General features: G+C 32.5%; 3 protein-coding genes across 4 annotated transcripts; all 3 read right to left on the reverse strand.

Moving 5' to 3' along the window:
• Positions 1 to 26,171: 26,171 nt before the first annotated feature.
• LOC137810526 (Pentapeptide repeat-containing protein) lies at positions 26,172 to 29,094 on the reverse strand. Of its 2 annotated transcripts, none has more exons than XM_068611854.1 (6): positions 28,577 to 29,094; positions 28,440 to 28,469; positions 27,675 to 27,781; positions 27,182 to 27,216; positions 26,954 to 27,082; positions 26,172 to 26,669 (listed from the first exon to the last, which is right to left on the reverse strand). In XM_068611854.1, exons 1-6 carry the CDS (start codon positions 28,924 to 28,926, stop codon positions 26,478 to 26,480), a joined length of 843 nt encoding a protein of 280 aa, XP_068467955.1. In that variant the 5' UTR covers positions 28,927 to 29,094; the 3' UTR covers positions 26,172 to 26,477. The 2 variants fall into 2 exon arrangements, with proteins under 2 accessions (XP_068467955.1, XP_068467956.1); XM_068611855.1 differs by having other exon boundaries at positions 27,675 to 27,764; positions 28,577 to 29,092.
• A 477-nt stretch (positions 29,095 to 29,571) lies between these two features.
• Positions 29,572 to 32,669, reverse strand: LOC137810527 (acid beta-fructofuranosidase). Its single transcript, XM_090298199.1, has 7 exons — positions 32,213 to 32,669; positions 31,906 to 31,914; positions 30,806 to 31,662; positions 30,539 to 30,700; positions 30,190 to 30,425; positions 30,006 to 30,093; positions 29,572 to 29,917 (listed from the first exon to the last, which is right to left on the reverse strand). Exons 1-7 carry the CDS (start codon positions 32,598 to 32,600, stop codon positions 29,708 to 29,710), a joined length of 1,950 nt encoding a protein of 649 aa, XP_090154325.1. The 5' UTR covers positions 32,601 to 32,669; the 3' UTR covers positions 29,572 to 29,707.
• Positions 32,670 to 41,241: 8,572 nt separating this feature from the next.
• On the reverse strand, positions 41,242 to 43,699 carry LOC150028971 (uncharacterized). Its single transcript, XM_090299411.1, has 2 exons — positions 41,300 to 43,699; positions 41,242 to 41,256 (listed from the first exon to the last, which is right to left on the reverse strand). The coding sequence occupies exons 1-2, from the start codon at positions 43,697 to 43,699 to the stop codon at positions 41,242 to 41,244; spliced, it is 2,415 nt and encodes an 804-aa protein (XP_090155537.1).
• Between the last annotated feature and the right edge of the window lie 14,571 nt (positions 43,700 to 58,270).

Raw genomic sequence — 58,270 nt, forward strand, 5'->3', positions numbered from 1 at the left:
TTGAAAACCAATTTCATGTGTTAAAATTGTGTTTTGATATGTTTCATATTTCTTTTACAATCTTAGTGTATTAATTGATTGAAACACTTATGAATATATTCGAAAAACAATTTCACGTGTTAAAATTGTGTTTTCATATATTTTTTACAATCTAAGGTCTATTAATTGATTCAAACACTTATGATTCCTTTGAAAAACCATTTCATGTGTTCAAATTGTATTTTGATATGATTAATACTTCTTTTACAATCTAAGGTCTATTCATTGATTGAAACACTTATGATATCTTTGAAAAACAATTTCATGTGTTAAAATTGTGTTTTGATATGTTTAATACTTCTTTCATTTACAATCTAAGGTTTTATAACCTAGGAAACTATAAGAAAGTGAATGTTCTGTATAATAATAGTTTAAAAGTATCTTAACTATTGAAAACAAGCGTATTACTTAGCTAAATGTTTGCAACTTGTTCTTTTCGCTATTTACTGATTGAAAACACTTATGATATCTTTGAAAACCAATTTCATGTGTTAAAATTGTGTTTTGATATGTTTAATACTTCTTTCATTTACAATCTAAGGTTTTATAACCTAGGAAACTATAAGAAAGTGAATGTTCTGTATAATAATAGTTTAAAAGTATTTTAACTATGGAAAATAAGCGTGTTACTTAGCTAAATGTTTGCAACTTGTTCTTTTCGCTATTTACTGATTGAAAATACTTATGATATCTTTGAAAACCAATTTCATGTGTTAAAATTGTGTTTTGATATGTTTAATATTTCTTTTACAATCTTACTCTATTAATTGATTGAAAGACTAATGAATATCTTCGAAAAACAATTTCACGTGTTAAAATTGTGTTTTCATATATTTTTTACAATCTAAGGTCTATTAATTGATTCAAGCACTTATGATACCTTTGAATAACCATTTCATGTGTTCAAATTGTATTTTGATATGTTTAATACTTCTTTTACAATATAAGGTCTATTCATTGATTGAAACACTTATGATATCTTTGAAAAACAATTTCATGTGTTAAAATTGTGTTTTGATATGTTTAATAGTTCTTTCATTTACAATCTAAGGTTTTATAACCTAGGAAACTATAAGAAAGTGAATGTTCTGTATAATAATAGTTTAAAAGTATCTTAACTATGGAAAACAAACATATTACTTAGGTAAATGTTTGCAACTTGTTCTTTTCGCTATTCACTGATTGAAAACACTTATGATATCTTTGAAAACCAATTTCATGTGTTAAAATTGTGTTTTGATATGTTTAATATTTCTTTAACAATCCTAGTGTATGAATTGATTGAAACACTGATGAATATATTCGAAAAACAATTTCATGTGTTAAAATTGTGTTTTTATATATTTTTTACAATCTAAGGTCTATTACTTGATTCAAACACTTATGACACCTTTGAAAAACCATTTCATGTGTTCAAATTGTATTTTGATATGTTTAATACTTCTTTTACAATCTAAGGTCTATTCATTGATTGAAACACTTATGATATCTTTGAAAAACAATTTCATCTGTTAAAATTGTGTTTTGATATGTTTAATACTTTTTTCATTTACAATCTAAGGTTTTATAACCTAGGAAACTATAAGAAAGTGAATGTTCTGTATAATAATATTTTAAAAGGATCTTAACTTTGGAAAATAAGCGTGTTACTTAGCTAAATGTTTGCAACTTGTTCTTTTCGCTATTTACTGATTGAAAATACTTATGATATCTTTGAAAACCAATATATCATCTGTTAAAATTGTGTTTTGATATGTTTAATATTTTTTTTACAATCTTACTCTATTAATTGATTGAAAGACTAATGAATATCTTCGAAAAACAATTTCACGTGTTAAAATTGTGTTTTCATATATTTTTTACAATCTACGGTCTATTAATTGATTCAAACACTTATGATACCTTTGAATAACCATTTCATTTGTTCAAATTGTATTTTGATATGTTTAATACTTCTTTTACAATATAAGGTCTATTCATTGATTGAAACACTTATGATATATTTGAAAAACAATTTCATCTGTTAAAATTGTGTTTTGATATGTTTAATAGTTCTTTCATTTACAATCTAAGGTTTTATAACCTAGGGAACTATAAGAAAGTGAATGTTCTGTATAATATTAGTTTAAAAGTATCTTAACTATGGAAAACAAGCGTATTACTTAGGTAAATGTTTGCAACTTGTTCTTTTCGCTATTTACTGTTTGAAAACACTTATGATATCTTTGAAAACCAATTTCATGTGTTAAAATTGTGTTTTGATATGTTTAATATTTCTTTTACAATCTTAGTGTATGAATTGATTGAAACACTTATGAATATATTCGAAAAACAATTTTCATGTGTTAAAATTGTGTTTTCATATATTTTTTACAATCTAAGGTCTATTGATTGATTCAAACACTTATGACACCTTTGAAAAACCATTTCATGTGTTCAAATTGTATTTTGATATGTTTAATACTTCTTTTACAATCTAAGGTCTATTCATTGATTGAAACACTTATGATATCTTGGAAAAACAATTTCATTTGTTAAAATTGTGTTTTGATATGTTTAATACTTTTTTCATTTACAATCTAAGGTTTTATAACCTAGGAAACTATAAGAAAGTGAATGTTCTGTATAATAATAGTTTAAAAGTATCTTAACTATTGAAAACAAGCGTATTACTTAGCTAAATGTTTGCAACTTGTTCTTTTCGCTATTTACTGATTGAAAACACTTATGATATCTTTGAAAACCAATTTCATGTGTTAAAATTGTGTTTTGATATGTTGAATATTTCTTTTACAATCTAAGTCTATTAATTGATTTAAATACTTATGAATATCTTCGAAAAACAATTTCACGTCTTAAAATTGTGTTTTCATTTATTTTTTACAATCTAAGGTCTATTAATTGATTCAAACACTTATGATACCTTTGAAAAACCATTTCATGTGTTCAAATTGTATTTTGATATGTTTAATACTTCTTTTACAATATAAGGTCTATTCATTGATTGAAACACTTATGATATCTTTGAAAAACAATTTCATCTGTTAAAATTGTGTTTTGATATGTTTAATAGTTCTTTCATTTACAATCTAAGGTTTTATAACCTAGGAAACTATAAGAAAGTGAATGTTCTGTATAATAATAGTTTAAAAGTATTTTAACTATGGAAATTAAGCGTGTTACTTAGCTAAATGTTTGCAACTTGTTCTTTTCGCTATTTACTGATTGAAAATACTTATGATATCTTTGAAAACCAATTTCATGTGTTAAAATTGTGTTTTGATATGTTTAATATTTCTTTTACAATCTTACTCTATTAATTGATTGAAAGACTAATGAATATCTTCGAAAAACAATTTCACGTGTTAAAATTGTGTTTTCATATAGTTTTTACAATCTAAGGTCTATTAATTGATTCAAACACTTATGATACCTTTGAATAACCATTTCATGTGTTCAAATTGTATTTTGATATGTTTAATACTTCTTTTACAATATAAGGTCTATTCATTGATTGAAACACTTATGATATCTTTGAAAAACAATTTCATGTGTTAAAATTGTGTTTTGATATGTTTAATAGTTCTTTCATTTACAATCTAAGGTTTTATAACCTAGGAAACTATAAGAAAGTGAATGTTCTGTATAATAATAGTTTAAAAGTATCTTAAATATGGAAAACAAACGTATTACTTAGGTAAATGTTTGCAACTTGTTCTTTTCGCTATTTACTGATTGAAAACACTTATGATATCTTTGAAAACCAATTTCATGTGTTAAAATTGTGTTTTGATATGTTTAATATTTCTTTTACAATCTTAGTGTATGAATTGATTGAAACACTGATGAATATATTCGAAAAACAATTTCATGTGTTAAAATTGTGTTTTTATATATTTTTTACAATCTAAGGTCTATTACTTGATTCAAACACTTATGACACCTTTGAAAAACCATTTCATGTGTTCAAATTGTATTTTGATATGTTTAATACTTCTTTTACAATCTAAGGTCTATTCATTGATTGAAACACTTATGATATCTTTGAAAAACAATTTCATCTGTTAAAATTGTGTTTTGATATGTTTAATACTTTTTTCATTTACAATCTAAGGTTTTATAACCTAGGAAACTATAAGAAAGTGAATGTTCTGTATAATAATAGATTAAAAGTATCTTAACTATGGAAAACAAGCATATTACTTAGCTAAATGTTTGCAACTTGTTCTTTTCACTATTTACTGATTGAAAAGACTTATGATAGCTTTGAAAACCAATTTCATGTGTTAAAATTGTATTTTGATATGTTTAATACTTCTTTTACAATATAAGGTCTATTCATTGATTGAAACACTTATGATATCTTTGAAAAACAATTTCATCTGTTAAAATTGTGTTTTGATATGTTTAATAGTTCTTTCATTTACAATCTAAGGTTTTATGACCTAGGAAACTATAAGAAAGTGAATGTTCTGTATAATAATATTTTAAAAGTATCTTAACTTTGGAAAATAAGCGTGTTACTTAGCTAAATGTTTGCAACTTGTTCTTTTCGCTATTTACTGATTGAAAATACTTATGATATCTTTGAAAACCAATATATCATGTGTTAAAATTGTGTTTTGATATGTTTAATATTTTTTTTACAATCTTACTCTATTAATTGATTGAAAGACTAATGAATATCTTCGAAAAACAATTTCACGTGTTAAAATTGTGTTTTCATATATTTTTTACAATCTACGGTATATTAATTGATTCAAACACTTATGATACCTTTGAATAACCATTTCATTTGTTCAAATTGTATTTTGATATGTTTAATACTTCTTTTACAATCTAAGGTCTATTCATTGAGTGAAACACTTATGATATCTTGGAAAAACAATTTCATTTGTTAAAATTGTGTTTTGATATGTTTAATACATTTTTTCATTTACAATCTAAGGTTTTATAACCTAGGAAACTATAAGAAAGTGAATGTTGTGTATAATAATAGTTTAAAAGTATCTTAACTATTGAAAACAAGCGTTTTACTTAGCTAAATGTTTGCAACTGGTTCTTTTCGCTATTAACTGAATGAAAACACTTATCATATCTTTGAAAACCAATTTCATGTGTTCAAATTGTATTTTGATATGTTTAATACTTCTTTTACAATCTAAGGTGTATTCATTGATTGAAACACTTATGATATCTTTGAAAAACAATTTCATGTGTTAAAATTGTGTTTTGATATGTTTAATACTTCTTTCATTTACAATCTAAGGTTTTATAACCTAGGAAACTATAAGAAAGTGAATGTTCTGTATAATAATAGTTTAAAAGTATCTTAACTATGGAAAACAAGCGTATTACTTAGGTAAATGTTTGCAACTTGTTCTTTTCGCTATTTACTGATTGAAAACACTTATGATATCTTTGAAAATCAATTTCATGTGTTAAAATTGTGTTTTGATATGTTTAATATTTCTTTTACAATCTTAGTGTATGAATTGATTGAAACACTTATGAATATATTCGAAAAACAATTTTCATGTGTTAAAATTGTGTTTTCATATATTTTTTACAATCTAAGGTCTATTAAATGATTCAAACACTTATGACACCTTTGAAAAACCATTTCATGTGTTCAAATTGTATTTTGATATGTTTAATACTTCTTTTACAATCTAAGGTCTATTCATTGAGTGAAACACTTATGATATCTTGGAAAAACAATTTCATTTGTTAAAATTGTGTTTTGATATGTTTAATACTTTTTTCATTAACAATCTAAGGTTTTATAACCTAGGAAACTATAAGAAAGTGAATGTTGTGTAAAAGAATAGTTTAAAAGTATCTTAACTATTGAAAACAAGTGTATTACTTAGCTAAATGTTTGCAACTGGTTCTTTTCGCTATTTACTGATTAAAAACACTTATGATATCTTTGAAATCCAATTTCATGTGTTAAAATTGTGTTTTGATATGTTTAATATTTCTTTTACAATCTTAGTCTATTAATTGATTGAAACACTTATGAATATCTTCGAAAAACAATTTCACGTGTTAAAATTGTGTTTTCATATACTTTTTACAATCTAAGGTCTATTAATTGATTCAAACACTTATGATACCTTTGAAAAACCATTTCATGTGTTCAAATTGTATTTTGATATGTTTAATACTTCTTTTACAATCTAAGGTCTATTCATTGATTGAAACACTTATGATATCTTTGAAGAACAATTTCATGTGTTAAAATTTTGTTTTGATATGTTTAATACTTCTTTCATTTACAATCTAAGGTTTTATAACCTAGGAAACTATAAGAAAGTGAATGTTCTGTATAATAATAGTTTAAAAGTATCTTAACTATTGAAAACAAGCGTGTTACTTAGCTAAATGTTTGCAACTTGTTCTTTTCGCTATTTACTGATTGAAAAGACTTATGATAGCTTTGAAAACCAATTTCATGTGTTAAAATTGTATTTTGATATGTTTAATACTTCTTTTACAATATAAGGTCTATTCATTGATTGAAACACTTATGATATCTTTGAAAAACAATTTCATCTGTTAAAATTGTGTTTTGATATGTTTAATAGTTCTTTCATTTACAATCTAAGGTTTTATGACCTAGGAAACTATAAGAAAGTGAATGTGTTGTATAATAATATTTTAAAAGTATCTTAACTTTGGAAAATAAGCGTGTTACTTAGCTAAATGTTTGCAACTTGTTCTTTTCGCTATTTACTGATTGAAAATACTTATGATATCTTTGAAAACCAATATCATGTGTTAAAATTGTGTTTTGATATGTTTAATATTTCTTTTACAATCTTACTCTATTAATTGATTGAAAGACTAATGAATATCTTCGAAAAACAATTTCACGTGTTAAAATTGTGTTTTCATATATTTTTTACAATCTAAGGTCTATTAATTGATTCAAACACTTATGATACCTTTGAATAACCATTTCATGTGTTCAAATTGTATTTTGATATGTTTAATACTTTTTTTACAATATAAGGTCTATTCATTGATTGAAACACTTATGATATCTTTGAAAAACAATTTCATCTGTTAAAATTGTGTTTTGATATGTTTAATACTTCTTTCATTTACAATCTAAGGTTTTATAACCTAGGAAACTATAAGAAAGTGAATGTTCTGTATAATAATAGTTTAAAAGTATCTTAACTATGGAAAACAAGCGTATTACTAAGCTAAATGTTTGCAACTTGTTCTTTTCGCTATTTACTGATTGAAAACACTTATGATATCTTTGAAAACCAATTTCATGTGTTAAAATTGTGTTTTGATATGTTTAATATTTCTTTTACAATCTTAGTGTATGAATTGATTGAAACACTTATGAATATATTCGAAAAACAATTTTCATGTGTTAAAATTGTGTTTTCATATATTTTTTACAATCTAAGGTCTATTAACTGATTCAAACACTTATGACACCTTTGAAAAACCGTTTCATGTGTTCAAATTGTATTTTGATATGTTTAATACTTCTTTTACAATCTAAGGTCTATTCATTGATTGAAACACTTATGATATCTTGGAAAACAATTTCATTTGTTAAAATTGTGTTTTGATACGTTTAATACTTTTTTCATTTACAATCTAAGGTTTTATAACCTAGAAAACTATAAGAAAGTGAATGTTGTGTATAATAATAGTTTAAAAGTATCTTAACTATTGAAAACAAGCGTATTACTTAGCTAAATGTTTGCAACTTGTTCTTTTCGCTATTTACTGATTGAAAACAGTTATGATATCTTTTAAAACCAATTTCATGTGTTAAAATTGTGTTTTGATATGTTTGATATTTCTTTTACAATCAAAGTCTATTAATTGGTTGAAACACTTATGAATATCTTCGAAAAACAATTTCACGTCTTAAAATTGTGTTTTCATTTATTTTTTACAATCTAAGGTCTATTAATTGATTCAAACACTTATGATACCTTTGAAAAACCATTTCATGTGTTCAAATTGTATTTTGATATCTTTAATACTTCTTTTACAATCTAAGGTCTATTCATTGATTGAAACACTTGTTATCTTTGAAAAACAATTTCATGTGTTAAAATTGTGTTTTGATATGTTTAATACTTCTTTTATTTACAATCTAAGGTTTTATAACCTAGGAAACTATAAGAAAGTGAATGTTTTGTATAATAATAGTTTAAAAGTATCTTAACTATTGAAAACAAGCGTGTTACTTAGCTAAATGTTTGCAACTTGTTCTTTTCGCTATTTACTGATTGAAAATAGTTATGATAGCTTTGAAAACCAATTTCATGTGTTAAAATTGTGTTTTGATATGTTTCATATTTCTTTTACAATCTTAGTGTATGAATTGATTGAAACACTTATGAATATATTCGAAAAACAATTTCACGTGTTAAAATTGTGTTTTCATATATTTTTTACAATCTAAGGTCTATTAATGGATTCAAACACTTATGATACCTTTGAAAAACCATTTCATGTGTTCAAATTGTATTTTGATATGTTTAATACTTCTTTTACAATCTAAGGTCTATTCATTGATTGAAACACTTATGATATCTTTGAAAAACAATTTCATCTGTTAAAATTGTGCTTTGATATGTTTAATACTTCTTTCATTTACAATCTAAGTTTTTATAACCTAGGAAACTATAAGAAAGTGAATGTTTTGTACAATAATAGTTTAAAAGTATCTTAACTATTGAAAACAAGGGTGTTACTTAGCTAAATGTTTTGAACCTTGTTCTTTTCGCTATTTACTGATTGAAAATACTTATGATATCTTTGAAAACCAATTTCATGTGTTAAAATTGTGTTTTGATATGTTTAATATTTCTTTGACAATCTTAGTCTATTAATTGATTGAAACACTTATGAATATCTTCGAAAAACAATTTCACGTGTTAAAATTGTTATGATACCTTTGAAAAACTATTTCATGTGTTCAAATTGTATTTTGATATGTTTAATACTTCTTTTACAATCTAAGGTCTATTCATTGATTGAAACACTTATGATATCTCTGAAAAACAATTTCATGTGTTAAAATTGTGTTTTGATATGTTTAATACTTCTTTCATTTACAATCTAAGGTTTTATAACCTAGGAAAATATAAGAAAGTGAATGTTCTGTATAATAATAGTTTAAAAGTATCTTAACTATTGAAAATAAGCGTGTTACTTAGCTAAATGTTTGCAACTTGTTCTTTTCGCTATTTACTGATTGAAAAGACTTATGATAGATTTGAAAACCAATTTTTATGTGTTAAAATTGTATTTTGATATGTTTAATACTTCTTTTACAATATAAGGTCTATTCATTGATTGAAACACTTATGATATCTTTGAAAAACAATTTCATCTGTTAAAATTGTGTTTTGATATGTTTAATAGTTCTTTCATTTACAATCTAAGGTTTTATGACCTAGGAAACTATAAGAAAGTGAATGTTCTGTACAATAATAGTTTAAAAGTATCTTAACTATTGAAAACAAGGGTGTTACTTAGCTAAATGTTTGAACCTTGTTCTTTTCGCTATTTACTGATTGAAAATACTTATGATATCTTTGAAAACCAATTTCATGTGTTAAAATTGTGTTTTAATATGTTTAATATTTCTTTTACAATCTTAGTCTAGTAATTGATTGAAAAACTTATGAATATCTTCGAAAAACAATTTCACGTGTTAAAATTGTGTTTTCATATATTTTTTACAATCTAAGGTTTTATAACCTAGGAAACTATAAGAAAGTGAATGTTTTGTATAATAATAGTTTAAAAGTATCTTAACTATTGAAAACAAGCGTGTTACTTAGCTAAATGTTTGCAACTTGTTCTTTTCGCTATTTACTGATTGAAAACACTTATGATATCTTTGAAAACCAATTTCATGTGTTAAAATTGTGTTTTGATATGTTTAATATTTCTTTTACAATCTTAGTCTATTAATTGATTGAAACACTTATGAATATCTTCGAAAAACAATTTCACGTGTTAAAATTGTGTTTTCATATACTTTTTACAATCTAAGGTCTATTAATTCATTCAAACACTTGTGATACCTTTGAAAAACCATTTCATGTGTTCAAATTGTATTTTTATATGTTTAATTCTTCTTTTACAATCTAAGGTGTATTCATTGATTGAAAACACTTGTGATATCTTTGAAAAACAATTTCATGTGTTAAAATTGTGTTTTGATATGTTTAATACTTCTTTCATTTACAATCTAAGGTTTTATAACCTAGGAAATTATAAGAAAGTGAATGTTCTGTATAATAATAGTTTAAAAGTATCTTAACGTTTGAAAACAAGCGTGTTACTTAGCTAAATGTTTGCAACTTGTCTTTTCGCTATTAACTGAATGAAAACACTTATGATATCTTTGAAAACCAATTTCATGTGTTAAAATTGTGTTTTGATATGTTTAATATTTCTTTTACAATCTTAGTCTATTAATTGATTGAAACACTAATGAATATCTTCGAAAATCAATTTCACGTGTTAAAATTGTGTTTTCATATATTTTTTACAATCTAAGGTCTATTAATTGATTCAAACACTTATGATACCTTTGAAAAACCATTTCATGTGTTCAAATTGTATTTTGATATGTTTAGTACTTCATTTACAATCTAAGGTCTATTCATTGATTGAAACACTTATGATATCTTTGAAAAACAATTTTATGTGTTAAAATTGTGTTTTGATATGTTTAATACTTCTTTCATTTACAATCTAAGGTTTTATAACCTAGGAAACTATAAGAAAGTGAATGTTCTGTATAATAATAGTTTAAAAGTATCTTAACTATTGAAAACAAGTGTATTACTTAGCTAAATGTTTGCAACTTATTCTTTTCGCTATTTTCTGATTGAAAACACTTATGATATCTTTGAGTGTGATTGTGAAACCATGAGACTTTGAGCGTGAGTTTCGTATTTCCTTCTTTTTTCAATCTGTGATTGTGATTCTTTTTTCAATTTAAATAGTCAATATTCAGACCTCAACCCTAGATTTCGCTTCCTGTGTTGTGTTGTGTTTGATTTCCAGTATGAATTTTATTTTTGAAAGTCTAGCCCTGATGGTTCCACAAATGATTCCCAGGATTGCATTCTTGATTTCAGTGGTATGAGAGAGCTTGGGAATAGTTCTGTTGTAAGAGTTTGATATTAAGAAAATTTTGTGGAGGTCCATCGCTTGAGGTAAATTCTTAGATATTTTTTATTCTATTTTAGGGAGGTGTCTATTTTAGAATATGAATTTGACTAGAATGCACTTTATGAACCGAACACATTATGCGTGAGTTCAATAAACATACATTGTTACAAGTCAAGTTAACTTGCTCAAGAACAACAAGTAGATGTTAAGTGAACTTCGATTATTATTTTTATTTACATTTTAATAATGACTTTATGATGTTAATCTTTGAATTTGTCACAAGTGTTGAAGATGGATGAAGCCTCTTCTCTAATAGAACTTAATACTGGATTTATAGTTTAAACTGTGATGAATGGCTTGTATGTTTTTATCCCATGCTTTATTCTGTTTGATAAATCCAAAGGGGGAGAAGAACAGCTCACAGAGAAAGCTACATGGTACATGGAGGTAGCACAAAACTCACAACTGCTCAATTCTGGTTTTATGTCTAAAAATTCTGTGCAGGTTTTGGCAGTTAGTCTAATACAGATTTTGATCATCAAACTATGCTGTGCAAAGGGGATTTGTCTCCATCAAACACGGGGAGATTGTTGAAGATGGATGAAGCCTCTTCTCTACCTAGTGTTAGTTTGTGTTTGATGTAGAAAATAGCTAGTTTGTTGTAAAGTTTGTAATAGGTTTAGATGATCTTGTATGTAGGCTCGTGTATGTGTAAGGTTGCCTTTTACTACATGATCTATCCTAGATGCCTAACCAAGCCTAGATCAAGCACATGAAGTGGTTAAAAGTTTTTCCAAAAGCTTTTTAGAGTTTTCTCCTAAAATCAGGATACTACACAAAAATGAATCTGTTTCTCTGTAAAAGAACAGGTTTATTCTTTGGTCTGCTGAAAGGTTTTTTGAAAGTTAGTTAGGTTACCAAAGGTACAACTCAGACAGTTATTTCAGTTAGCTGAGTTGGCAGTTTTCACAAAATAAATCTGTTAAGTTCAAAACTGAATCTGTTGTTTTCATAACAGTTTTTCAACTGTTTTTTGAAAAGAAGTTAAAAACTGTTTTCTATATAAAGAAAAGTCTCTCTCACATGAAAGTATGCTGAGCAATTGCGTTTTTGACAGAGATCAATCACTTTCAATGTGAGAAGAAGGATTGAAAAGATTTTTGAAAGGTTTTCCAAAGGGATTTTCAAGTGTGTTTGTTCTAGGAAACCTTTGATCTTGGTGAAGGTGATGGTGCAGTTCTGCAGCAAATTGAACTACTGGTTTTGAGTTCTTGCATCTTCTTTTCAGGTGTAATCTTTCCTTTATTCTGGTTTGTAAAGGTGTAAGTGTTAGTCACTCCTTGATAGGGTTTCTTGGAGTGCAAGGTGTGCTGAAATAGGGTTTTTCAGCATTGGTTGTATTGTCCTTGTAGTGTTCAAGAACTGCTGTGTTTGTAAGTGATTGGTACTGTTTTTAGTGGATTCCACCTTGGGGTAAGGTGAAACTGGATGTAGCTCTATATGAGTGAACCAGTATAAAAACCTGCTTGCCTTTTTCCTCTCATCCCTGCACTCGTTTCTGGTTTTGCTTAATTCTGTCAAAAACTAAATCTGTTCTTTTGAAATTGAATCTGTTAATTCTGGGTTTAATAAAAACTGTTCTTCCTGATTTGTTAAAGCTCTCTGATCACAAACAAGGTAGTTGTATAGATGTTTTAATTGATCTGTGAACAAAGAGTCTATTCATTAAAATCTGAGAAAGAGTCATTCTCCTTAAAACCTTGTGTTGAATGAATTTGATTGATTTCTGAGCATAGTTGTATTTTTCATACTCATAATATCCAACTAATCTGATTCTGTTATAACCCTCTATTGATCACAATTTTAATTTGAACAAATTCAAATTGTGCTAGACTGCTCTGAAGAATCAATCTGTTTCATGTAAAAACAATCTGTTCTTTTGCCTCTGATATACTGAAAATTGTGTGTTCTTGCAAAAGTTTTATAAGCTCAATTCACCCCTCCCCTCTTGAACTTAGACACTAATAGACCCAACAATTGGTATCAAGAGGTAGGGCTTGTATTTTGCTCAAGTGTATGCATGATGTCTGAGTTTAAAATGCCTTTTGCTGAAGGTGCGTCTATTAATAGACCTCCTATGTTTGGTGGTGTTAACTATGCTTTCTGGAAAATCAGGATGAAGATCTTTATGGAGTCTATTGACATGGGAATCTGGGATGTAGTGGTCAGTGGACCTTTTATACCTATGCAGGTTGTCAAAGATGAAACAATAAAGAAGCTTTGGTCTGAATGGAGTGAAATCGAGAAGAAGAAGGCCCAATATGACTCCTTAGCTAAGAATATCATCACCTCTGCACTGAATATGGATGAGTTCTTTAGAGTTTCTCAATGTAACTCAGCTAAAGAGATGTGGGATGTACTAGAGGTGACTCATGAAGGGACTGATGATGTGAAACGGGCAAGGAAGCACTCACTAATTCAGGAGTACGAGCTGTTCAGATTGCAATCAGAAGAAAGTATTGCAGATGTGCAGAAACGATTTACACACATTGTAAATCACCTCACTGGCCTTGGTAAAGTCTTTGACAAGGAAGAGCTTAACGTAAAGGTGCTAAAATGTCTTGATAGGAGTTGGCAGCCTAAGGTAACAACAATCTCAGAATCCAGAGATTTATCCAAGATGTCCACTGCTGCACTTTTTGGAAAGCTGATAGAGCATGAAATAGAGCTGAAAAGATTGAAAGAACAAGAAACTGTGGAGAAGAAGGCCAAAGGAATTGCTCTGAAAACTACCATGGAACATGATACAAGTGAGGAAGAAGTTGATCCTGAACATGATGAGACCGTGAGTCTGCTCACCAGAAAATTCAGCAGGTTTCTTAGGAAGAAAAACCGTGACAGAACTCAGTAAAGAAAGAGGTACTCCAAACAACCTAATGATTCAAATTCTTCCAATTACATGTGCTTTGGATGTGGTAAACCAGGTCATATAAAAGCTGATTGTCCAAACAATCAAAATAAAGAAAAATCAGCAAGTAAGAGGAGTGACAAAGGCAAAGGTAGAAGAGCATACATCTCATGGGAAGAAAATGATGTATCCTCATCTAGTAATTCCTCTACTGAAAGTGAAGAAGCAAATCTGTGCTTCATGGTGAATGATGAAGGATCCAACACATGATGAAGCAAACAGGTTGGCCATAATGTGTAACAGATTGAATAAAGTAAATAGGGTACTTGAACCTAAGGTCAAAGCTCTTGAAGAAGAACTGTGCAAAGCTAAAACTGAATTGGTTAGCCTTGAATTAACATGTTTGCATGCATCAATTAAAACTTGTGAAAATTGTAAGAAGCTGGAAAAACAGGTTGAATATTTGTTAAAAACACTTTCAAATTTCACTAAAGGAAGAGAAAATCTTGAAACCTTATTAGGTTCACAGAATGTTGTTTTCAATAAAAATGGTCTAGGATATAATCCTGGAATGAAAAGTAATGTGAAAAAGCTATCCAGTTTCTTTGTTCCTTCCAAAACAGGTTTTTCCTCTTTTAGTTATTCAAAAACAATGCATACTGCAACATGTTTTTATTGTATGAAGTCTGGTCATGTATCTAGAACATGTAAAGCTATGAGGTACCTTGTTCCTAAAGGATTGGCCAAATGGCTTCCTAAGGAAAGGTATTAATCATGCTGGACCCTAGACTAAAGGGGTACCATATGTGCTAAATCTGTTTTGTTGCAGAAAAACAGCAGGAAAAACCAGTGGTACCTGAACAGTGGCTGCTCAAAGCACATGACTGGTGATGTGACTCAGTTCATAAATCTGAAACTCAAAGCTGAAGGGCATGTCACATATGGGGACAACAATAGAGGAAAAATTCTTGGAAGAGGAGATGTTGGTACCAAAGACTCAACCACTATTGAGAATGTATTGTATGTTGAAGGGCTAAAACATAGTCTTCTAAGCATTAGCCAGCTGTGTGACAAGGGATACAAGGTCAATTTCGGAGCCAACACTTGTACAATTTCAAATGAAATTTCTGGTAAGGTGTTGTTCACTGGAAAAAGGGTAAACAACATCTATCTCTTAGACATTATAAAGAGTTGTTCTGAAAATGAGTGTTTGTTATCTAAAAATGATGAGTCATGGCTGTGGCATAGGAGGCTAGCTCATATTCACACAAATCACTTGAATAAGCTAAAGTCTAAGGAACTTATTTCTGGTTTACCAAACATAAAATTTCAAAATAACAAATTGTCTGATGCTTGTGTAAAGGGAAAACAAATAAAGCTTTGGATGTTTTGCATATGGACTTGTTTGGACCATCTAGGACTGCTAGCTTAGCTGGAAATTACTATGCTTTGGTATTTGTTGATGATTTTTCAAGATATACATGGACCTTGTTTCTTGCTTCTAAAAATGATGCATATAAAGCCTTTAAGAAACTTGCTAAGGTTCTGCATAATGAAAATGAAAATAGGATAAAACAGATTCGTAGTGATCATGGGGGAGAATTTCAAAATGCAAAGTTTGATAGATATTGTGAAAAACATGGAATCACACATAGTTATTCTGCTCCTAGGACACCCCAACAAAATGGTATTGTTGAAAGAAAGAATAGGTCATTAGAAGAGTTAGCTAGGACTATGCTAAATGAATCTGGTTTACCTAAATATTTTTGGGCTGATGTTGTATACACTGCTTCTTATGTGCTTAACAGAACATTGATTAGACCCATTCTTAAGAAAACTCCTTATGAATTGTATAAAGGTAGGAAGCTTAGTATAAGTCATCTTAGGGTTTTTGGCTGCAAATGCTTTGTTCTAAATAATGGTAAAGACAATCTGGGGAAATTTGATCCTAAATCAGATGAGGGAATACATATTGGTTATGCATGGTCATGCTTATAGAGTGTATAACAAAAGATTGCTTGCAGTAGAAGAATCTATACATGTTGTATTTGATGAAACAGATTTTTTTGTGCCCAAATCTGTTATGGATGAACCTGGTTTGGATGATTTAAGAACCATTTTGCAAAAGAATCGAGCTTGATGCAACTAATCAAAATTCTGTCAAAGAATCTACTGTGAATGCAGGATTGCCTAAGGAATGGAAGACACCCTGGGATCTTACACTAGACAATGTAATTGGTAAAATTGAGAAAGGAGTCTCAACAAGGAATTCACTTAATAATTTCTGTAGAACAGTAGCTTTTGTTTCACAGATTGAGCCTAAAAGTCTGGAAGAAGCACTGCAAGACAACAATTGGATAACAGCAATGCAGGAAAAACTGAACCAGTTTGAATACAATGAAGTGTGGACCTTGGTTCCAAGAAAGCATGAGATGAATATCATAGGAACCAAGTGGGTGTACAGGAACAAGATGGATGAACATGGGGCTATCACTAGAAATAAAGCAAGGCTGGTTGCTAAAGGTTATAACCAAGAAAAGGGAATTGATTTTGGTGAAACCTATGCACCAGTAGCACGTCTTGAAGCTGTCAGATTACTTCTAGCATTTTCCAGCATACAAGGTTTCAAGCTGTTTCAAATGGATGTCAAGAGTGCATTCCTAAATGGTTACATCAATGAAGAGGTGTTTGTATCTCAGCCTCTAGGGTTTGAAGATCACAAAAATCCAGAACATGTGTACATGCTTAAGAAGGCCTTATATGGATTGAAGCAAGCACCTAGGCAATGGTATGAGAGGCTAAGCGAATTTCTGCTCTCTCAAGGATATAGCCGTGGCAATTCTGATAAAACTCTCTTTATAAAGAAGAAAAGAGAAGACATTATACTTGTGCAAGTCTATGTAGATGATATTATCTTTGGATACACAAATGAAGAGATGTGTGAAGACTTTGTGAAAACCATGAAAAGTGAGTTTGAGATGTCAATGTTAGGAGAAATGAATTTCTTCCTTGGACTACAAGTTAAACAACTCAAGGATGGAATTTTCATAAGCCAAGAAAAATACTACAAGGAGTTGCTTAAGAGGTTTGATATGGATCAATGCAAAGCAATTAGCACTCCTATTTCAACAAGTTGCCAGCTGGATCAAGATTCTGCAGGAAAATCAGTGGATCAAACCAAGTATAGGGGTTTAATTGGTTCCTTATTATACTTAACTGCCAGCAGGCCTGACATTATGTTTGCTGTGTGCTTATGTGCTAGATATCAATCTGCTCCAAAGGAATCACACTACAATGCAGCAAAGAGAATTCTGAAATACTTGCAAGGATCTAAGGATGTTGGATTATGGTATTCTAACAATGTATCTTTAAATTTAACTGGTTTTTCAGACTCTGACTTTGCAGGTTGCAAGGCTGACAGAAAAAGCACAAGTGGGACTTGTCACATGCTTGGATCAAGCCTAATCTCTTGGCATTGCAAGAAACAAGCTTGTGTTGCTCTCTCTACAGCAGAGGCAGAATACATAGCTGCTGGAAGTTGTTGTGCTCAAACCTTATGGCTAAGGCAACAGCTAAATGATTTTGGAGTTTTGTTAAACAAGATACCTATAAATTGTGATAATACTAGTGCCATAAATCTGTCTAAGAATCCTGTCATGCACTTAAGGACTAAACATATTGAAATTAGACATCACTTTCTAAGAGAACATATAGCTAATGGAACTTGTGATATAAAATTCATTGGCACTGAATTTCAATTGGCTGATCTATTCACTAAACCTCTTGCTAAAGATAGGTTTTATTTTCTTCTAAATGAATTGGGTATCATTAGCTTAAATTTTCCTCTGCAGTGAAAATTTCAATCTGTTGTTTTATCTTTTAACATGTTTTGCCCCCTGTTTCAGAATCACAGGTGTGACTAGGAAAGAGAAAGATTTACTTTTCTCTCTCTCACTTTATCTTTGACTGCTTTTACGGTTATTAACCAGCAGGCCTATGGCAATTAGCTTATAGGTATCCTAACTGATTGGATTGTGTGTAAGTGCAACAGATTTGATTTATCAAAATAAAATCTGGTTCCAACATATTCTTGCGCATATCAACACCTGAATCTGCTGCACCACAAGAATAAAATTTGAAGCATATCAAATTGATTTTTCTGATAATCAATAATTTCTGAAATCTAATTAAATTGATTTCCCTTTAAAATTTGTGATCTTTTGAAATCTGATTTAAAGTCTCTATATAAACCCAGCACAAATCAGTTTTTCTCTCACACCTTCTCATCTGTGCTATAAGCTGTCCAGGTTCACATTTGCTTCACTACAGGTTTCGTTTCTGTTTTGAGTGTTAATCTGAACTGCAATTTTTTTCTAGCTGGAATTGTATATTAATAAACTGATGCAGGTAACAACAGATTGAGTATGGCATCTTCATCACACAGAAAGAAGAAATCCAAAGAGCAATCTAGCAGCAACCAAGGTATTCTGGAGAAATGGTTTGCTTGAGACTCTGAAGCAATGACAAGGTTCATCCATGAGACAAGTAGAAAGCAAGTCAATGCGCCCAAAGTGCTGGAATTCTCTTGGTTGAGAGAAGAAAATCTGACTGAAGCAAAAACCTTGCTCAAGCATCAAAAGCTGAAGAACTTCTTAGAAATGACTGGAAATGTCTATCCAGACTTGGTGAAAGTTTTCTACAGCAACTTGGTTCAAGATGGCAAGAATTTGGTCTCCCATGTGAAAGGTGTGAAGCTGAAAATTACAAGAGAAATATGGAGCAATGTGGGAGGAATCAAGTACTCTGGAATGAAGGTTAGCAAAGGGAATACTGTTGGAATTCAAGGGTTCAACAAAATGCAATTTTATAGGAGCTGTGTTAGAAATCCTACTGAACCTGTAGCTAGATTTCATGCTGGAAATCTCACAATCATTCCAAGACTCCTAGCCTACATCATTGCTTGGCAGCTTACTCCAAGAGGAAGTAATCATGCAACTCTCCATGAAGAAGATTTGATTCTGCTGTACTGTATCATGAACCAACTCAAGGTAAATTGGTTGAGTACAATGGTGGAGCATATGCTCAAATCCACAAGGTTACCAGACTATCGTTTTCCATATGTCATTTTTGTGTCAAAGCTAATTGATTATTTTGAAGTTGACACTACAAATGAGATAAATGACACCATTAAGGCAGCTAGTGAAATAGACAACTCCACTCTCTTGAAGATGGGGTTTCAAAAGGAGGATGACAGCTGGGTATTTAGAAGGAATGCTACAAACAGAGCTGAAAATGAAGCAGCTGATCGAGCAAATGAAGAAGAAGAAAATGCTGATGGAGTGCAGCACATAGATGAATCACCAGTGCACTCTGCTGAACATGAAGATGTTGTTGCTACAAGTCAAAATGCAATGGTTGCATATGAGGAACCTGAGTCTAGAGGTGAACCTCTGTCTATGTTTGAAAGACAAGTGCTAAGCAGGCTGGACACACTCACATATGAACAAAAGGCACACTATGAAATGACTTACGCCAGGTTTCAACACTTGGATGACCAACTTGAAGGGGTTCAAGTGCAGCTAGCTGAGCTTTACTACAACGACAAGTGATCCTATTTCTAAGTCTTTATCTTTTATATGTTGTTGAACAATTTGGGTTTAATCTGCACTGTTTTTTAGTTGATTTTATTGTGGTTTGTAATAGAACTTAATACTGGATTTATAGTTTAAACTGTGATGAATGGCTTGTATGTTTTTATCCCATGCTTTATTCTGTTTGATAAATCCAAAGGGGGAGAAGAACAGCTCACAGAGAAAGCTACATGGTACATGGAGGTAGCACAAAACTCACAACTGCTCAATTCTGGTTTTATGTCTAAAAATTCTGTGCAGGTTTTGGCAGTTAGTCTAATACAGATTTTGATCATCAAACTATGCTGTGCAAAGGGGATTTGTCTCCATCAAACACGGGGAGATTGTTGAAGATGGATGAAGCCTCTTCTCTACCTAGTGTTAGTTTGTGTTTGATGTAGAAAATAGCTAGTTTGTTGTAAAGTTTGTAATAGGTTTAGATGATCTTGTATGTAGGCTCGTGTATGTGTAAGGTTGCCTTTTACTACATGATCTATCCTAGATGCCTAACCAAGCCTAGATCAAGCACATGAAGCGGTTAAAAGTTTTTCCAAAAGCTTTTTAGAGTTTTCTCCTAAAATCAGGATACTACACAAAAATGAATCTGTTTCTCTGTAAAAGAACAGGTTTATTCTTTGGTCTGCTGAAAGGTTTTTTGAAAGTTAGTTAGGTTACCAAAGGTACAACTCAGACAGTTAGCTGAGTTGGCAGTTTTCACAAAATAAATCTGTTAAGTTCAAAACTGAATCTGTTGTTTTCATAACAGCTTTTCAACTGTTTTTTGAAAAGAAGTTAGAAATTGTTTTCTATATAAAGAAAAGCCTCTCTCACATGAAAGTATGCTGAGCAATTGCGTTTTTGACAGAGATCAAACACTTTCAATGTGAGAAGAAGGATTGAAAAGATTTTTGAAAGGTTTTCCAAAGGGATTTTCAAGTGTGCTTGTTCTAGGAAACCTTTGATCTTGGTGAAGGTGTTGGTGCAGTTCTGCAGCAAATTGAACTACTGGTTTTGAGTTCTTGCATCTTCTTTTCAGGTGTAATCTTTCCTTTATTCTGGTTTGTAAAGGTGTAAGTGTTAGTCACTCCTTGATAGGGTTTCTTGGAGTGCAAGGTGTGCTGAAATAGGGTTTTTCAGCATTGGTTGTATTGTTCTTGTAGTGTTCAAGAACTGCTGTGTTTGTAAGTGATTGGTACTGTTTTTAGTGGATTCCACCTTGGGGTAAGGTGAAACTGGATGTAGCTCTGTATGAGTGAACCAGTATAAAAACCTGCTTGCGTTTTTCCTCTCATCCTGCACTCGTTTCTGGTTTTGCTTAATTCTGTCAAGAACTAAATCTGTTCTTTTGAAATTGAATCTGTTAATTCTGGGTTTAATAAAAACTGTTCTTCCTGATTTGTTAAAGCTCTCTGATCACAAACAAGGCAGTTGTATATGATGTTTTAATTGATCTGTGAACAAAGAGTCTATTCATTAAAATCTGAGAAAGAGTCATTCTCCTTAAAACCTTGTGTTAAATGAATTTGATTGATTTCTGAGCATAGTTGTATTCTTCATACTCATAATATCCAACTAATCTGATTCTGTTATAACCCTCTGTTGATCACAATTTTAATTTGAACAAATTCAAATTGTGCTAGACTGCTCTGAAGAATCAATCTGTTTCATGTAAAAACAATATGTTCTTTTGCCTCTGATATACTGAAAATTGTGTGTTCTTGCGAAAATTTTATAAGCTCAATTCACCCCTCCCTTCTTGAACTTAGACACTAATAGACCCAACAACAAGTTGTAGTTTGCTCTGTTTAAAAGGCTTTGTTTAAAGATCTATGGGAAGATTTTCTGGTTTTTGTTTGATTCCATCACGTGCAGTAGAAGATTCTCTGCATTTTCTTTTAAGATAGAAATTGCATCATTTTGTAAGAATGTAACACTCTGATAAATTTCTTATCTTACCATAGGAGTAGCTTTAACATCTTGTTAATGAAGAAGCTATACGAGGAAATTTCTTATCTAACACTTTGCGTGTACTTGCCTTCTCAAGCCTTTGTTTGATCAATGAGAAAATTTGTGGAGAGTAGTGTTATATATATGGGTTGTGGAAAAGGTCGGAAAACCAATATTATGCTATATCATATCCTAGTCAGTATTGCATATGTTGGAAGTTGCCCAACTGTGACTATCACATGCAGCAAGAATGAAACCCATAGCATTGCAATAATTGATTTGGTGGAAGGTGCAATGCACCAAAGTTGAAATTATTGATATGAGGACTTCGCAATGCAATAGAGCTATAATGCTGCTACAATGACTATTTAAATACACTGTTAAAGAGATGTTAAGATGTCTTCAGTTGTCTTGGAACATGGCCAGGGTAGATCTTATAATGACATGTCAATCCCCCATTCTTGAACTAGCTTTTAGGACTGAATAATACTCAATTTGTTTCCAATGAAAGAATGAAGACTACATTTTCCACCATTGGCTTGAGAAGAGAAAAGAAAAAAAAGACTAATGTAGGATCCCAAAAACACTTCATTTCCTATGGGAAATGGGGGAGTTAAAGCAAATTATGTTGAAATTATATATTTATCTATCAGCTTACCGACCAACTATTGTATCAAAAGATATAAAGTCATTTATCATTAACTTGCAATTTTAGTGGCAAGTTCTATATGACTTGGTTTCTACTACTGCCTTTATCTAATTGTTAAGAGTTGTAGTAATGGTTTACCTGTACTTATCCAACAGCCTAGGCTTTTGGGATTTTTGTTGTTTACTGGATTGATAGAAGTATAATTAGTGTTACTTGATCTTAGAGAAATTTTGAGGATGTTATCACTACAACAAAAATCCACTTTAGCTTCCAACAAAAAGTGAGGACTATAAAAAAGAAGTCACTAGCAAGGGTGAAGTCTACTCAAGTAGGACACAAAATTAAATGTCAAACATTGTGTTCACAATGGAGACCTTTAACTCACACTAAAAATTATTAAAATAATAATAATAAGTTAACATCTAGAATGTGGATACAAAGTAGATATAATGAAAAATAAAATAAGTGACCAAATAATATTGAGTTTAGAATGTGGACACAAAGTAGATGTAAGTTAAAAATTATTAAAATAATAATAATAAGTTAGCGTCTAGAATGTGAATACAAAGTAGATGCAATAAAAAAAATAAGTTGTAGAATGATATTGCGTCGAAAAGGGGGACACAAAATGGATGTAAGTTAATATTTTATTAAATTTACCGTAGGTCTAAGCGATACTAATATTTGTTTTCCAGGTAGTGTCGCCAAAGGTGACGATTTACTCACATTTGCTTTCTCACGGAGTTTTCCCAATGGCGACTTTAAGTTTAATTATTGTTGGAGATCCCACATCGATTAGATATTAAGACATTTCATAATATAGAAGTGGGAGTAAACCTCACCTTATAAGCTGGTTTTATGAGGTCTTACGCTATAGTTAAATAACATATTTCTCTTTATGTAGGCTTAGCCAACACTACCTTGTAAATTTGTGTCTCGTTGGAGGTATTATCTAATGCATAGCCACCAAAACATTAGCTTCCATTTCTATTGGGACGCTAAGTCCACTAGTCCCATATAGAGTCTCTTTTTTACTCTTTTGGAAACTCTACTATCATTATTTCTTGTAGTGTATTTCAAGCATGTGTGGATTGTACTGGCCGTAGACTGTATACTGATTTAAAATTTGAACTTTTCCATAGTTGTACTGTAGGTATTCTAATTTTCCTAGCAAAGTCAAGCTACTTTAAGGATAAAGTTGCTCATGTTATTAATTTCTTATTCAGTTGAGAATAATGGACACAGTTTAATCCCTACCTGTATATCATGTATACTAATATATCTACCGATATGAATTACAATGATAGTGAACATAGTTTTGTAGCAATTCGAACTTGGTTGAAAAGAAAATCTACTTTATGAGAATCAATTAGCTTTGATCTTGGTATGAGAAACAATACAAGATCTTATATTGTTTGGCATCATTGTAACAATATGGTGGTTTCTTGGATCGTGCATTTCATGTGTGTACTAATTAGGTAGAGCATTCTCTGAATGGATAAAGATGAGAAAATATGGAGTGATCTTAAATATCAGTATTTTTAGGGAGACTTGCTTCACGTCTCATATCTTCAGACGAAAGCCTCATATCTCAAACAAGGAAATCTTTTGACAACAAAATTTTTCACCAATGTCGATCCAATGTATATTTGTCTAAACAAGTGTTCTTGTATTTTTCTTCCTACCATTTAGTCAACGCAAAAGAGAGGATCAAGCCTTGTAATTTTTAAGAGGTTTGAAATAGTAATATACTGTTAGATCTCATGTGCTCCTCATGGAACTTATTCCTTCCATCTCCAAGATATTATGATATGTTGCTCAACATAAGAGACAACTCTTAGGAAATAGTTGTAGTCACTCTTCATTCTAAGATCTATGTCAAGATTGCCAACAATTTTACTAACAACAATTCTATTATCTACAAATATTATGGTCGTGTTGGTCATACATAAACAATTTGCTACCAGAACATAGTTTCCTTATCAATCAAGACAATAAGAACATTAAAAATAAGAAGGTTTGTATTGTGGCTGAAGTGGACATACCATTGATGTTTGCTATAAGAAGCATTGATACCCTCTGGGAAATAGAATTTACAGTGAGTGGCAGAAATAGTGTCATCAACAATGTAGACACTATTAAAGAAACCAACAATGATCATACAAAAAATAATACCACTAACAATGCTTATTTCCAATTATCTCAGTAACAATATCAAACTCTTTTGTCCCTCCTTCAATAATCTAATTATGAAATTAACTCTAGTTTTGCAGAGGTCATTCAAATTGGTTATTCACCTTTTCACAATTTGACTTTTAAAGGTGAAAATAAAGGTAATAATCACTCTATTGTTAGTTTAGCTAGTACTCAAAATGGAAAATTCAAAGTGCAAATAATCATGTGTCTTCCTCTCTATCAAATTTCTCCCCTTACAAGATAATTGATTCCATTATTGTGAATTTGCCTAATGGAATTCATGTTTATGCCATTGATCATAAAGGAACCGTAAGAATGAGTGAAAAATTATTTCTTATTGATGTTCTTTTCATACTTGTTTTTTCTTATAATATTATCTCAATCTATAAACCCATGGGTAATAACAATTACAAGCTTGCTTTCTACTCAAAATCTTGTGTTATTCAGGACATCAGACCAACGAGAGGATTGGTAGTTGAGGTTAAGGATGAGCTATATACTCTTGATGAATATGTTGCACAATCTTGTTGTATAAACTCTACTATTAAACTATATTATGATGTTCAAAATATTTATCTATTGTATGGGACATTTTTGTCTACTAAAGACTTGATATTACGAAGAAATAATTTCCTTACATATTAGCAAAGATTTAATTTGTAATATTTGTCATGCTACAAAACAAAAGAAGAAGAGTAAGAACCTAACAAGTGAACTCTCAAGAGTAAGAACCTATGACATCGAAAATATAGAGAAAGAGAGAAAGAAAATAAGAAGTGAAAAAAATGTTAAGAAATGGATTTTAAGGCTAACTCAGCTCCATAAAACTGGTTTATGGGGTGAAGTTTGCGTCCACTTATATACAATAAAATATCATAATCTCTGATCGTTATGAGATTTCGAACAAAACAAGAAGTTGAGATGTGTGTTTCTCTGGAGTAAAAGCGGTTTCTCTGGAGTAAAAGCGCGTCATCCCTAAAATAACTTTTGAGTCGTGAAGAAGATGGAACCAGTCGTCCAAGATTTCTGAAACTTCCAGGTTCTTCAGTGAGATACCGTGCAACCTCTTCAACAATTGCACTAGCAAAACCCTCGTAGAGTTTCTTATAAATGAATTTCACAATCCACGCAGGGAAGAAAATCTTCTTTCAGAAAAATCTTTTGCAATACTCTCATATTTACACTTTCATTTTTTAATGGTTTTTAACATCTTATGAAAAATAGTTTCTTTCTTTTTGTCTTTCTTTCTCATACTAAACATTTTTATCATGTATTACACGAGTATAAGTTCCATACAAAATTTATAATTAGAAAAATGTAAGTTAAATTGAGAGGGATTCATCTGGCAGTTCCTATTTAATTTTTTAAACGTTAATCCGTTTGGAGAAAATGGTTATCTAACAGTTACTAAAATAACCATCTTCTCCAAACATATTAACTGGTGAAATAAACTCTTTTTCATAATCAAAGAAGTTATGAGTTAACTTAAAAGTCTTACCAGACGTAATCTATAGGTTTTGAATGTAAGTTGATTGATGATTACAGAAAGTTAACGATGATCTCTTCGCATCCAATTGAGGACTAAATCTCGAGGGAATCTATCTAAGCATCTGAAGAGGGAATGTGAGTGCTTGTGCAAGATAAATTTAAACAAGAATCGGACTTACAAGGTTCATAATCAAAAGGATTACGTCCAAAGGACGAAACATATTCTTATATCCAGTAGATCTTACATAGGAGAAAGATGACTGCCAAAATAGGTTCTGGCATGTTAAACAGAGCCCAACAATACCCAACATAGGTTCAAGAAGTGACGTCATTTCATCAATGCGGGTATGCTCTCAGAAGTACAAAAGGCAAACAGACCTCAATTATAGTCTCTGATATATTTACACGACTATGGCCTTGGAGCAAGGATTACTCCGAGAAACTACTTTGCATCGCAGAGTCCTGTTGCTTCATCACAGAAACCATCTCGGTCAAGCAGTTTCTGTGGCGGAGCACTTAAAAGGGGAGATGATGGGGAGCCATAAGCATTTCGTCGTTTGTTCCCACAACCTAAGCTTACTCTTGTGCTCACTCCTGTCACAGGATTTGTGCCACTAGCATACTTGCATAAAGCCTATACAATTTAATCAAACAGTATACGTCATATCAGTGTCACCTTAGGTAAAAATTATGCTGGCAAAGCATTTCAATCACAACGGTACATATTCTAAGCAAGGATGGGTCATGGATCCTGATCATGTGAGGATCATGGGAGAGAGATAAACTCAAATAGCAACAGAAAAGAGACTAAAAAGACCACATGAATAGAAGAATCTGTCGAAAAATTTGAAAGAATTAAATCACCTTCCAATTCATATTAGAGGATCCATTCCCTTAATAAGACATCAATGGTCATACCTGCTTTTGGAGAAGATCCAACACAGCATCACTAAAGTCAGCACCTTCGATGATGGCACCCGCAAGGTCACTCCGTGTGAGGACTGTTCTAAGGAGAATGGCATTAGTAAGATTGGCTTCGTTTAAAACCTGTAAACCAAAGGTAAGAAAATCACATTAAACCAAATTAAAAGAAAAAAAAAATAACATCAAACATATCGATAAAATTAATCAAATTGATGCAGCTACCATGCGATCCATCAATGTATCACTTAAATCAGCCCCTGAAAAATGTCAGATGAAAACATTTCAAAATTAGAGTCACTGTCAAAAATTACACGCAAAAAACACAGGAACATGAGAATGATAAAGTAAAAGGTATATATGTGTACAAGAAATGTATGAAGTGAAGGAAACAAATGCGTAAACTCTTTCTAAATTTCTTGAATTACATCAAGAATTTTTAATAAAGAAAATAAACGAGTTTTTTATGTCTTTTGTAGGAATATACGGTCATATTTTTTAACTTAGAGAATAAACACTGTTTTGGATGTGCAAGCATATAAGACTTAACCATGACTTAAAACGGAAGTCTGCCTTGGGCCCAATAGTCTGAGTAAACAGTGGGTCTAACATAGTCTATTAGTTGAAAGTATCCGACTTTTTATTTATCTCAACAGAGATAACTTGGAGCTGCATTCAAAACATGCTGTGAAGAATTTATATTGCAATAAGCCTATACCTGAAAAATTTGCCCTGTATGCGACAGCTTTCTCAAGGTATGCACCATTGAAAGTTGAACCGCTAAAATCAGATTCTCTCATATCAGCAGCTGTGAAATTGGCTCTTCTGTATCAGTCATTCAGAATCATTATGAATAGAGGACTCCAAACTTATACATTATTAGATTCCATAAATTTCTATGAAGTGACAATTTAGAATAAATTGAAGTAACACTTTTCTACTATGTTTAATTGCTCGTGTGTGTGTGTGCATAAAATAGTGAACTTCATAAAACTGTTAATGTTAATTCGAAATAAACATTGTAGCTACTTTCCCAGCCGCCAGATCAGTACTTCTATATGAAAGTAAGGATGCTTAAAAAAACATAACTAAACTGACTAATCTTCAGTTTAGAATGTCTATATCAGTAAAGTAGAGTTTCTTTGTGTTTCTTGACAATGTTGCATTAGATAAAGGAAAACTATAGGGTCGCGCTAACTCAAACTTTCTATATGTTATACGTAAAATTGAAACAACAAAAAAGAACATTGACTAAAGGAACAAGAAAAAGACGAATGTCTACCACACCAAATATAAGGGAAAGAAAAAAAACATTTTCCTATTGACTCTCCATTATATTTCTATCATTCTATTTTCCACCTTTTTTCTTTTGTGATTATAAATTTGATAAAAAGCTAATATTGAAAGGAGAACAATAAAATTGCATCATGTTCATTTCTAATTTTTTTATTACGCATGGCCAATAGAAATAAAACAACATTACCTGAAATTTTCATTCACATGCACTGCTTTCCTGCAAAACAATTAGCGAACACAAATCAGTTCTTCTATTTCCTAAAACTTAGTCCAAAAGTATTATTTATGAATCCACAAAGATAAAATTGAATGAAATAAACGAACCTGAGATCTGCAGAGCCAAATTGTGCAGCCGATCCTATCCCAAATTCACCCCTCATTTCAGCCTCAAATTTGTTGAGATCAGCAAGGGCAGACATGTCAGAGCTGAAGGCAATAACGGCGGCCGCCAACGTGGCCGAAACCACTTTCCCCCATTTCCTGGATTCTGCATTGGCAGCCACTGCGCTACAACCGACACTCTTTCTACTTTCTTCACGGTGATCTCTGTTTGAGTTCAATTGGCAGGAAACGGCAAAGGGCTTTGAATGAGAATCCGAAATCATGGAAGCTGAGCTTGAAGATACGAGAAGAGAATTAACTGAAAGTGGTGACAATGAATTGAGTGCCATCATGGTAACCAGAGGTTGTCCACGAAAGGAACGAGGAAGGAGAAGCGATTTGAAGGGAGGTCGCTGTTCAGTTGTTCATGGTGAAAGTGGAAGAAGAAGAATGGAGTAGTGGTAAGTAACAGAACACGTGTTCAAGCGTTATCTGCTTTCAAAAAATGCCACATAAATTATGGGATTTAGGACCAAACCAAACCCTTTATCTTGTAGTTAGTAAACAAACAAGGTGTTTAGAGTACTCATTAGGAAAATAATAATTAAAAATATTTCCATGTTACAATATAAATTTATTTTAGATTTATTTTTTTAATAATTAAAACAGAATAAGAGTTTATGATTATTATAAAATCATATTGATGTATTTTCTGTTAATTTAAATAATAATACTCGTAAAGCTTATTTTTATAAATTAATTAATTTTTATTTATATTGTTAATTCATATATGGTGAAGAAGACAGAATATTGCTTTATAATCAGTATCTAATAGTGTTAGATTTAAATCGATCATCAACTGTATGTATTAAATGGTATTTAGACTTGATTGTCTCAATAATATTATGCTATTTCATCTTATAAGTTCTACATGACATGAATAAATGTTAGTTTTTGTTTCAGTCGTGGTTTCTTAGTTATTATTCACTCGCAGTAAATGTATATTGTCCAGCCATTTTTTCATTGAAAGGGAGAATCATAAAATTTCTTTCATTATCATCACAATTTACAAATATCAGTTCTAATTTACAAAATGAAGCCTAATTTACAAACTTTTCTTTGAACTTTTGTCCCTTAAGTTGAATTAGTTTCTTGTGGGTTGAAGGGGCGTATGAATGCAGAATTCATTTGCCAAACTTTAACTGAAGCAGTCACAGTGACTTGGGTAGCATTATTGAATAGAAACAATCTAGCAGCTCCATAGATTGCCTTCGTTGGATAAACTCGAGACGTCACGCATGTCCTTCCACCTTGAGCAAAGCTTTCCACCACAGAATGGTCCACCTAATTTTCAACTTTATTAGTTCATCTACTTCAACTTCATATAAAAAAATATATATTAAACTTTGAGCGAGAAAATCACAAAGCTTACCAATATCCTCACTGACAGTTTTTCATCTTTTAGTACTGGAACAGAGCTTCCAAAGATTTTCTTACCAACATCAGTTGCTAGAGAAGACCTACAATATTATGTAACTTAATAAACGTTGTATAAAATTCTTCTTAATAGACACACAATGCGATTACAAGTTTCAAACAGAATATTAGTGTAATACCTTGATTGATCTGAGCAAAAGGAAGTTTTAAGTTGTCCATCGCTTCCTTTAACTACATAAAAGTATGTGGGAGTGTATTCAGAAAGATCATGATCAGCCAAAACTAGAAGACCGAATGGTCCTAAGGCACCACGTTCTGCTGCTCCGCCACTGGTGCTACACTCGTACTCCATATTGGATTGCCCAGTCATCTCCAAGGCTTTGTTATCTATCTCAAACTCAGCTACAATGTCCAACTGTTGCATTGAAAGATGCAATTGCGTGTCATTGAATTATACTAGCCTAATTACACTCAACTTGATCTTCTCCTAACTACTTGTCAATCAAAAAAATTAACATGAACCCAAACCTGTGCAGCTGTTCCAATTTGAAGTGGCACCACTGACCCTGGCTTCACCTTCAAATTTTCAAACTCATCGCTTCCCAATCTCAAACGTTCAACCTCTGCTACAGGCCATTGAAGTAAGCTGCTACCAGTTTTCTTATCAAGTGTCACTGTTCTTGGAATACCCTATACAAAGAAAATGCAATCAATGTTATTGGTAGCTTATATATAGCAGTAGTTTAAAGGGACAGTGTTGGTAAAGAAGAAAAATGTAAAATAAATTGAACACACCTGAATTGATGCCCAACCTTTGGCGACGTCAGCGTATTCGCTATCAGACTCTCCAATCCAACTCCACAACACTCTCCTTCCCTTATTCTGATCATAAAATGTCTTGGATGCATAAAATATACCATAGTCATATCTGAGTCCAATACCAACATCGTTCTTCAAGTCATCTGGTGTGAACTTGACATTCTTCTCATCGTAAGTCCCCACTGCATAGTAATCGTGTCTATCATCATCCAAGCTAACCTTCATCACATGCTTCACATTCTCCCCATTGATTGAAGTATCCAACCCATTTTCACCCTTGCTGTATACTGGGAAGAAGTCAACACACTCCCACATCCCAGTGCCAGGCACAGCACGGAGCAGTCCCTCCACACGCTCATAGGTCTTGAAGTCATTGGTATCATAAACCAAGGCAATGCCAGTCTTGTTAAGCTTTGAACCAATACTGATGCGCCACTTGCCTTCAGAGGTGAGCCAAGCTGTGGTGGGATCACGAAAATCCTTGGTATCGATGCCTGGTGGGGGGAACAGAACTGGATTTGAAGGGTATTTGATCCAATCAACAAGAAGAGGATCAGAGAGATCTGCAGGGTATGCAAGGTTTTGGACCTGCACTGACTCGTTGGTGGAACCAGTGTATAGCATGATGACTTCACCATTAGGTAAGATGGTGGCAGAGCCAGTCCACACGCCATTTTTGTCATACCATTGATCAGCCACCATTGCTAGAGGAAGGTGAAGCCAGTGGATCAAGTCCCTTGATACAGCGTGCCCCCAAACTATGTCACCCCAAACTGCACCCTTCGGATTGTATTGGTAGAAGAAGTGATACCACCCTTTGTAGTACATAGGACCTGAAATTGGTTACCCAAATTGCAACAACTATGTTAGAAAGGTGGTGCAGGGAAAATTGTGAGGCCCTTTTGTTAACTTCAATAATTCCAAAAATGTTGGAAAAAATATTTGTACTTTGGTTGTGTCTAACTTTCTAGAATATTGTATTTTTATTCCAATATTGTATTTTTTTTTCAATTTCTATTTCTCTTGTTTATAAATTAATGCAAGTGAGGAAAAAACAATAGGAAAAAGCGACTTACCATTAGGATCTGAAGCAGACAAACCAGGTTCCCCGACAGAGCAAGCCGAAGACAAACCCACAGAGATAAGAAAAAAAGTTAGTATTTTGATTAAGACAATCCTTTGCAGACAGTATTTTGATTTTAACAGTCAACCATAAAAATGAAAGGATTATAAAATTAATTTCCTTAACCACAGTCTGTTTTGGTAGTTTTTCCTTAAAAAATAAAAATGAGTTTTTGCATCAAATGTTATCATTATAACAAAATGATTAAAAAAGAGGAGTTTGAAAGTGGAAATAAAGCAGAATGAGGAAAATGAAGCTACCGTTCATCCAATTCTTCTGAGGTTGGAAATGGTAAGCCGTTCGCTGCCATGACAGGAGGGTATTGTTCCAAGGATAGGACTCTCCATTGTTGCTATTCAACACCCAGGTAGACTTCTGGGACACCCCTGAAGACACGCCGCGAGAAAATGGTTTCAACGTTGAGCTTGGTACTGTGTGGGGGTTGTGTTCTGATTCATTGGGTGGTGTTGAATGCGGGTAGTAGGCATTGAAGGCCAGCAAGGACAGAAGCAGCAGCAGCAAGCCAGATGAGATGAAAAGACCCTTTTTCATCACGTGTCTTCCGGGCTCCGCCGGAGAGTGGGGTCCATCGGGTATAGGACCATAGGAACAAGGGAGTTCGGAATGAGAGGAGGAAGAGCTTCCCATTGCTTGGGTAGGGAGAGACCAAGCAAAACTGCAGAAATTGTGAACTGAATCAGAAATATTTGAGGTGCATTTTCACAGATGGCATCACAATATTTATAAGCCTGTTTCTACGGAGCTCAACATCAATACAGTTTACTACTTTAACTAATAATTCAGTTAAGATCACTGGCCCCACCTTTTTTTCCCTATCTTTTTTTCAATAATCCACTTCTTTACTTTTAGTAAACATCTTTTCAAATTCGATTCCTGTATATTTACATAATCCTGATAATTAGTTTCACAAAATATTATCTTTTATCCATAAATACATGCATTATTTATATTTAAAGATTCTCAATCAAGGCAATATCCTTTAGAATTAATAATTTAATTATTGTTTTCTGACTTAAAAGTTTAAATGACTTTATTTAAGAGTATTTTAGTTATCTTTAAAATTCTTTTCAACTAATTTTAAATATCACAAAGAGATATTGCACTGGTTAATTATCTTGAATATCTTTTATATTATACTTCTTAACTGATATGATATAATCTTTGAAATTTTTCTCAATTAATCTTAAATATCACAAAAGATATTCTTTTACTTTTTCTAAGATAATATTCTAAATAATTTTATTAATGATTAATAGGTCTATAACAAACCTTTAATAGAAGATATAACAACAGTTATAAGTAACAATTATAAAAATCTTCAAATATCAAGATAAGAAAGTTTATATTAATTGTTGTTATTTTAAATTCCAAAACATGTAGAACTATTAGACATATCTTATCTTAAGAGATTCTCACTCAAAACTAAGAGGAACAAAGATTTATTTACTTGAGGAAAATTTATATATATGTTTTTGATAAACTCTTTTTAAAATATTTCATATAAGATTGACCTTAACAATAACAATTTTATTCAAAACATAAACCCTTTTCTGTAAACCTAAACCCAATGAAATCCTTTAATATGATTCCTTTTTCTAATAGTAGCAGAAAGATTTACACGTCTTATAAAACAAACTGTAAGGAAAATATTTTTCCATGGAGTCAATATAGGCATAAATTATTTAAATGTTATTGGAAAATAATTAATTATAAGATAATTTATGTGGATAAAAATAATATTATCATATGGTTAATTTGGTTGCATCTTATTTCACGTTGAACATTTACCTAGAACTGTAAACACGTCTAATTTTTTTATCCTTAGGAATGAAATATATATATAAAAAAAACAAGGATTAAAAAAACGTGACTTTAAACATAAATCGTTTCAAAAACTATTAGATTTTAAAAATGAAGTATAAGAATGAAGAGTAAATCTTTTAATTTTTAAAAAATAAAGTACGAGAATGAAGAATAAATTTTAAAAATAAATTTCTAGAATAATTTGTTTTTGTAATATATAGTTTGTCTAATTTAATATTAAATAAGCGCGATGCAAATAATTACGCTGTTAATTTCGCTAAAATGAGAGCATTGTATATATATACCCACTAATAATCTTATTCTTCCATATTCTTAGCCCTTATCGTTAAATGTCTCCATTTATATAGAAATATATATATGACTGGATAACCTACTTTGACAATTATTTTTCCTTCGCCTAGTTTTGAAAATTATTTAGATGTGTTTTATCTGACTTTTAAATTGATCACTGTTGATAATTATGATATGTTTTATTTATCATATTTATATTTTTATATAATAATTATTTTGATGAACTCCATATATTATAATTTATTTATTTTTTATAATTATAATTTTAATTATTATTAAACGTTAGATTTTAAAAAAAATTAACAATAACAACAATTTTGATCGATGGATATATATGTGAAAATATTAATTTTGGATGAATATTAATAAGTTTCATTTATTAATATATATATATATTCTTACAACAGGACCAAGAACACTCGAACCAGATTGACAAGACGACCTATTACATAAATCTTCCGGTCTTGGGCTGGACTCTCGGTTTCCTCTTGGCTGAACTGTTTCTTGGGCTGGACTCTTGGCTGGTACTCTCGGTTGCACCTCTCGGCTAGTATTCTCGACTGCTCCTCTCGGCTAGCATTCTCGACTGCTCCTCTCGGCTGGCACTCTTGGCTGGTACTCTCGGCTGGCACTCTTGGCTGGTACTCTCGGCTGGAACTCTCGGCTGGTACTTCTCACAGGTGGGGGGATGTATCTACAAGTCGCTCCGATGCCAAAGTCAGAAATAGTTCAATAGTTTTCAAATAAAATCACTCTTACCTTTTTCTTATGCTGACCTCCTATTTATAGGGTTTCGTTAATGGGCCTTCTACATTACTTTTGGACTTTCTTTTTACACCTTTTTATTATTTTTACACCCCCTTGTGCAAGTTTCTTATCTAAATTGGGCTTTATTATAATGTCTATTATCCTTTCAGGTTTTGGTCCAGACCTCTCGGTTTTAACTTATCACTTTGGTTATTTAATATGTAGTTCTCGGCTTATACCTCTCGGTTTTAGGCTACCAGTACACTGGCCCCCGAGACAGAAATAGTTTATTTAAATTTAAAGAAAAGTATTTGTGTCTTAATATAATATAATAGTTTTGAGATTTGATTTGATTTGGTATTTAATGCCTTGGTTTTCGTAATTTACTTTTCTGAGAATACATGATTTGACGTGAATTGTGTATTTTAACCGTTAGATCATATATTTTTGAATAGTTTCGTATGATTGCAACGTTTCGAATTCTAGGGCTTCTTATGGGTTATAAATAGGTTTCTTATTGAACCTTTTTATGATTGTGAGGTTTATTGCTATTGAACAAGAAGTTCATTTTCCATCTTCAGTCGATTCTTGCAAAGGTAATGTCTCTTTCAAGCTTTTCTGCTACTGATGATTGTTTGAGCGCGGGTGGTGAATCAACTAGGCGAGTGGTTCGAGAAGAAGATCATCCAGACTCAAAGTCTTCATCTGCTACTCCTTCTTGCATGAATGATTCCAATGGAGCCCCTACTGTTGATGTTCCTCAAGAAGTCGAATTTATATTGCCTCGGAAAAACCTTCGTCCAGGTTATCAGTGGGTTAACCCTAAAGTTCGAGAATTTTTTTCGAAGTATCGTTCTGCTACTGAGCTTCGTAGTTTCCTTTCCCATTCTCAGATTTATAATTCTGACATTGAAAATGATATTATTTCTTTTCGGCGTGTTGGAGATGTTGATAATGTTTGCCATGGCCGAGAGGATGATAGTTATGAATTTTTTTTTATCTTTATGCTTGCTTTTTTAGAGACCTTCATATTTGATTGCCTTTGAACAACTTTCAAATAGGCGTTCTTAATTTCCTTAATGTTGCTCCTACTCAGCTTCATCCTAATGGTTGGGCTGCAATGCAAGCATTTAGTATTTTGTGTAAATTATTGTCGCTTTCTCCTAGTCCTGCTTCTTTCTTGTACTATTATAGCTCTCGGCCTGGTAAACGGCCAGGATGGCTATCCCTTATTAGCAAATCCAATGTTTGCTTCCTTAAACCTTTTACATCATCATATAAGGATTTTAAGGGAGGTTTCTTCAAAATTCTAATAGAGCCGATAGGAAAAGAGTATTTTTTCAATGGAGATTCTCCAAAATTTCCTCTTTATTGGACAAGAGATCCCGTGAAGTTTAACTCAATATCTTTTCACTCAATGGGTGCGGCCGATCGTCATGTTATTGAAGTTTTCAGTCACCTCTCGTACCAAGTTCCCACTCGCGCCTTGCTACAATTGTATACTTCATCTCATCCTCGAGAAGATCTTATTGGTAGGTGGTTGTTCTATATTTTCTTGTTTTATAGGATGAGTTTTTTAACTTTGCTAAGTTTTTTATTGATTTTCAGCTTTGATGGCAAGCACAAATCCGAAAGCTCGGTCTTATTTCGAAGTTGCTAAACAAGGTGGGTGATGTAACTCCTCAACGTGAAGATGTGGTGAATCCTGTTGTTGAAATAGAAGGAGCGGAACGTGTTGCGCCTGTTGAAGTGATTGAGGTTACGCGCAATGTTGATGTTGCCGGTCCTTCGAAAAAAATCAAGGAAACGAGATAGAAGCAGCAAGAGATCACATTCGTCTTCTCGGCGTCATTGCCACGTTGAAAATGTTTCGGCTGAACCGCTCTCTGAAACAATTTTTTGTGCATCAACGAAATATGCGAAGTTTGTCCAAACTTCTTTTAAAGAATTGTCTTATAACATGTTGAAAAATATGGATGCTGCTTCATTAGCGGATTCTATTATTGAATTGTCGAGTAGAAGTTTGTTGATTGGGAAAATGATGAAAGAGAAGAATGGAAACTGTGTGTCTTTATCTGAGTTTGAGAAATTGAGGACTGATCTTGCTGAATATAAGGAAAAAACGAGCTCTTTGTCCGAACAACTAGAAGAGATGAAGAAGCAGAAAAATGAACAAGAAGTTGCAAAGGAAGATTTTAGAAAAGAAATTGTTGAATTGAAGAATGAAAGCTTGAGATCTAGTGAAGAAAATGCTCAATTTCTTAAAGAGAATCAGTTGTTGAATGAAAAGGTATCAGCGTTATCTTCTGCGAACGAATCCGATAAGAGCACCATCAAACTTATGGATGAAGAGATAAATCAGCTGAGGACCAATGTTTTTGAAGCCGAAAGCTTTATATTTGAACAGCATCAGCTTGGTTTTGAGAAGGCTCTTCAACAAGCAAAATATTTTTACAAGATTCCAATTGATGAAGGCAACTTTGATGTTAAAAAGGATTTTTATAAGGGTGAATTAGTGCCGGCTAACGAGATTCCAGACACTGATGCTGAAGATATTAATATCGAGAGCTAGGGGGCGTAGGTTTATTTGCCGAAAGCAGATTTGTTTTGAACTGCTAATCCGTGTGTGGATGTTTTTTGAAATGCTAATCCATGTGTGGACATTCGCATTGTTAATGTAATGTCTTTTTTAGAACCTTAATACGTATAAAGTTTATTGTTTTGTCAACTGTTATCTTGTGTTATTGATTGGATACTTTGTTTCTGATTCGCCGATTTAATGTAATTGTGACCTGCCGGTTTGTATGATTGAAGTGTTTTAGCTGACGTTTCGGCGTTTATGTCTAGATGTTTACTTTTTTGGTCTTTTATCATGAAACATGTTTCTAACTACTTATTCTTTTCAATTGTAATATCTTTAATACGATTACATTTCGTTTGAAACCCCGAGTACCTTTCGGCTGCCAAGACTTCAAAGCACAAGTACCTTTCGGTTTTTATCCGAAAGTTGTTCCAAAATGGTGGATTCTTCGCGAATTTTGTAATCTATTAAAAGAATTTCTTAAAAGACTTCAAGAATGCTTGTGATCGAACGTATAAAATCAAGTTTATGCAGAATATTATAATGGGTTATTAATTTATAATTTTTATAGTGACCGAGAACATTTCTTATTTTTTCGGCTTTCTTATCCAATTTATTATCAACATAAGTATGGTATGCGAGTGAGTTTTTACTTGGAATGAAATCATCCGAGACCAATAGTTTTATGAATGTACGATTTTTCGGGTGGGTTTTCACTTAGAGTGAAATCATCCAAGACCGAAAGTTTTATGAATAGATGCTTTTTTGGGTGGGTTTTCACTTAGAGTGAAATCATCCAAGACCGAAAGTTTTATGAATAGATGCTTTTTCGGGTAGGTTTTCACTTAGAGTGAAATCATCCAAGACCGAAAGTTTTATGAATATATGTCTTTTCGGGTGGGTTTTCACTTGGAGTGAAATCATCCAAGACCGAAAGTTGTGTAAGTGAACAAGATAAATGATTACTGGATAATGCTTCTTCATTGATGGATAGATATATACACGGAGTCCTCTTTTTACATCTTCCAATTCAACTAAAATAAAACTTTAAATGACTTGTATTCCATGTTCTTGGTACTATTTTTTCTTCTAAAGTTTCCAATCTGTATGCTCCATTTTGTAAATTTTCGAGTATCCTGAATGGACCTTCCCAGTTAGATGCCAATTTTCCATATCGTGGATCTTTTCGTGCATCAGTTCGCATTCTCCATACCAAATCCCCCTCCTTAAAATCTCTGAATTTTACTTTTGCATTGAACCTTTTCATTGCTCTTCTTTTTACTGCTGCCTCTTTTATTTTCGCTCGCTCTCTAAGTTCTTCAATAAGATCAAGTTCGGTTCTCAAGCATTCATTGTTAATTTTCCAGTCTTCTATTTGCCTTCGTAATGTTGGTTCATTTACTTCTACAGGTAGCATTGCATCCATACCATATGTGAGGTTGAATGGTGTTTCACCAGTTGAAGTTTGTGCTGTGCATCTATATGCCCATAAGATTTCTGGTAACTTCTCTGCCCACAAACCTTTGGAACTTCCTAACCTCTTCTTCATTTGTCCCAAGATAACTTTGTTTGCAGCCTCCGCTTGTCCATTCGTCTGTGGATGTTCAACTGAAGTGCTTGCTGACTTGATTCCCAAATCTGCATAAAATTCCATAAGGTTTTTGTCAATGAATTGTCAGCCATTGTCAGTTATAATGGTGTGTGGGATTCCAAATCAACATATTATATTTTTCCATATAAACGTTTGAACTTGCTGAGCTGTTATCTTAGTCAATGCTTCTGCTTCTATCCATTTTGTAAAGTAATCTATAGCTACTATCATGAATTTAGTTTGTCCCCGACCGAGTGGAAATGGACCAAGTATATCAATTCCCCATTTTGCAAATGGCCATGGAGAAATAATTCCTTGTAACGCTTGTGTTGGTATATGATTTAAACTTCCAAACTCTTGACACTTCTTGCATGTTTTAACATAAATTTCACAATCTTCTCGGAGTGTTGGCCAATAATATCCAGCTCTGCAAACTTTTGTTGCCATTGTTCGAGCTCCACAATGTAATCCACACATTCCTTCATGGAGTTCTTTCACCACATACTGAGCTTGCTCTTTTGAAAGACATTTTAATAAAGGTATTGAATGTCCGCGTTTGTAGAGTTCATCTCCAATTAACACGAAACTAGCTATTTTTTTTGCCATTTTTGTATCCAGTTGAACACCTTGCTCTTGATTCTTTATGGCTTCCATATATGTTTTTATCCATTCATCCTTTGTTGTGGTAACATTGCAACATTCCTCGAAACCGACTGTCGGATGACTGAGGGTTTGTTGTATAACTGAGTTGTGTTGGAGTTGCCGTTGTTGACTTGCTAATTTGGATAATGAATCTGCTTTCATGTTTAGTTCTCTCGGAATATATTTTATTTCAGCTTGATTGAAACATTGCATGATATTTAATACCTTATGATAATATTGCATCAATAATGGATCTTTTACCTGATAATCTCCTCGTACCTGTCCCACTGAGAGCTGAGAATCACTTTTGCAAATGACATTTTCAACTCCCATGTCTCTTGCCAATAGTAATCCTGCAATAAGAGCTTCGTATTCGGCCTGGTTGTTGGATGTTCTGAACTCGAATCTCAATGCCATCTCTATTTGGAAGTTGTCTGGTCCTTCAAGTACTATCCCTGCTCCGCTTCCTTTTTTGCTTGACGCGCCATCTACATACAATATCCACTGTTCCTGCTATGTTGTTGTCGGCATCTGGATGATAAAATCCGCGAGGGATTGAGCTTTGATTGGTCCTCTTGGTTCATATTTGATTCCATATTCTGAAAGCTCCATTGACCATGTCACCATTCTACCTGCAAGTTCTGGTTTTCTCAAAAACTTTGATATTGGATAATCTGTCCTCACAATTATCTGATGATTCTGAAAGTATGGCCGAAGACGTCTTGCGGCGTACACTAGGGTTAAGGCAACTTTTTCTACCTTGGGATATCTGGTTTCGGCATTTTGGAGGGATCTACTTACAAAATATATTGGTTTTTGGTCCGGGTTCTATTGGATTAACGCTGCTCCTATGGCTTCATTTGAAGTTGCCAAGTAGACTATGATGGGTTGGGTCAACTCAGGTTTAACTAGGCTTGGTGGTTCAGCTACCATACTTTTGATTTGAGAGAAGGCTTGCTCACATTTTTCATTCCACTCAAAGGTTTCATATTTTTTTAACAAATTTATTATTGGTTTAGTTTTTTCAGCTAAGATTGGTAAAAATCTTGACAATGAATTTAGTTTTCCCACTAATCTCTGCCCCTCTTTCAGATTTTTCAGATTTCCCATCTTCATAATTGCTTCGCATTTATCAGGATTGGCCTCAATCCCTCTGTTGGTTAGCATAAAACCCAGGAATTTCCCACCTTTGACGCCGAACACACATTTTTCCGGATTGAGACGTATATTGTACTCTCTTATGCGTGCAAACACCTCCTCAAGATCTCCCAAATGTTTCTCCACTTCCTCCGACTTCACAACCATATCGTCCACATATACTTCCATGTTTTTTCCAATTTGATCTTTGAACACTTTATCCATCAATCTTTGATATGTTGCTCCAGCATTCTTCAAGCCGAAAGGCATGACTTTGTAACAATAATTTGCAGTATCTGTGGTAAAAGCTGTTTTTGGCACATCCGGCTCATACATTTGTATTTGGTTATACCCTGAATAGGCATCGAGAAAACTCATCATTTCTTGTCCAGACGCCCCATCTACCAATCGGTCTATGTTGGGTAATGGATATGTATCTTTCGGACAAGCTTTATTCAAGTCTGTATAATCTGTACACATTCTCCATTTTCCATTCGGTTTTTTGACAAGCACCACATTGGATAACCATGTCGTATACTGAGCTTCCTTAATGAAACCAGCTTGCATTAACTTCTCGATTTCTTCAATTGCTGCTTTTCGTCTCTCTTCACCCAACTTTCTTCGTTTTTGAGATATCGGTCTTGCTTCTCGACATACCGACAACTTGTGACAAATTACCTTTGGATCAATTCCAGGTATATCAGATGGTGTCCAAGCAAACAAGTCTTTGTTGTTGCGTAACAATGTGATAAGTTTGTTTAACAATTCTTCGGGCAATCTTCCACTTATATAAGTGCATTGCTTCTCGTCTCGGCCCAATACTACGGCTGTAGTCTCTTCTTTTGGTTCTAATCTTTCATCATTTAATCTTGGGTCCAAATCTGCCATTGCCACCATTCTTTCGGTATCTTTGTGTGCCTTCAAATTCATCTTCAAACCTGCCGCATAACATTCTCGAGCATCTCTTTGATTAACATAGACTGTTGTTATCTCCCCCTTTTCTGTTGGAAATTTCATTGCTAAATGTGGTGTTGAAACTATTGCTCCCAACTTATTCAAAGAAGATCGTCCTAACAACACATTATATGACGTAGAAGCATCCACCACCAAATATCTGATTTTGATCTTTTTAGTCTTATTTCCTCTTCCAAATGTGGTCATCAAATCAACATATCCTTTCGTGCTAACTCTCTCCCCTGAGAAGCCAATGATTTGTTCTCGAAAAGGCACAATGTCTTCTTCTTTTAGATGCAACCTTTTGAAAGTATCCCAAAATAAAATATCAACTGAGCTCCCTTGATCAACCAAGGTTTTCATGACGGCATATTCGGCTATTTCTACTGTTATCACCATAGGATCATCGTGATCAGGATCAATTTCTTGAAAATCCTCATCTGTAAAAAGCATTGGTGGCAAAGTTCTTCTTTTGAAAATGTGGTTAATGGTCCTAATACTTCTCCAATGTTGTTTCCTTGCTGATGACGATTCCTTTCCAGAGAAACCACCTGAAATAGTATTTATAAACCTCCTAACGGGTCTCCCCAAACTTCGTTCCCTACTTCTCCTTATTGATTGTGTGTTTTGGTAAGCTCTATCATTTCTTCCTTCTGACCTCCCACCTCTTCTATCATCTCTCTTTTCTATTCTTTTTTCTCTTTCAAATCTTTCTGCCCTTCTATCTCCCATCTCAACCCCTCTCAATCTTCTCTCCGGACTTAACCTCAATCTAGCATTTCCTCCTTGAACAAAACGTTTCAACTGCCCAGCCTGAATCAATTCCTCTATTCTATCTTTTAACCCGACACACTCCTCTGTATGATGGCCATGATTTTTATGATATTCACAATGCTTAGTGTGGTCTGCCCTTTCCGGTGTTCGTGCTTTTCTAGGTGGTGGTATTATCTCTGCCGCCATGGCTTCTTGTAGGACTCTTGTTCTGTTTGTATTCAAGGGTGTGTATTGCTGGAACTTTCGGCTTCTAAATTCTTCTCTGGCTCTTCTAGCCATAGGTCCACTCTTTTTTTCTATCACCTTTCTTTCACCTCCATCAATCCTTGCCTGATTTCGAAACTCTCTCAGTTCTTCCATTTGCATGAACTTCGACGCTCGCTGTCTTAGTTCATCTAAATTGGTCGCAGGTTTCTTGCAAAGACTATCAGCAAACGGTCCTGGCTTCAGTGCTGTTATCATATGATGCATGGTAACCTCTGGGCTGAGATTTCGAATTCCCAGGGCAACCCTTCCAAAGCGTTCCATGAACATTCTTAACGACTCTCCCTTCTCTTGTCTTATATTCACTAAAGCAATCGAGGTTAGATGATGGGGACGACTGGTTGCGAACTGAGCTCCAAACTTTTCCACCAATGTATCAAAACAATCTATGCTTAAGGGCGGAAGACGTGTGAACCAACTTAATGATGCCTCTTTTAACGTTGTAGGGAACACTCTGCACATAACAGCATCGTTCCAGGTATATAGACTAATTTGTGTGGTATATAGTGCAACATGTTCATCAAGGTCCGTGCTTCCGTCATATTTGTCAACAGTTAAATTTTTCCAATTGTCAGGCAATGGAGTATCAACTATAACATCATAGAAGGGATGTTTTCTTGAAGATGCTCCTGCAAAAACTTCAGAATCTCCGAGCAATCTTCTTTTTGTTTGGGAACTCTCATTATGATAAATGCTCTCATTGACTTGTGCTCTTGGCTGAACGGTTTCAAAAGATGAGTTCAAAATTGTCTCCTCTTGTAACTTTCTCCTCATGCGTGCGTTTTCGGCCCTTAGCACACTCAATTCTTCTTCATTACTCTTTTTTAACATCTCAAACTCCTTTTGCAGCTGTATCAACATTGTCATTGGCATACTAACATCATCTGCCTGCTCTCCTCCTTGTTCTTCTCTTTGATCCATCTTGTCTTCTACCTTTTTTCAACTAGTTCTCGGCCCCACGGTGGGCGCCAAAATGTTCTTACAACAGGGACCAAGAACACTCGAACATTGTAAAGTTGTGTTTAAGGTTTAGGGTTTACATATGTGAGAGTTTGGAATAAAATTAGGTTTAGTTCAAAACGAATCGAACATATATGTTTTCACAACGACCACAAAGGTAAAAAAGGAGACCATCATGTGACACCTCTTTCCATACATAGTCCATTTCCATTTATCTAATCAAAACAATCTCACTATTTGTATAAATATTTATTATTTTATTTGATTTCATTATTCTTGTTTCGTTAAATTTGATCATACAAATTTCTCCAATTCAAATAATAAGAAAAACAACATAATTACACGAATAATAAATTTCACAACTAATATATATTTCAAAAAATCTAACTGTTTTGTGTCATCAAATTATTCAACCAAAAGTTCCATAAACTAATAACTTAAAACAATTTTTTGATTTTTTTAAGCTTAACCTAATTCTTTCCTATTTTTAAAAAAACATAAAAAAAATTTAAGTTATGCGTGGATGACACAACATAAAAAAAATTTAAGTTATGCGTGGATGACACAACTTGACACAAATTCAACCGTATAATTTTACATTGAAGTTGTGTCATTCATGCACAATTGATGTACAACTTCAGTTAATTAACATAATTAAACTAAATTATAAAAATAACACATATTTTCAACACAAATTTGTGTACCACATTCGCGACTTCATCTTTATCAACAATTTTGTTTGTCACCCCACAACTTCTCATTTAAAATCACCTTCTTACCCCACAACCTAACCCAAATTGGCAAGAGAATTTTTTTTCGCCTAAATCAATAATAATAGCTTTTCCACTTGAATACGGTAAGGTTTGCCAGTGATATTAAAAAGTGGAGAAATAATAGTGTTGCAAGCTATGATAAAATAAAAATAATTAAAAAGAACAATAGACCTACCTCATGTGAACCATTCCTAATGTTTGTTAATCTAATTATGGGAAATATCCAGATTGCGCTGGTAAGTGAGATTTGGAGACATAGGAATAATTGCATTTTTAAAGGGGAGTGATTGATCTCTAAAATCTTTTCTTTGGTACAACTAAAGGTTTGGTCCTAGGTTTCTTCTAAATTATCTCCAATTTGTTTTTTCTCTTCTTTGATTGGTGTCTGGAACCCCTGGTATATATGTACTTGATTTAATGCATATAACTGTTATTAGGTATGTTGGGATGGTTTCTATGTGTCTTTGAGGGGAACTTGCTTTTGTAGTGGCTTTGAGTGGTAGGTGTTTAAGTTGTTTTTTAGATTAATCCTTGAAATATGGTAGTTGGACGACTTGGCTGGGGTAGTTTGGTTAGTAGGCAGTTGACGACTTATGTTGGGTTTGTTTTGGTTGGGAGAGAGGTATGTCTATCACGTTTGCTCTGTATTAGGGTTAGTCCACCCCGAAGTGGACCATATTTATTTATTTTTTGCTTGCTGATAAAAAAATATGAACCATTCCTAATGGTCCACACGTAACTTATATTTTCCTCACCAATAAAAACTAATTAACAGAAGCCACAAAGAACATACAAAGAATGGCTCAAATGGCTATATAATGAAGTATATCATCTCTTCCCCTATTTTATTTATGGCTATACAAAAGGCCAACCATGGTGGCAAAGGAGTTAGAAAGGCTATGGGGATGGGGCTCGAAAGGTAGGAAGATAATGTGGGCTTCGTGGGAAAAAGTATGCGAACAAAGGGAGCAAGAGGGCTTGGAATGATAGAGATTAGAAAGTTTAATGTTGCTCTTTTAGGAAAGTGGATATGGCGTTTGGGTACTGGGGAAAAAGGCTTGTGGAAAGAGGTATTGGTATCCAGGTATGGAGGGTAGAGAAATTTAAAGACTCAAAGGAGTAGTAGGTTGGATTCCTTGTGGTGGAGAGATTTGAAGGAGGTTTGGAGGTTTGAGGATTGGAAAGGAAACTTTGAGAAAAACTTTTTCTGGGAGGTCGGGAACAAGAGAGAGATTAGTTTGTGGGAGGATAAATGGGTGAGAAATGAAGTCCTTATTAAAGATAAATTTCCAAGGCTTTTTTTCAATCTGTTCTTCTAGGGAAGCCAAGCTGAGGCAAGGAGGGGAGTGGAATAACAATCTTGAGTGGACTTGGAAGATAGGATGGAGGAGGAGTTTGTTTGATTGGGAAAAGCATCAGGAGCAAGAGCTGGTAATGTTGATGGGGAGGAAGACTATTAATGAAGAAAATGAGGACTTGTGGGTTTGGAAAGAAAGTGTGAAGGTTAGGGGGAAGGCACTGCTATGTATGAGGGGTTTTGGAGGACTAAGGCACAACCATCAACTCATGTTATAGCATGGAGGGTGTTGGTTGGTTTGGTCTAAGTGCTATGAGTGGGTGCATCTGATATCGATGGTTTATCAGGAGCCAAAAATGCACTTCTCACAGTTTAGGATGAACAAGGAGTGTGAAGTTGTTAATCGAATCTAGTATTCTCTGTGGATAGCAATTATAGGACAATTGTGGAAGCAAATGAATAAAAAGGTTTTCAAAAACGGACGCATAGATTACATTTGTGCAGTTGCAAGTTTGGTCATAGGTAACCATGAAGGTACGCTTATGTTTTTCTTACTTTGATTGGTGTCTCGAACCATTGGTATGCATGAGATCTATTAAGAAAAAAGAAAGGTTGGAGGGGTAGGACGTTGAGTTGAAGAGATGAGAGGTAAGGTTGGGATGAACATGCTTTCTTAAGGTTAGAGGTGATGTATTTTGTATCTTTTGGTGTGGGGATAAACGTCGTGGTCTTTTATGTGTTGTGCAATCTGCTTTTAAAACTTCCAAAACGAGTTTTAGGTTTAGAGGATGTCTTTGTTTCTTGTATAAGAGTTAAAATATCTCTAAAATACTTCCATTATTTTTTTTATTTTTTTATCAATAAAAAAAATTAGGTGACACAAAGGCATATGCAAAATCTAGAAAATCGAAGTATATATTACGTTTTTTTACCATCATGGGGCCTTTTTTTTGTTTTTACCAAATGGGGTCGCTGTCAAAAAAATTACAAATCTGGGGCAATTCGTGTCAAGTTGGCACGACTTCATATGTAAAAGTCGTGCCAAGTTGGCACGACTTTGTCACGTCAGCCTGAAGTCGTGCCAAACTTGACACGATTTCTACCATGTCAACCTAAAATCGTGTCAAGTTGGCACGACTTTGTCCACATCATTTTTTTTAAATTCTCTTGTTTTTAAATAAATATATATTATAATTATTTAATTATAATTATAATTAAAATTATAAGTTATGTAATATTTGAAATTAATTTGATAAATAATTTTTTTATGAAGGAATAAATACTTAGGTAAAGAAAATGAGGAAATTAATAATCAAACTTGAAATTGAATTTTATTATCAAGCTTGTTTGTGCGGACAATTGCTTCTATTATGACCTTCGATTATGCAATATGAACATTTTTTTGTTTATTTAGAATTGAATCATCTATTTCATGGATTAAATTAGACCTTATAAGCTTGAAAATATTGTGGAAACTGTACACTGGGACGACTCAATATATAAATATGAAAATTTTACAAAAAAATAAAAAAAAATTATATATATATAATGTGGACAAAGTCGTGTCAAGTTGACACGACTTCAGGAGTTGACGTGGTAGAAGTCGTGCCAACTTGGCACGACTTTAGCCTGATATGACAAAGTCGTATCAACTTGACACGACTTCTGCATATGAAGTCGTGCCAAGTTGGCACGACGCGTCCAGGTTTATAATTTTTTTGAAAGCGACCCCATTTTGGTAAAAGCGGAAAAAAAAGTCCCATGTATTACAAGGGATCTAAGAGAAAACTTATAAAATGTCTAGATTTGATTATCAAACACTTGTATTTCTACGAAGCAGTGGCTAGGGCTGGGCAAAAAATCTGGTTTTGTCAAACTGCTCCACTTTTACATTGTTCTAATCCATTAAAAATCCGTTTATCTAAATCCAGTTTTTAATTTGATCCACATTTTTATTATATTTTCAAATCAGATATCCATTTTGTTTATATGGATTTTAGAAATTGGAAAATCCAAATTTCTAATCCAAATTTTTTGAAAGGAGACTCTCACTCCAGTACCTCTACCCAAACCACTTTTTTATACTTTTTCTCATTTTTGGTTCCCTCTCTCTCTGCACCTCTCTCTCCAACCTCTTATTAATTTTTTGTAATTTTATTTACTCTTTTTCACACACAATGAAACAACCAAGTCTTATACATTTTTTTTTATAATTTTATTTGCTCCAATATTTTATACATAATAAATTAATATAATATTTTCAAATTTCAAGTATTATAGGTAGGTGTATTTTAATGTTAAGAATATATATATTATGTTATGTTTAAATTTTTTAGTATTATTAAATTATAATTTTATTATATTTTCTTAATATTTATAATATTCAACTCTTTTACATGTTATTATATTAATATATTAATATATTAATATTATGTTAATTTTTAAAAAGTACAGATTTTGATTTAAAATACAATTTACCTTATTTTTTTATAAAAATATGGATTTGATATAAAATCTAATTTGGATTTGAATTTTCAAATTATTTTTATAAAAAATATGGATTTGAATTATAAATCTAATTTTTTACTTTTCTTTTTACAAACAAATTTTTTTTCTTCACTTAAATACTGTATAGATTTTCAGTTGTATTCATGTATATACACTTGAGAGGGACCGTATGCAAACATTAATATACCAAAAATTTTTATCTCAAAATATATTTATATTTAAAGAATATTCTAAGTAAAATATAATTTAATGGTTGATTTTTTACACTCATTACTTTAACAATAACATAAAAAAAATCACCAATTTTAATATAGTTTGTAATTGTATATAATTACTTTTTCTATATCACTGAATATTGATTATCTGTAATTTTAATTTTTAGTATTATTAAATTATTATTTTATTATATATTTTTAATATTTATATGATATTAATTTTTTACATATTTTTATATTAATATTGTTAGTTTTTTTTAGAAAATATAAATTTAGTTTGAAAAATAATTTTTTTCATAAAGAGGGTATTCATTTTAGAATTTTGAAAAATAAATTTTTTCTACTGAATTGACATCAGTGAAAAATAATCCCTTTTATACAATTTATTTTAATATTTTAAAAATTAAATAATTTTTATAGCAAAAAAAAAATAGAGAATGTTTTATCTTAATAAAAATAACGGAGTAATTTTATATTAAGTTTTTTTATCAAAATTAAAATATGCATAATACGAAAAATTTAAATTAAACATATTAAAATTATTTAATTTATATTTTATCTGAATAGATATAACTGAAAATAAAATCAGGATAAAAAATTACTCCTAAAATCAAACTTACATATTTAAATATATATTAAATAAATAATAAATGCGTAAATATAAAAATGTTAAGCTACTATAAAATATTAAAATTAATAACTAATTGAAAACATAAGCTTAACGTTAAAAAAATTAATAATTAATCTTTATCATAAAAAATTAAATTACATTACATTAATAATTTTTTGATATTATATAAATTTATAAAAAATATGAATTTGGATTTTAGATCCAATCCAAAAATTTGGTAGATGGCATCAGCTGTGTACTTTATTGGTAATAATTGTGATTTAGTCAATAAACAATGATAAGAATGGTTAATGATGGTTATTTTATTCTGTATGATTCCAAATCCAAGTCCAACATTCACCGTCTCTCCCTTGGCCAGGAGTTTCCCCATATGATTGTTTTCAACATATATTATTGTTGGCGTGTGAGATGGAGGTGGCGCTCTTGGTCATTCTTCCCAGTCACATTTCAACTGCATACAATAATGCATTTGCCAACACGTATCGCCGTGGCTTTTGTATTTACCAAATAATTTTATGCAGGTTCTACACCACACATAAACAACGAATTCGCATACACTCATTGCTCTATTTTTAATCTTTATAGGTGACGAAGTACCAGAGTTTCTCTTTCTCTATTTCCCATCTTTGTGAGGCTAGTAATTGTTCGGCCCCAATAATGTTTAGTTCTTGACTATGAAACAAAACTAATCAAACAAAACTCACCAACATCACCCATAAACCCTTCGCTTATGTCATTCTGCAGCATGCTTTTGGGCGACTTTGTTTCTCTCTTCTTTTCTTTTCTTTTTATCAAAAACAGTGGGATCTTTTTAGTTACATATGCACTTTAATTTTTAATATTGTTATATTTAAACACTTCAAGTAGAATAACCATAACATTGAAGAATAAAAGTGTAAGTATTAAAACATACACTAAAGGAAGCCTAAAAAACATTCTTATAGATTTATTTTAGAAGACAAAACACGTTCAATCTTCTAATCTCTACTTCTTTTTAATTGTTTTAGTTAATTAGCGATGGAGCTTGAATGTGATTATGCATCTGTATTGAAAACTCAACGAATTTTGTCGTTTATAATCATTCGATTGAATTCAACTACATTTGTCGTTTATAATAATTTCTGTTTATACCACATAATTAGGATGAATTGTCGTTGCTATGTAAGGTAGTTTAGAATGGCTTAGATGCAAAAGCGTGAATTATGGAAGATCTCCGCATTCAACAATCAAATTAAAATAGTTTTGGTACAAATTTAATGTAATCCTAGGTTGTCTAATATCCAAAAGTAGTATCTAACTAATCTAACTGTGAATATTGTCAAATATTGTCCGATATTTATCTATAAGTTATACTCCTTTTAAATAGTGTGTTCGTGTCGAACACATGTATCAGACACCGACACTCGTAGGATATGTATCGGTAAAATGTCAAATTTTAAAAAATATTTATTGGATTTCTGATAATTCTAACACGGTTCTAACATAATTTTAAAAAATAGAAATACATTAATTTTTTAAAAATTCAAACTTATTGTATAATTTTTTATTATGATTATAAAAATAAGGAACAAATCTATAAAAATAAGGAACAAATCCTTTTTTGAACCAGCTATGAAAAATATCTTTCTGTTTCAAAAAAATATGAAACATACTTGTACACATAAATCTTTATTGTCAATTTATATAATTCATAATTATATAATATATAGATACATGTCCCCGTGTCCTACATTTTAGAGATTATACGTATTTTTGTGTCTGTGTCCATGTTGTATTAGTGTCCGTGTTAGTGTTTGTGCTACGTGCTACATAGTCTATAAGTAATAAAAGTTAAAAATAAGAGTAAAGTAAAAGGAGATTTGTGATTATTGTGCACAAAACTAAGATATAATATATAATAGAAAAGACTAAAAGAAAGTTGGGTATATATATATAAAAGAATGGAAAAGAATGTTATTCATATTTGTGAGAGGTTAAAAGAGAAGCCTATATATAAAGCAGGGAGAGTAGAGAGAGAATGACAACTAACAAATGAACTATCTAATATACCCCGTTAAACTTATGTGGGTGGAACACCAACCATAAGTTTATGTCTGAAATCCAAAAAAGAAGGTCCACAGATAGGCTTTGTTAATACACTAGCACAAAAATGAAAAATAAATGAGGCTATTTTACATTTACAAATGCGGCTATAGAACCGCATTTGATCAGCACGCATTCGTAAATCAGAGAGATACAAATGCGGCCATAGAGCCACATTTGTAAATTAGATTTACAAATGCGATTATTTCAAATAACCGCATTTGTATATTCTTCTGATTTACAAATGTGATTTACGAATGCGGCTATTACCAGAGCCGCATTCGCAAATCTTAAACCCCTAAACCCTCACCCCTCAGGAGAATGAGGCTTTGGTAATAGCCGTATTTGTAAATCTTAGTTTTTGATTTACAAATGCGGCTTTGGTAAATAATCGCATTTGTAAATAGTGTTTTTTTTTTAAAGTGCAATTTGTATTGTCCTTAAACCATATAAATTAACCTGCATAATGATCAAACCCAGCCAGACAAATACATAAATATAGATATAAATTGAGAGCATCAAAATGTACATTTACAAGTAATCAAATTACATATAATAAAACCACTATTGATTACCTATGCTAGAGTTATAAAAATTTATGAAATATGTGGACCAAGAATCTCTAACATATGAAATGCCTTCCGAATTCATTGGTGTTTCTTCTGTGAATAACTGCATTGCAAAATATAGTTGACATAAATTAGTTTTTAGATATATATATATATATATATATATATGTTTAAGAATTATAAAAATGATTTAACATATAGTACCTCTTTCCAACCAGTTTTAACACCTTGTCTTATAATGGTAATCATCCATTGCATAATGTAATAGCCACACTCATAGCTTCCTGGTTGTTTATTACACTATAATTCAATAAAAAGTAATATGTTAGTATATTGATAAACAATGATAATAGAGAAAGAAAAAAATTACAAACCTTTATTCTTATCCAGTTCAAATTATTTAAATTGGATCGACCTTTTAGGATGTTATATCCACGCCATAAACTGGTTAATACAAAAAAACCTCGTTAGTAGATGGTTAATTAGTAACATATACAAAGTTAAGTTTATAATGTACTTACGTATCAATGATATCCTTAAATTTTGTGGGAATCTTCTTGTGTAGGGAACAGAACCACACAGCAGTCTTATCAACCATTGATAAGACAAGTAACTGCGAATGATGCCTATATCATCAATGAAAAAAGTTAGTAAATATTTAAAACATGAAATAATAATAATTGATGACATATAATTAAACTTACTCATTAATATAAGGGCATAAATAAATTTGTTTTCCCTCTTTTTCCAGGGTGTTAGTGATGTATGCTTGAGTCTCAGATGAGTTTGGTCCAACGAGATTAGTAAATGCAGGATCTAAGAATCCATACATATTTTCCTTCCCCTCAGTGATACAGACTTTATGCAAAAGCCTACAAGTTTTTAGTTAAAGCATAATCAATAATAATTTAACATAAAGTAAATTGAATAATAGGTAAAGATACTTACATCATAAAAAATTGAATTATACTTATATTGAGCTCCTGTTTCCCATATATAAATTCTAATAAATCTGTGTTGTACATCATCAGTGGCAGTTCAGTGTTTATTTGAAAAAATGTATCATCCCACGGAACTGGAAAAGGTTCATTGCCAATCTGACTAGCAATGAGACCACAAGAAACAACTCCAAGATAGCTCATAAACTCATCTGCTTTAGGACCAAAAGCCACTCCAGTGTTGGCGTCAATGTCAACACGTGTCTTCTCACCAGCAGCACGTCTCAATGCGAGACGCTTCAATCTAGTAGGTCCTCTGCTGCCTCGTCCGGATCGAGGTCTGAGTGGGGTCTGATCGTCATCCATGTCTCTGTTAAAAAAATTAGGTAACAAACATTAGTTAATCTGCATCGAATTAAAATCTTATAAAAATAATACATAAAAATCTAAATCTAAAATGCTTATTTACAGGTTGCTTGGGGGTTGAAAGTTCATATGTAAATTCCTTCACTGTGGTCTTTACGGGTTGCATGTACATCATCAACTACATCGTCATCAACGAGCATTTAGACCATCCTTCGTCTTCCCGTTAATGTTAAGAAGTGTACCAATTAAGCTATCACACACATTCTTCTCAACATGCATTACATCTATACAATGTTTGACTTCTAACCTCGACCAGTACGGAAGATCTGATGGAGGAGGGCCAAGCACATCTAGCCATGAAAGCCAAAGCCCAACACTAGACCATGATGAGCGTCTAGCTAGAAGGAAGGAGCGTCTAGGACGTGAAGAGGAAAGGCTACCCATGGAGCGTCTAGGAGGAGACCTAGACCGTCTAGGGCCTATCACAAGGTCAATGGCTAAGCATATTCAAGCCCAATTGAATGAAGCCACGGATGGAAGAGAGAAAGCTTTGTACATGTTGCATAAAGGCCCATTAGGGGTGCTTAGTAATTAGAGTAGTGTAGAAAGCATATTTGAGTGAAACATTATAGAAACTCTCTAGGTTTGGCCGGTCATGAGCACATGGCACATGTGCTTTGTGAATTGCATTTAATTTGGCTTTCATTTCATTAGACATTAGCTTAAAACTTACGACCATTTAGCTTATAAATAGGAAGGCCTACACCTTGTATTTGCAAGTTTATTGTGAGTAAAGTTATGCTGCCATTTTGTGCCAAGCTTTGCTTCTCCTAGAATTCTAGGCTCTAAACTTCATTTCCTTCACATCTCCTTGGGTTGGCCGAACCTCCCTATAATCATACCTATCATGCACCTTCAAGATCAACACCACTCTTAGGAGGATCTTGCACACACACCTTCATAGCTTCCGCACCATTTTCTTACATGATTCAAGAAGACCTTCATAAAATTTGCCATCAAGATCAAAGAAGATTGATTTCTTCTTCCAAATATTTGTCACATATGACTTTTTTTTTTACTTACCGAAGGTGTGGTCTAGGTTATTTACCTTTTTCGTAAACCTCAACACTGGTTAATGGAGTTGGTGGACCACTACCATTTTGGTGTCCATTAAAGGCTTTTTTCAACCTCCGATGATGACTTCTAAGAAACCTCTGATGCCGAAGATATATTGTTTTCCTTCCATGTTTCAATTGTTGAGAAGCAATGTCTTCTTTGCATATTGGACACGCTTTATGACCCTTAACACTATAACCTGATAAGTTACCATATGCCGGAAAGTCATTGATGGTGCAAAATAACATGGCATGAAGCTTGAAAGTTTCATTAGGAAATCCATCAAATACTTCAACACCCTGGTCCCACATTAACTTCAAATCTTCAATTAGGGGACTTAGATAAACATCAATATCATTCCCTGGCTGTTTCGGACCGGATATCATCATAGACAACATCATGTATTTTCGCTTCATGCACAATCCAGGAGGTAAGTTGTAAATAACTAGTAATACAGGCCATGAACTGTGATTTCTACTCATATTACCAAATGGATTCATTCCGTCTGTAGCTAAACCAAGTCGGATATTTCTTGATTCTTTACCAAACTCTGGAAACTCATCATCAAAATTCTTCCACTTAATAGAATCAGCTGGATGTCGGTACATGCCATCACATTTTCTCTCACCTACATGCCATCTAAGATTCTTAGCATCGTTTGGGTTTGCAAACAAACGCTTCATCCTTGGAATGATGGGAAAATACCACATAACCTTCATTGGGGGTACATGGTTTTCTATATCTTCAATAGTATCATCATTTTTTTGTTTCAACTTATAACGTGATAACCCACACCTCGGACAACTTTTCAACAATTCAAATTCTTGGCGGTATAATATACAATCATTAGGACATGCATGTATCTTTTTATACTCCATACCCATTGGACAAAGAATCTTTTTGGCCTCATAATTACGATTAGGTAGAGTATTTCCCTCTGGAAGCATATCCTTCAACAACTGAAGCAATTCTGTGAAGCTTTTATCAGTCCATCCATTTATTGCCTTCAAATTCATCAATCTTAACATCGCTGACAGCCGTGTGAAGTTAGTTGATCCAGGATACAATGGAGTCTCTGCATCGCTTGACATACTTCCATATCCATGCACTTTTGCAAAAGACTCAGCTCTTACATCACGAATCATGTCTTCCAATCGATCATCTTCTACATCATCGTGTACTGCTTCATCCATGGTGGACCCCACATATTCTTCAGTTACGGAAACACGTGGTAAATTTAATAATTCACCATGCCATGTCCAAGTTGTATACGATCGAAGAAACCAATCACATAACAGGTGCTCCCTCATTAAATTAACATCCAATATCCTTCCATTCAAACAATTAACGCACGGACACCTGATCTTTACTCCATCATGACCACTATTAATCGCGTTACGTTGTGCAAATTGTATAAATTCTTCTACTCCTCTTTCGTACTCATCACTTATACTAACAGAATTTATCCAATTTCGATCCATTATATTCTACAATAGTCATTCAGAATTAGGGTTCTATCTAACATTTTTTACGAGGGTCGAACACCCCGAACTCAATACCAGCACGTATTATTGTCGAAGGTCGAACACCTTCGGACTCAAAACAACAACGATAATTCTATTCAAAACTAACAACTAAACTAACATAATATAAGTACAAATTATAATAAATACTGAATAATATAAATTCAAAAATACAAATTATAATACATAAAAAAAATAAAAATTCATAACATTAAAAAAAATTAAAAAATTTAAAAAACCACCAACCTTGTGTGAGAAGCCTTCGTTGGTGAAGAGTAAAGAAGGAGCGGATAGCGATGGCGGCGGCAGCGGGACTGGTGGCGCTCAATGAAGCTACGAAGGAGAGAAAAACAAACAAGAACTTATGAATCGGTGCAATGTCAATGTAACAGTGTAAGAAACGAAAACGAAAACGAATCGGTGCATCACAAAACTGTGAATATGAGAAACGAAAGAACTTACCAAATGTGAATATGAGAAGAATGCGAACGGGAATGTAGCAGGAACAATGCAAACGCGACCTGGAATGAAGCAGCAACAGTGAAAAGGAAAGGCGGTGAAGAGAAACTGTTTAAACTGTGGCGCGTTCCAAATATTTAGGGTAAAAAATCATTTACAAATGCGGCTATCAGGGAAAACTGCATTTGTAAATCAAGCGTATTGATTTACAAATGCGGTTATTGGTAAAACCGCATTTGTAAATCAAAGCGTATCGATTTACAAATGTGGCTTTACCAATAACCGCATTTGTAAATCAATACGCTTGATTTACAAATGCGGTTTTCCCTGATAGCCGCATTTGTAAATAAACATAATTTCAAAAATGCCACCGCGTTTTTTACGAATGCGTTTAAGCGTTGAGCCGCATTAAATAAAGAGCGCTCTTTTCTTATTTTTGTACTAGTGATATATCACTTGGAATCTAGCATGAAGATAAAGCAAACGAAATTTATTTTGTTGAACATAATCTCTAACAAGTGTAAATCTAATTTGAAATGCTTGGTTCGAGAATGCATTATAGGATTAGCGCTGAGTAATACAGGTCCCAAGTTTTCTGAGAACAACTGTGGTTGGGTGGAGGGTATATGCAGCTCATGTAAGATAGATTGGATCCAAATGACTTTAGTTAGAGCAACAACTATACTTTGATATTATGTTTTTGTACTACTACACAAAACTACAAACTGTTTGAGTCCATAATACACACATTAACTAGTTATTTCCTTTCATCAATGTCACTACTCCAGTCAGCATCATTAAAAGCATGAATGTATGTGAAAGAACTGTGTTGAATAAGCAAGCCATGAGAACTAGGGCCAGCAAGGTAGCAAAGAATGTGTTTGAATGCTTTATAGTGATGCTCGTGTTGTGCATGAATTGGCACGCCTTGTTCACCGCATATGACACTTTTGGACGTGTGATGAGTATATATTGTGTTAGAATTAGTGGCCTAAACAAGTGAAAGGGTGGATTTTTCACAAGATTTTCGCAAAGTTTGGAAGTAGAGTGAAAAGTTCTGAAAAATCAACCAAATGATTTTCTGCTCAACTCAATAAAATTTTTGTTTTAAGGTTATATATAGAAAATCAACCTGTTCTTTTCATGAAACAATCGGTTGTTTATACCAGCAGAATATAAAACTAAGTTAAAACAGTTTATAAGAGTAGAGATAGAGAGAATCACACAAGAGATTTATACTAGTTCACTTTTAACCAAAAGCTACATCCAACCCTCAACAAACCACTGAGAATTCAATATGCAATCAACCCTAGATTATAAAACACACACCAAGAGTGATGATCTTGAACCCCTCAAGAACACACATCACTCTTTGGCAACACCACAGTTTCCATAAACACTTTTCTGAAATTGCCTTATACAAGAACACACAGAAAGACATTGTTCAAGGAGAAAAGAATAGAATACGTCTGAGTATTACAAAGTTATAGTTCATAAGTATACAAAACCCAATTTTATTCCACGCATTTGAGATGATCCAAAGTTCTTGAATTCTTGAAAAATGTTTTTAGCAATATCTCTTTCTTAGAGTCTTGAAAAGAATATCAAACAACATTTGTATAAACTCAATCAAGTGGTCAAAGTTGTTAGATAAAAAATCAAAAGTAGTTGGAATCATTTAAAACCAGTTCAAACCACTAAACATAATTTTGTTATGAAAATAACAGGTTGTTTTCCAAATCAATCAATTGAAATAATTTCTCTATTAAGGTTTTCATGAAAACAACCAGTTGTTTTATCGAAATAACCGATTATTTATGTTTGACAACAAAGATAAAATTAAGCAAAGCTTTTCCAAATCATTTTGAAAACCACTAAGTTTCAAACAACAGGTTGTTTCGACAATTCAACAGGTTGAAAAACTTGTCTTAGCCTCAAACCTTAAGTATCAGCTTTTTCAACTGGTTGATTTGAAAAACAACTGAATAAAAATTTCTCAACTTTGAAGAAAACACTTCTTTCAAAATAGATAAGGATCAAATGATCTTGGATCAT

The sequence above is a fragment of the Phaseolus vulgaris genome, chromosome 2 (genome assembly GCF_051622355.1).
Source record: "Phaseolus vulgaris cultivar YP4 chromosome 2, ASM5162235v1, whole genome shotgun sequence".
NCBI classification, from domain to species: domain Eukaryota; kingdom Viridiplantae; phylum Streptophyta; class Magnoliopsida; order Fabales; family Fabaceae; genus Phaseolus; species Phaseolus vulgaris.

Bases quoted from the DNA above. Each gene is read 5' to 3' on its own strand.
- LOC150028971 (XM_090299411.1), bottom strand. From the start codon at position 43,699: ATGGATCAAAGAGAAGAACAAGGAGGAGAGCAGGCAGATGATGTTAGT.
- LOC137810526 (XM_068611854.1), bottom strand. From the start codon at position 28,926: ATGATGGCACTCAATTCATTGTCACCACTTTCAGTTAATTCTCTTCTC. The intron at 28,470-28,576 runs GTTCGTTTATTT...ATTGTTTTGCAG, and splicing joins TTTGGCTCTGCAGATCTCAG to GAAAGCAGTGCATGTGAATG. The intron at 27,217-27,674 runs GTATAGGCTTAT...GACATTTTTCAG, and splicing joins ATACAGGGCAAATTTTTCAG to GGGCTGATTTAAGTGATACA.
- LOC137810527 (XM_090298199.1), bottom strand. From the start codon at position 32,600: ATGGGAAGCTCTTCCTCCTCTCATTCCGAACTCCCTTGTTCCTATGGT. The intron at 30,701-30,805 runs GTGTGTTCAATT...TTCTTTGTATAG, and splicing joins AAGGTTGGGCATCAATTCAG to GGTATTCCAAGAACAGTGAC. The intron at 30,426-30,538 runs GTTTGGGTTCAT...TCAATGCAACAG, and splicing joins AAATTGGAACAGCTGCACAG to TTGGACATTGTAGCTGAGTT.